Consider the following 60948-nt stretch of genomic DNA (forward strand, 5'->3'; position numbering starts at 1 on the left):
GATTGAAAACGACCTTCATTACTCCTTGGGGTTGTTTTGCCTACAAAAGAATGCCTTTTGGGCTGGTTAATGCATATGCTACCTTCCAAGGATGGATGAATAGAGTGTTTGGTCCCTACTTGGGTAAGTTCATTCGTGTTTTCATGGATGACATTGGGTGTTATAGCTCCAGGGTCACACATTTGGAGAAGCTGAGGTTGAGTTTTGAAAGGCTTCAACAAGAGGGTGGGCAACTCAACCCAAAGAAGTGTAAATTTTCTCATGCCAGAGTCCATTTGCTAGGACATGTGGTTTCCCAAAATGGAATAGAAAGTGACCCAGAGAAAGTTAAGGCTTTATTGCTTATGGATCCTCCCAGCAACACAAAGGATCTAGCATCATTTGTGCATAAGCTCAGGTACTTGTCACGTTTTTTCTGGATGCTATGTCAGTATGTGTATCCTCTCCAGAAATTGAGTCAAAGAGTTCAAGGGTTTGAATGGAATGAAGACATGCAACAGGCTTTTGATGGCATCAAGGAGGTATTGTGTGCTTTACCAACAGTGAGTCCTCCTTACTTGCATTCGATTTTCTATGTATCTATTAGTGTGGGGTCAGTAGCTTTTGGGTCGGTTCTCTTACAAAAGCAAGGAAGGAACTTCAAGCCAATTTATTTTGAGAGCAAGATGAAGAATGTAAGCGAGTTCTCCTACACCGAAATGGAACAGTGGGTATTTGCCTTGGTTCTTGCTTGTCGAAGGTTCAAAACCTATTTGTTGCCCCAAAAGTTCCATGTGCTCACCACATCGAATCTTTTTCCTGATGTAGTACAACATTTGAAGCCTAGCAAGCACATCTAAAAGTGGACTTTGGTGCTTCAAGAGTATGAGTTTGAGTTTAAAGTGGATTATTCTATTAAAGCTCACTTGGCAGACATAGTGGTACATAAGGGGCGGGGAGCTTCCCTCTTACCCAAGGGTTGACAAGGATGATCATGAAGAGAAAGTAGATATTATAGATGCATATACAATGATGTTTGATGGTGCATAGAGGAAAGTTCTTCAAAAGGCAAGTGGTGGGGTAGTCATTAAGAACCCAAAAGGAGATGTAATCTTTTCTAGAGCTTACGATCTTGATGAAGCTGAAAGTAACAATGAGGCCGAGTAACATCCGTCTGACCAGACCCAGTGCCGCTTCAAGAAGTTGAAACCTTGATCCTGTAGCCACACACTATGAACTTGCATACAATACTGTACAAACAATGTGTCATGCTCTTTGTCATCAGATATGTAAAAATGTATATATTTTAAGACCCTGTCAGCCTCGTCCCAAACATAAGTGATGTGCACCAAGATGGTGACTTGTGAAGAGTACCATTGCATTGATTGGATTTCATTTTTCTCCTTGAAAGAGTAATTTTCAGCAAAGTCTATAAGAGAGACTACCACATCTCTAGGAAACCTTTGAATGCAGTCTTTGAATTGTTGAGATTGTCACGTGGCAATAAAATTGTGCTTGATATAGATGGTTAGATGATTTTCAAGGAAGGATGTAAAGTTCTTGCATCCAATCTCCTTGACCAGTAGATCCTTGTGCTTCTTGCCTTCTTGATGGGCTGACGCAATGTCTTCAGACACCTTTACTGAAATCTGGAATGCATTTTCAGATTTTTCTCTTGGACAGAGCATTAACCACTTTGATCCACATTGATCACATTCTCCCTTCAAGCAAGACAGTTTATGAAATGTAGACTCATCTCGCTTTGGACATAATACCATCTCAACCAAGTTGTTGATGCTACTGTGCGTGTACGCAATAGCTCCACACTTTCCTAGGACCTCTTCTATGAAGCATATATCACAACTACAGCCACACCCTTCACTGCGCACTCCTGTCTTGTTTTGTCTCATCTGGTTGAATGCTTCCTTGATGTATATCATCTGTATGTGAGCAATACAACAGCAAGTGTACCTATCCTTCAACTTGCAAACAAACAAAGGCTTCAATCCTTCAAAACATCTCAGAGAGATCTTGATGTGTGAGTGGTGCATTTGGAATCTCTTATAGAGCTCCACCTGTCTAATGAAAAGTAAATCTCATCAAAACCTGTAGTCAAAACAAGGTCGAAGTCATTGTCGCTTGAATTTTCTACCTAACATGGTACTTTCCTAGACCTTTCATTAGGTACTAAAGTACCTTAGACACTGTAAATGGTACTTTAAGAAGTATCAATTTTTGCAAAGTATCTAAGCCTCTGCAATTGGTACTTTATTAAGCACCACAAAGACTACCTCTAAAGTACCTACATACCTAGCTTTGGTATTTTGGAAGTACATGTTTGGTCTCATGGTAGCTTTAAGAAGTATCAATTTTTGTAAAGTACCTAAGCTCCTGCAATTGGTACTTTAATAAGAACCATAAAGACTACCTCTAAAGTACCTATACCTAGATATGGTATTTTGGAAGTACATGTTTGGTCTCATAGTAGCTTCTTGTAAAGACATGGGTCCTATGGGCAAGGCCACCGGCACGGCCGGACAGCGTGTACGCTAGGGGGAGTCTATAAGATAGCATGGTTGGTTGGAGACTAGCACACTCATTACCACCGCCCTTTCACTAGTATCGGAGCTATTTTTGGGAGGAGGCTAAAAGCGGTTTGCATGTGTGTGCGACGCCTTGATTCTCCCCCACGTTCCGTAGACAGCGACGTCTCGCTGTGCAGCAAAAAGAAGACAAGTGCAGTTTTGTGCGAGTAGTGCGTGGACAAACAGCGACACCACAACGGGCGACTAAGATGGGTGACCAAGGCAAACTCAACCGGCAACTCAACCGCACCGAGGATTCAAAGGCTTCTGTTGGCACCATTGGCTGTGCGCGTAGGAAGGCCCGTTTAACCCTTGCATGAAGGAGGGTAGAACCCACCCCATGAGGGTAAGAGGCCAACACTTTACCATCAATCTATTGGCCCTTGTTGTGTATAACATGGAAAGATAGTCTACTTGTGTTGAAAGGAAAACCAGAAGGAAAGGGAAAGCTTCAAACTTCAAGGAAGTAGCTTTACCCTTCCTTTTCACTTCTTGGAGAAAGGCAAGTTTTCCTCCAAAAATTATATTTTCCTCAAGGAGGTAACTTCAAAGTGAAGAAAAGCCTTCAGAAAAACGACGAGTTTTTGTAAATAATCATCAAAGATGTTCTTACAAGGAACGATAAGTGAAGCGCTCAACTTCCCACAAGGCGAGGTTCGCACGCAACGTAAATCGCGGAGCATACAAAACACAAAGACTTCAATTTCTCAAGGTACAATTTGTCGTTTCTTTTTCTCTCTTTGCATTAGTGTGTGTTCACCATGGCCAGTGAGGATATCCCACCTCACACGTTTGATTTTGAGCACGTAGATCAAAATCAGGGCACCATGGGTGGTGCTGACACTAATATGCATGACGATGATGATCTAGGAGATCATGGACTTGTAGATATGGATTCTTTCAAGACTTTGGAACATTGCCAAAGCGTACTTGAAAGAAATCTCTCTGCACTCAATGCAAATGTTACCAATCTTACAGAGTTACTTGTGAAATTTATGGATTCACAGACAACTCAAGGAGCCACAAGTGGCGCGGTTCAAGGGAACCAAGCTCGCACGACTCAAGGAGTCCAAGAGATAAGTGCTTCAAAAGATACAGACGGTAGCAATGCATTACTTAAGAATATCACCATTCCTGAGTTTCACGGGGAAGAGCATGATCGCAACAAGGATGCGGTCAATACGTTCTTACACAAATGGAGTGATATTCATAGATCGAGACACACCCCGGATATAAATATGGATGTGGAAACAAGTCTATCTCTTAAATACAAGGCCTATAAGTGGTGGATGACATTTCCATAGATGCTCCTCCTCCATCTTGGGCTGCGTTTCAAGCTTCTTTCTCCAAAGAGTTATTGGACTCCAATGAAGAAGATAAGAATTGGTTAGCATGGGATGCATGCCACATGTCTGGCGTCTCTCTCACACAGTACCTTTCAAAGTATCGAGAAATCATATTAAAACTAGAAGGTCTAGACAAATTCCAAAAGATACGGGGTTTTAATAGGGGCCTTGACAAAGACTATCGTCTTCATGTTAAGACCCAACATCCAAAAACTTTGGAAGAACCCATTATTCATGCACAAAGATATGATGATGACCAAGAGAGGAAAGGAAATGTTCCCTACTCTAAGAATACTTTTGCTAAGATCAATGTGGCTAAGAGCCAATGGCAAGGTAGATCTCCCAAACGTTCCAAGAGGAATAAGAGACAATCTACCTCTCCACGCCCACAAGAGGCTAAGAAGCCTAAGCAATCATGAGATACTCCGTGTGGGTCTCTCAGCACCGCTAATTTTGAGTGTGCAAAGAAACACAATTTGTGTTTTAGATGTCTTTCAGACCAACATAACAAGAAACATTTTCCTCTTTTGCAAGGCAAAGAAAAGGCCATGCACACGGTGCAACGCCTCACATTAGATTCATCTCCTAAATATTGTGTTGTAGAGGTTCTTCATATGGAAGAAAAGCACAAGTGTTGTGTGTCTTCTTCAATGTGGCAGCCCACCTTTGGCCCCCATGATTTTATTTGCATGCATGGCACTATTAACGGACAATGTGTTTGTATTTTAGTGGATGATGGTGCAACTCATAACTTCTTGAACTATAAGCTAGTCTAGAAATTGAAGCTTACACAGACTCCCTGCTCTCACAAGTATGTGGTGGAGCAGATGTCTGGGAATGATAAAGAGGTAAGGGACACGGTAGTTCAAGGGGTTGAGCTTATTGTTCAAGATCATACGATTACCCTTGACTTCCAAGTTATGAGCATGGACCACGCTGATGTAGTTTTAGGATGGGAGTGGCTGCATGGTTTAGGAAACACATTGCACACTAGTTATGAACACAACTCCTTATCCTTTTTGGCCAATGGTAAACATGTGCTTTTGTTTGGTGAGAAAAATATACCATCTGCACCTCTTATATGTACAACCTAGCTTTCTATTTTGCAGAAAGAAAATTTAATAGATGAAGTCTTTTTGTGTTACTGCTTGTCTCCAAGTCTTGTGAATTCTGAAGAGCAAAGTGCGATGAATTCTAGTAATGGTATGCAAAGTGCAATGAATTCTACTGAAAAACAAAGTGTTAACAAATCTAACGATCAAAGTGTTAACAAATCTAACGATCAAAGTGCTCTCAATTTTAATTCTATAGAGCAATGTACAATTGTTGTAAAACAAACATTACAGGAATTACAAGATTCTCCATCCCAGCATAACTCTAGTTTAATTTCTCCTTTTGCACGGCAAAAGCTGACTCACTTACTCACGGAGTATAGTGATGTGTTCTCAAGTGATTTACCATTGGGTTTACCCCCTACACGTCATGTGAAGCATGGGATAGATGTCTTGTCAGGCACTAAACCGGTGAGTAAACCACTTTATTGCATGAGCACTAAAGAAGCCAAGGGGGTTGAGAGTCAGTTGGCTAACTACCTCGCTCGTGGTTTCATTAGACCTAGCACTTTGCCTTGGGAATCACCAATTCTATTGGTGAAAAAGAAAGATGGTACTATGCGCATGTGTGTAGATTATCGCGGATTAAATGCGATAACCATCAAGAACAAGTATCCTCTAACTAGAGTGGATGAGTTATTTGATCAACTCCACGGGGCAAGATACTATACAAAGATAGATCTTCGTTCAGGATACTAGTAAGTACGTATCCTACTGCAAGATATCTACAAAACTGCCTTTAGAACACGGTTCGGGCATTTTGAATTTTTGGTTATGCCTTTTGGTCTAACCAATGCTCCAGCTACATTTATGACACTCATGACGCCCCTATCTTGGAAAATTTGTTGTGGTTTTCCTTGATGATATTCTCATTTACAGTAAGACTGAAGATGAATACATAGAACACTTACGATTAGTGTTTGAACAGCTATGAGTTCACGCGCTGTATGCTAAGCAAAGCAAGTGCGATTTCTTTAAAACAGAGATACATTGCCTTGGTCATGTGATCTCTTATTCTGGCATCAAGATGGGAACTGAAAAGGTCGCTGCCATTCTTCGATGGCCACATCCCAACACTACTGAGGAGCTTCAAATATTTTTAGGCATGGCTGGATGTTTTCGACAGTATATCCGTGACTATGCCAAAATCACTGTTCCTATGAGGGATCAACTTAAAGAAAAAGGTAAGACCTTTTCTTCGAAAGAAGCCCAAAAACGCAGTTTCTAACAGCTCACGGTATCTATGGCCACTGCTCTCATCTTAGCAATCGTCGACCCACTTAAGCCGTTTGTGGTAGAGACTGATGCTAGTGATAAAGCCATTGGTGCGGTACTTCTCCAGGAGGGAAGACCTATAGACTTTGAAAGTAAAAAGTTAGATAGAGTTCAATAAAATTATTCTATCTATGAGAGAGAGATCTATGTCATAATTCACACTTTACGAAAGTGGTGACACTATTTATATGGTGCCGAGTTTGAAGTATTTTTTGACCATGAGAGTATCAAATGGTTTACTACTCAAACATACTTAAAGGGCTGTAAAGCTAGATGGGCAAAAATCCTACAAGATTATGATTGTAAGCTATGATATCGCAATGGGTGATATAATGTTGTAGCAGATGCACTAAGTTGGCTGCCTCATATTAGTTCACTTGCTTTCACGGAACTAAAGAGTGGATTTTTGAAGTCATTACGTGGCAAGTGTGCACAAGATCACTCATATGCTAAAGTGTGGAGTACAGTTTTAAAAAGGGATCTCTCACACTCACATATCTCTGAACAACCAGATCAACATGTCTCTACACGGGCAGATAGAAACTCCAACACACAGAGCTCCACCCCTACTCAGGAAGAGCTTAAGCGATGGAAGAATTTTTCCATTGATGATGGCTACTTACTCCACAAAGATAGAGTATGTGTGCCAAAGGACTCAGACACTAGGCACCAAATTTTATTTGAGTGTCATGGTAGTCCAAGTGCTGGTCATCTAGGTATCCGTAAGACATATTCCTTAGTTCGACGGCAATTTTATTGGCCGGGCTTACATCATGATGTTCAAGAGCACGTACTCAACTGCCAACAGATCCAAGTTAATAAGGCAAAGCACCTCAAGGTAGGTGGCCTTTTACATCCTTTAGAGATTTCACAAGGTAAGTGGGAGAGTATCTCTATGGATTTTGTAGTAGGACTACCTACTACAAATCGTGGCCATGATGCCATTTGGGTAATTGTAGACTGTCTCACAAAGATGGGTCGATTCATTCCCACTAAGCCTATGATTAAGACACCAAAATTAGCACGGCTACTTGTAGAGCATATATATAGACTCTATGGTCTTCCAGCTAGTGTCATTAGTGATAGAGATCAAAAGTTTGATAATCACTTCTGGAGAGCTGCGTTCCAAAAGTTAGAAACTAAACTTAATCTACGTACGACTGATCATCCAGAAACGGATGGTCAAACAGAAAGAGTTAATCAAGTGCTAGAGGATATGCTACGAGCATACGTTAGCAAGAAGCAAACCAAGTGGGAAGACTACTTACCTATATTGGAATTTGCTTATAATAGTTCAAAGCATGTGACTAGAGGGTATAGTCCATCTATGCTTTTGTATGGATTTCAACCTAGATCACCCGTTATGGTGAGGTTGGCTAAGGAGAAGATACAACAAGCGAAGGATTTTCTCCAAGACCATTTTGACATGCTTTGAGTTGCTCGACAGAATGTTAAGCAAGCTCAAGATCAATATAAGAAGTACACAGATGAGCATCGACGTCTTGCTACTTTTGAAGAAGGAGACAAGGTTTTTCTCAAAGTTTCGGAGCATTCAGCAAGTCTGAAGACGGAAAAAGTTGCTAAAATTTCAACATGCTATTGTGGACCGTTTACCATTCTCAAACGTATAGTTCAAGTGGCCTATAAGTTAGCTCTTCCAGAGCACTCACAAGCTCATCCTGTTTTCCATGTTCGCCGTTTACGAAAACAACTAGGACAGAATGATAATGTCATTGACACAGGTGTGCTGGTTGACCTTATTGAGCCACCAAGCATTCCTAATGAGCCCAAAAAGATTTTGGATTCTCATGAGCTTCTCACTAGACATCATGTCAGACGACAGATGCTGGTAAAATGGCTAGGTAGACCTGAAGAAGGTTCTACATGGGAGAATGTCTCCGCACTTAAGAAATGTTTTCCTACGTTCATTTTCGAGGGTGAAAACGATTCTCCAAGGGGGGGTAATGCAAGGACATGGGTCCTATGGGCAAGGCCACTGGCACGGCCGGACAGTGTGTACGCTAGGGGGAGGCTATAAGATAGCACGGTTGGGTGGAGACTAGCACATGCATTACCACCACCCTTTCACTTCTACCTAGTCTCAAGGTACCATTGAAGCTTCCAAGTACCCTAAGAGGACCTAATAGTATACATGCATGGTTATAAAGGACCTATGAGTTCACAAAGGTTGTTTTACCACCATTGAATGTACATTGGTCATCCAGAAGTACCCAAAAAGTACTTATGAGTTTACATTGGTGCTTTTGAGCACCAACCCCTATGAGACAGGAAAGTATTACTACCATCTACATGTAGGTACTCAAGGTAATCTTCAAGCTAATATACACCTACAAAGAGAACAAAATAATTCAATCATTTTCAGAGCATAGCTGTGACTCATCAAGAAAATGTATTGGATGCTTAATGTAAGATTTTCGTTCGAGACGTTTCTGGCACACATCCTTTTTGTTTGGCGACACTCACGTCTCCATTTGCCAAAAATAAAAAACATTGTCTCTTATCTCGTGTGTGATGCAACGGCTTTGAGGCTGTTGGCGTTGGCATTATTGAAATGGAAATGCTCTGCCTCAGCCTGTTTTAATCGTTCATTACCTGCTGCAAAATTTCATCGATGCAGCCTTGTGAACCTCACCATCTCCAAATTGCGTATAGACCTTGATGGATCCCCTTTGCTATTCACCAGCATCATGCATAAAGCCCTTTTAAGTTTCAGCTCCTCTTCATACAATGATGCTTTGAATTTGGTGACTGTACCCTGTATGTTGGAGAGTATAGATTTCTCTCCTCCATGGTGCAACTGTCGAAAAGCTGGCTTCTCTAAAAGCAATCGAAAGGTGAATTTCTTAGCTTCACAATTCATGCCTTTTGTAGCTTCTTGCCAGCAAAGCACCATTAATGTGCAAACTGTACTCATATCTTCCGGCGTTGACAAGCATGATGCATCACGTTCTCTTTTCCTTTGACGGCTCTCTTGTTTTGTCATGGCCCAATACTATCGCATCCTGCATGTGGCTTCTTAGCAAATTGAAGGTGAGTACTCAGTGCGGCCATGAGGGGCAGCCCATCATGTATTGGATTGTCTTTGACATGATCTCAGATGAGTGAGACCACTCCACTGGATTTGAAGCTTGCTCATTGCAACCAAACTCATTGTCTACAATCATGAACTGCCATCCAATGTGATCCACATTTGGATGTTGTTGGTGTCCAATTTCTACCTCCTTAGATGTGGGATGCATTGCAAGTTGCAAATTGTGTAGATAATGATTATGGTGCACACTCCCCTCTTCCAAATTGTTCACACCTACACACATGGGCTGGTGCTGAATTTCTTCTCCCAACCTATCGGTGCGTGTATTCGTGTGGGGTTGCCAGTGCCTCCGGTGCAACATCCCCTCCTCTTCCAAGCTATTCTCACCCTCACAAACATGTTGGTGTTGAATCTCCTCTCCCAACCTGCCGATGCATCTATTCATGGGCTGCCATCCACATTGAGAGTAGAGAGAAGGCTGGTATTGTTCAAATTCTTGCTGCCCCATCTGATCAGCGACACCAATACCCTACTGCAGATTCTCTCCAGCCATGATTCTCTCCAGCCACACAAATACCTGTCAACCGTAATATGGCTTACATAAAGCCAGGTAGACATTAATGAGGCAGAGGGCTACAAAAGCGATGCTTGCTTGCTTCAAGAGAAGGCTCCAGAGAGATGGAGGCAGATTATGGAGGCAGTTGTTGTAGATTGTTGCATGGCATGTAAGCAGAGATAGAGAAAGAGAGCAGCTAAGGTATGTCCTTCACAAGTTGTTTAATCATAAATCTATCATCCATAGAATCTACCATAGCATGTTTTTGCTAGCTTTATTAAATAGAAAAAACTAACGTGTTGTTGTTTAGCACCATCTTATCTATTCTATGCATCTTGTGCATCATTCCACCTTGTCTTCAAACCTTTCTGTGTATCTTTTTCTTCAAAGAGAAGCTCTAATTTCTATTCAATTTCTTTGCCCGTGTTTTGTAGGAGTAATTCTACCTTCTCCCTATCGAGCAAGGAAGCTTGTACAGTTTGTGAGAGTTGAGCATAGATTCATATCCATTTCCTTATTATATCTTATAGATACTCTCCAATGTCCTTTCCATCAAACTAATCAATTTTCTTCACAATTGACTGTAGTGCTTTGGTGGTTGAAATTTGGATTTTTTATGCCACTTATTGGTGTTGTTTATAGATTGAAAATTCTTGAAACGTATGCATGCTTGTAGGGTTATAGTGCATCCTAAGTGCATTCAGTGTGTCTCTAGATTTTCATACATGGCTAAGAAAACGTGTATATCAATTCACAAACTTCCACCCAAGGATTTTCACTTTGGGCTCACCAAAAATGTCAAAAATTGTGTGTCTTAGTTCAGAAGGTACAAAACCTTTGACTATGAGAGTTCGTGATGAGAATTAAAAAAAAGTGTTTATGGAAAATCACCAAACCTCCTTCTAAATATGGTTTAAAGTCTAAGAGTGTTTGTGACAAAATAGTTACAATCGAAATTGGCATGTTTTTGGAAGTGATTTCTTGTTCAAAGGATCACCGATTCACATCCAATTTTACTTTATTGAAAAGAGAAATTAAAAATACTAAACTTCTAGCGATGAAACCTCAACTCTCATAATAGCACAAATCCCATTCAAAACCCAAACCTCTTAGATAGAATTATGTAGCCTCGCCCCCAATTACAGCGTCGTACCTTCAAACATTTGACTTAAATACATGAGATTTCAATTTCATGGCAACCATGTGTTGATTTTGCAGAGATTAAAGAGCTTCCATATTGAAACTTACGCACAATTTTAATGAATTAAAACCCTTGTTAACTCCCTCAAAAGCTTATGTATAAGATAATAGAGAGACAGTGCAGCCTTACATATAGATTGATCAACCATGAAAGGAATTTAACAGAAGGGAAAAATTGCATGTTTGTGTGACGATTTGGTGTAGTCTCACTACCAAATGCATAGGTACAATTCTCTGCCATCATTGCTAAAAACCCTAAATAAACGCTTCAATTCTTCATCAGAACATTTCATGGAACCTTTGAAATTTCATTAGACAAGACCGACTAGTTTTTTGAAGAGTGAAAAAGATAATTGATGGCCTCACATCGACAAACAGAGGATGAAAACAACATGAGGCTGTAGTAGAACCATCACTTGGAATTGCAGTACCTTCTTCCTTAGATATGAAAAAGAGCTCTTTTCTGGATGTGTAAACTCACCCTCAACTTCAACAAATATAAAACCAATGTGGAGTTTTCGTCTATTTTTTACAAATTTTTTACCATTTTATGGCATGTTCTAGCCCTAAGATACCCATTTTGTCCATAAAAGGCCTATATGAGATGAGACAAGTCCCTAAATTTGTGAAAAAAGCACTTTGAGATCAAATTACATGTTGAATCTCATCTTCCCACTTGGTAAACACTTTGGATACACTTTAGTGGCCAAGGATTAAACTAAAGAGAGAAATCTCTCATTCACTCCTCCACACACTCCAAAACAGGATGCGAACGCAACAGGACTTCTCTAGACCATCTGTATGAACCCTTCTTTCTCCCACACATAGAGAGGTGAAAGTGCCAAGTCTTGGCTTCAAAAATTCTCCCAAATCTGGAACACTCATGTCACCGTGAGTGATGTAGAAATTTCAAGAATTTTCATACCATTTTTTGACCCTTTTTTACCTAGGTTTGGCCAGTTTTGACCCCTAGCGGGCATCTTTCACGCAAAAAATCCCAAACGGGCTCAAAAATTCACCAAATTTTTTACACCTGATCCTTTACACCCAAAGAACTTTTCCACATCCCTATCTTCCATTTTTGACCACTTCTAGGGTGGTGCACGTATCATCGCAGATCATGCACCATAAATAGACAATTACTACATGTCCCAAACCTCTCGAGTGGTGGGATGAGAGTGCCCACACTTGTCTCTTGAATTATTTACATTCTAGAAAGCTCAAACACATTCTCTAGAGCTAAAAGAGTCCACCAAGAACCATATCTAAGGCCCGGATACCCTATCCAGGCATGTACATGTGCCCGACTACTGCTGACACGTGAACCTGACTATTCACAATGTGTACACACTGTATCTTTTTTTAAACTTGGAACCACTTTGGAAAGATCCCAAATGCATGTATTTACATATTTTTATACATATGACCATGCATATACACACTACTTTGTACATGCTAAAAGCAGTCTATCATCATTGCCCACCCTCTAGGTAGAGCAAGTCCAAGTCCCACTCTTTAGGATGCTCTCTAGCATACTTTGATAGCATCTTCACAATTTGACCATTACAGTTTTCAACCAGCCCATTGCATTGTGAGTAATAAGGAGAAGAATTCCTTTGCTGAATTTTCAATTTTTCCATGAGAGGAGAAACATGTTTTCCCCTAAACCCTAGTCCAAGATCAAAAATTATAACCATAGGAGCTCCAAACTTGCAACACACCTGTTCATACAAAAAAGAGGCCACTCTTCGTGTTGTTCTTTTATCGCTCTTGCCTCTACCCACTTTGTCAAATTGTCCACAGCCACGAGGATATAACTTTTACCATTGTTGGTCCTTGCCATTGGACCTACAACATCCACTCCCCATTTTGCAAATGCATCAAAAGACATTATAGCTTTTTGAGGCTCATCCAAAAGCTTTTGATTCGCAAACACTTGGCATTCACGACATGACTTGCACCAAAAATAAGCATCTCTCATTATAGAGGGCCAACAATAACCTGCCCTCAAAATACAAAAGACAACATGATCCTTGCCTTGATGGCCAGATTATTCATGGTAGTGCTCCAAAACCAAGCCTATTTCTTCTTTGTAGGGAACTTTTCTCAAAATGCTATCCTTTCCATAAAGCATCAGATCTTCAGCTACCAATGTGTAGTTTCCTTCTTTTGAAACTCTTACGCTAAACCTTTCACATGCCCTCTGGACATTTCCCTTTACCAAGAAATAATTCTACATCTTTCAATGATTCCCTTCCTCCATGTACAAGGATTCCTTGACCTTTAAAGGAGCTACCAAGGCATCTAACTTGTCCCTAGCCAACTCATCAGCTTCTTGATTCTACTCACAGAGGAAAATGTTTAAATTGTATCTTCTCAAACTCATTGAAAAGATTCTTGATGCCATAGAACCACTTCTTCAAATTGTCTTTCTTAACATTTTACAAACCAAGCAGATAATTCATGCATAGTAGCACATCCCCTTTTGCAATGACCCTCTTCAATCCAAGCTCAACACAGTGCTTCAACCCAAGGAAAAGCGTGAGATACTCGGTCTCATTGTTACTTTCAACATCATCTAGATTGTAACTTCTATAAAAGATTACATCACCTTTTGGGTTCCTAATCACTACCCCACCACTTGACTTTTGAAGAAATTTCCTGTATGCACCCTCAAACATCATTGTATATGCATCTGTAATATCTACTTCCGCTTCATGATCATCCTTGTCAACCCTTGGGTAAGATGGAAGCTCCCTTCCTTTATGTACCACTATGTCTTCCAAGTGAGCTTTAATAGAATGATACACTTTTAAACTCAAACTCATACTCTTGAAGCTCCAAAGTCCACTTTAAGATGCACTTGCTAGGCTTTAAATGTTATTCTACACCCGGTAAAAGGTTTGATGTGGTCAGCACATAGAACTTCTGGGGCAACAGATATGTTTTGAACCTGTGACAAGCAAGAACCAAGGCAAATACCCACTATTCCATTTTTGTGTAGGAGAACTCACTTACATTCTTCATCTTGCCATCAAAATAGACTATCTTGAAGTTCCTTCCCTACCTTTGTAATAAAAATGACCAAAAGCTACTGACCCCTCACTAATAGATACATAGAAAATCAACTGCGAGTTGAAAGGACTCACTGTTGGTAAAGCACACAATACCTCCTTGATACCTCAAAAGCCTGTTGCATGTCTTCATTCTCCTCAAACCCTTGAACTCTTTGACTTAATTTTGGAGAGGATACACATATTGACATAGCATCCAGAAAAAACATGATAGGTGCCTAAGCTTATGCACAAATGACTTCAAATCCTTTCGGAAACCACATGTCCTAGAAAATGGACTCTGGCATGAGTAAACTTACATTTCTTTGGGTTGCGTTGCCCAACCTCTTGTTGAAGCCTTTCAAAACTCATCCTCAACTTCTCCAAATGTGTGACCCTGGAGCTATAACATCCAATGTCATCCATGAAAATGCGAATGAGCTTACCCAAGTAGGGACCAAAAACTCTATTTATCCATCCTTGGAAGGTAGCATATGCATTAACCATCCCAGAAGGCATTCTTTTGTAGGCAAAACAACCCCAAGGAGTAATGAAGGTTGTCTTCAAGTACTCTTCAATCACTATCAAGATCTGAAAGTAGCCAAAAAATCCATCCATGACTGAGTAGCGTTCATGACCTGCAACCTGATTGAGGATCTCATCTAGGAAGGGTAGTGGATAATGATTCCTTTTTGTGGCAGCATTTAAAGCTCTGAAATCAACACATATTGTAAATATGCCGTTCTTCTTAGGCAGAATAACAACTGGAGAGACCCATTCAGACTCCTTCACTCGAAAGATGAAATCTGCTTCCAAAAGCTTCCTCACCTCTTCACGAAGTTCCCTCTCATGACTGACCCCCAGCCTCCTAAGCTTTTGAACCTTTGGCGTGACACCTTCTTTTAGAATGATTCTATGCTCAACCCCTTGAGCTCCTTGAAACTCTGTATATTCATTGGGGAATAGCTTTGGAAACTCCGTGAGCATGTCTTCATACTCCTTCTTTCTTTCTCTATCAAGTCATCTCCTAGTATGCTCCTTGTGTTCACTTTGGCAGGCTCTACAATTGATTTTGTATTATTATTCTCCTCCTTGACCTTCACATCATGCATCGATGTTGTCTTTTCAACACTTATCCCAAATAGATCAGGACATAGTTGCATCAAGCCTTCCTCTATACTTTCTTCTGATGATGTAGAAAAAGCATCACTATCGTATGACATAGTTTCTGTCGAACTGGTATCTTGCATCTCCAATAGGGGTTATGTAAAACTCTCGTGTTTCTTCAAGTTGTAGATGATGGTCCTTCCTTTCTCTTGTTTGGGGATGGTGATGAAGCCCATGGCCTAATCCTACTTACCACCAAGGGTTATAAGCCATGGCCTCCTTAAAATGATCGGATAAGCATTCTCACCTGCTTGCATCACATAACAATCAAACAAGCACTCAATCCCCAAGATTTTTATCTTCACATATTCAGCTATCCCAAGACACCTTGCCTTTTTTTGGTTGGCCATCCTCATATGGATTGAGGCATTCACTAACATCTTGACTCTTGGTTCCTTCATGATAGCCTCGATCATGACACACACGTGGGCACCACCATCCGCATATGCTTCACTTCTGTCTTCTTTCCCAACATAGCTTCAAATATTGGCACCATATCCACTGGGTGACCAACCCTCAAGGATGACACCATGCTTTGATGCTTTTCCTTTTTTGAAGGAAGCTTCGTACTCACATAATTGGTCCACTGCCTCCTCAATCTAGCGTTCATAGACACCAGCTGACCAAAAGATATATTTGCCTTTTGATTTCGTATGTCGACAATATCACAGTCTTCAACACCTTGGCCAAGAGGGTAGTCCTTTGGACCTATTTTCCTTCTTTGTCGCCTCTTGCTACTCTTTGGTTTGTCCTTTACCTTAGCCTTTCCTTTCATTGGTCTTGTTTCCCTCTCTTCTTCTATCGATTTCTCCTCATCATGCCTAGCTCTTTTATTGGCCAGAACATCCACATCTTGATGCTCAAGGGTAATGATGTTAATAGCCCTATCTTCTCCACTTTTGCAGGCAATAGTTGTGGTTGTTGTTGCATCGGTAGTGTCTCTAGTGCCCGCTCTTGATGATTTTGTTCCATTCTCCCTCGACCACGTCCGTATAAGGGGTATATCCTTCCTCTCTCTCTTGGTGGTTCGGGACAATCAAGGGCGTAGTGACCCTGTTCATCACAATGGTAGCATATGCCTTGTAGCCTTTGTCCCCTACCTCTCCCAACTGGCCGCTATTCTCTTTGGTTCCTTTCATTATATTAATACTTAATTCTTGCAACTGACCAGTAAGATCATGCAAAACCCGGTCCGTAATGGGATCCAAACCTTGAACCACTTGCTCCACTCTATCATGCACGTCCATGTGGACCATTTGTTGCACACAAGTGGCTCAACATGTGTCATGCCTTGCTCCCACCTTCTCTTGATCTTCTTGCTCTTGGCCTCGAAAATTTCCACAGCTCTTTCAAATGTAGGAGGCTCCTCTTGATCGACCTTCTCCCTTACACTTGGATGGAGAAGATCCATAAACTGACGTACTTTAAAGAAATCCGTTGGAGGTACTTGGGATGCCGCCTCAAACTGCACCCAAAGTCCTTTGAAGTGCTGTAGAAACTCTTGAAAGTTAGCATGAACATCTTGTTGCAAACCTCTCAATTTTATCATTGCTTCTGTTGCGGTTAGTTTCTTTCCAAATCTATCAAAAACTGCATGCTTCACCTGCTCCCATATTTACTTTTTGTCTTCCTCAAATCTTCAAACTACTCACGAGCTTCTCCTTTGAGAAAAAGAGGAAATACATGAAGCTCTGCTTCTTCATTCACAATGTGCATACCAAGCGTCTGCCACTCGAAGTCCGCAATCTAGTCCTTCACATCCTCCTTCCCTATGAACATTGGCCGACTATATGCCATCCCTTTCAAGTCGCTTCTCCCTTCCGTGAGTAATTCCACAAAGGTTTAAGTCTTTCATCTCAACCAGACCACCACTTTTCTTCAATGATGTTCGAACTTCACAACAAAAACGCTTCACCTGGGTGCACAATCGGCAAACTTCCTCTCCCAGCGGGATCGCCAAAGGATGATGGAGCAAAAGACGTCGTGCGCACACTCACACACCCAAACAACTCAACACCACACAAGGAGTTTACTTAAATTCCAACCTAAAAGGACCATCACTCAAGAGCTCAATCAATATACTATCCACAAGCTCAATTCAAACTCCAAATACCTCGACCTACAAACCCTTGCCTACCCGCAGACACTACAAGGTGAGTCGAGTTGATCAACACTTGAAATCACACTTGATGGTGGTGACCAAAATATAGAAGAAAAACCATCAAAAACTCAAAAATGCAAGCCACAAAAGGCCTCTCTCAAACCATTGCAAAGCCTTCACCAAACTTCACTCTGGTGGACTCTTTGGAGTAGCGCCAACCCTAATGGCACTCATACAGGGTCACATAGTGTTGCAAAAATCCGCACCTTCTTCCCTCAATTCCTTGCAAACACACATCCATGGAAACCTCAAAACTTCCATAAACTCTACCCAGTGAAAAATTGAAGAGAGAAATCTCTCATTCGCTCCTCCACACACTCAAACATAGGACGCGAACGCAACGCGACTGCACTAGACCACCTGCAGGAACCCAGCTTTCTCCCACACACAGAGAGGTGAAAGTGTCAAGAATTGGATTCAAAATTTCTCCCACAACTAGAACACTCACAAAACCGTGAGTGATGTGGAAATTTAAAGCATTTTCACACCATGTTTGGTCATATTTTGATCCTTTTTTACCAAGTTTTGGCTAGTTTTGACCACCGACAACATTTTTCGCGAGAAAAATCCCAAACGGACTAAAAAATTCACTAAATTTTGTACACTTGATCCTTGATACTCAAAGACCGACAACATTTTTCGCGAGAAAAATCCCAAACGGACTAAAAAATTCACTAAATTTTGTACACTTGATCCTTGATACTCAAAGAACTTTTCCACATTCACATAATCAATTTTTGACGACTTCTAGGGTGGTGCACGCATCATATCACACACCGCAAATAGATAGTTACTACAGGTTTCAAAATTCTCGGGTGGAATGAGAGTGCCCACACTTTTTGTTTACATTATTTATATTCTAGAAAGCTCAAACAAATTCTCTAGAGCCAAAAGATGCCACCAAGAACCATATCCAAGGCTTGATATCCTATCCAAGCATGTACACATGCCCGACTACTACTGGCACGCGAACCTGACTATTCACAATATGTACACGCTGCATCTTTTTTAAAACATGACACCACTTTGCAAACCTCCTGAATGCATGTATTTATTTGTACATATGACCATGCATATACACACTACTTTGTACACGCCGAAAGCGGTCTATCACCAAATTTAGTGCCCCTCATGTTTTCTATGGCACGCCTCGTTTTTTCCACTGGCCAAGTTTAGTTGGCCTCGAGATTCCAGCCCCCTCAACCCGACCGGTGATCCCATTACTCTCCCCCTCATTAAATATAGGTGTTATTTAGTGCCACAGAATGACGAGTTAGGGTATCCGATGAGAGATGAATAAAAAGAGTACTTTGGCCAATCAATTGGGACATCAAATGAAAATCCATTGTAGCATCTAGGGAGTCTACTAAGATATATTGCGAAGGATTATATTCACACACAAGTTGCAAATGCAGATGAATGATATAGAAAGAAATTATGCTTGTCCAAAAGTTCTAAAATTGTGTGAAAAAGAGATGCAAAACATTGGATTAATTAATGATGCAAGAAGTTTTAATCACTTTCATTCGTTCTAATTCCATCAATGTGGTTAGTGGCGTTTCAATGGTACGTGTCCCATCATTAGATTTCAAAAGAAGAGAATTAGCGTATATGATTAGTATTGAGCATAATGTGCAAAGGAAAGGGGTCTCCATTAATGATTACAGTGGCTAAGAGAGGGTGCCAATGTAATCCAGCTTAGAGATTTATGCTTAAGACCTAATGTGATTAGGAAATTCTAGTCATTCTAGGGCTTTGATACCAGTCTTAGGACTGTAATCATAATGATTGTAAACAGAAATTAATTCTATGCTCAATGCCCTTGACCCTTCTAGTTGGCTCTTCACATGAATCTTGAAGCATCACATGCCAACACATGGGCTATCACTTGTTTTTACACACGTAGCAATCTTGCAAGGATAGGGTGAGTTCTTGTTGTGTGACAAACCCCACACCTCACAAACTAGGGGGCTTTGTTGTGGCCAAGGAGGGTGGCAATAGTCACACACACCAAACCCCCCCCCCCCCCCCCCCCCGACCCCAACCACAAAAAAAAAAAAAAAAGCCCATTGCATAACCTAACTCAAAAATTGGGATCACCTCTATGCGTAAATCTTGACGGTGTGCACATGAAATTTGAGAAACAAAGTCATGCGGATAGTTTCCAATGCGTTCGTGCGAAAAAATCAAACTTCATGTGTAGAACGTTGACCATATTCTAGAAGGGATGTGGCATTGTGCGAGGAATCCACTTGATTAAAATAAACTCATCCCTAAATTGATAATCAAGTGCTCAGCAAAAAGGGTGCTACAATTGGGACCAAAACCTTTTGCTAGCATGTAAGGCTGGGTTCACATCGCCCGGTGAAAGAGCTGAAAAATACTTACGGACCAATCAAAATCTTCCCAGCTCGCTGCCCCATTCACATAAGGCGGTGGAAGGTGTTGACTAGGCTGCCACATCGAGGAAGAGCTCGCCTTTTTCTCTTCCACCCTGCCCTCTTTTTCTTCCGCCCCCCCCCCCCCCCCCCCCCCCCCCCCCCCCCCCCCCCCGTGAGCACTTCCACCCTCATGCCTTCTTCTCCAGCCAATGGAGCCGCGCCATGTAGGCAAAACGACTACCGTCTTGTGTGAACGCTAGGGCGGCGGCAAAGCTGATTCTCTGTGTGGTCCGCCTGGAAGTGGTGGAAAGGTGTTTCTCTTCCACCTCTCCAGTCTGAACCCACCCTAAATGAATGTGAGATCAACTCTTGAGAATGCAAAAAGTGCTTGCTAAGAACAGACTTGCATGTGAGGGTTCTACTTGAGCCTCGTGTGTATCATCAACGTTGGCTCAATGCTCAAATCTGTTGTTGTTGTTTTTGGGTGAGTTGGAGATCACCCCCCACCTTTGAGAGGAAGAAGGCGCGAGGTCCACGCTTTGCAGTCACGAGAGCTTGATCCACCTCTACCAATGTTGCATGGGAATGGGCCTTGAGTTTCATGTAGTACAAATAGAGAGATTTCGAATGAACATATGCAAAACTATAAGCTACTTAGTGAAGTGCTCCAAAAGTAAAAGTTCAAATGTAATTATCCTCAAAATTTGAGTTGCCCTTATTTCCTTCCGGTAGGAAAATTGTTCGTGGAAGAAACTCAAAATTTCTTTTTTTAAATATTCAAGTCGACATTTGTCGTGCGCCTGGTGCGAGGTTGGTCGATATCCCTATCATTTTTTGTATAAAAGGAGTCGCAATGCACATACAGACATTCAATTGGGAAGCTCTCTGCAGGTAAGCGAATTCCTCTAACATCAGGAATATATTTTGTGAATTCCTCTAACATCAAGTAAGTATCACTACACTAGCTCGAAAAACTAATGAAGTACAAATGTGGAGTCCGATTGCGTGTCCGACCAGGCGGATGTCCGTTCGGTTTGTCGCGTACCAACCCTGCTTGTCCACCCCCAAGTATTGCATGTGAGACTACCCCATGATGACATGTGGCAACCATTGAACCCTTGTCCCGTCAAAGCCTCAAAAACACACCACAAACTTCAGAAAAGACTTGGTTTTCTACCCATCTTCAGACCATTGCAATTTCTTGCTTGATGCTCCGAACATCAAGCCAATAAAACCCCTTGTAAACCATCATCCCCAACTTCGAGCTGTTTCATCTCCATGATACTTTGACTTCCTTGGGTTACTCAACTGAGCCAATAAAAATTGGTAAAAATTATTTGGCACTTCATCACTGTCCACTGCACCCAATTTGGACTCGCAATATCTCCATGATCTAAACTCTATTTAATGAGCTCTCACTTCTTGCTAGCTTCATACATCACCTGCTACTCTGCAAATCGGCTCCACCTTCAAAAAAACTCTAATGATGGATTATTTTCCCAAGTAGTCAAACTGACTCAAAATTGGCCCTTGGCAAAACTTCGAACCTCTCTAGCTTGGTATCCATGACTCCAATTGTCAATCTCAAAGGATCAACGCACTCCATAATTCAAGTTCTTCACATCCATCACTTCAATCTAGCTCTGACAATCTGCCACCACCTGCCCTATCCATCTTAGATCTACAGATACCTTCATCTCCAAACCTCAATATCTCGCACCTTGTAGCTCCATTTAGTGACTTGTCTAGACCCGCTCACTCAACACTTTGAACACTAGATTTCCAAGCAAAAAAATGTGCACCTCAAAAATCCTTCAGTTCTCATCCCATTAGAACCTTTCTAGAGTGCTTTTGGTCTAGAAAACCACATTAATTGTGACCTGTCTATCCAAGATCCTTGTACCTGCTTTAGCTTTGTGCCATGCACCTACTAGCCCATACATGCTTTCCTATGTCATTTCCATGGTCAACACACTTTAGCTGAGCCCACATCAAGTATCGTACACGTTTGATGACAAATTTTATACATGTGGGTGACAAGTTCTCATAGCTCACTACTCTACAACTTGATGCTAGAGTTTACGAATATTATCTAGAGTGCTTGGTGTGCCATTACTGACGTCAGTTTTGGACGTCAATTTTGTACATACTTGATACTTCAGAATTCTTTTATTCATGTCAAAGTTCATATGTACTTGAAAGTCGGCTTGTGTTTACAATACTTGTTGTGCATCCCTATGCTATTTAACGAGTTGTGTTGTGAACAATATAAAAAGACATGTATATGTGACAATTCTCCAATGTCAACTATTTTGTGGTCTACACTTGTCTACTTAATTCTCTTTTTTTTTTTCCTTAGCAGGTGAATTGAAGCGATGAGCTACATCACTTTGACCATTCACAAAAAATAATCAATATATCTATAATAGTACCAAATTTCGGTAATTGAGGTACCTCTCTAGATTATTTATATCAAGGCTTATTTGGCAACCATTGTAAACAATGAAGTGATGTAACTCCTTGAATTGATGTTTTGTACTGCCAAGGATTTATTAATATGACAATATATATATAGTGTTGTTGGTTTCTCCCTTGAAACCCCAAGGGTTTTTTCATCCATAGTTGGGAGCCCCTATTTAAGCAGGGATGTTGGACTATATGTAGAGTCCATACCTACACTACATATAGGTCTATGTCCTCACTATATATATATATATATATATATATATATATATATATATATATATATATATATATATATATATATATATATATATATATATATATGTGTGTGTGTGTGTGTGTGTGTGTATGTATATATATACACACATTTTGTGTGCTCTACCACACATTTTGAGGTTTGCAAAGTGTTGTGTTCTCTCTCTCTCTCTCTCTCTCTCACACACACACACACACACACACACACACACACCGCTGTCTCTCTCTCTGGTGAACATGTATTACATCCACTTTAGCTAGAGAAGGACTCCAGCCATGAGGAATACAAAGATGTCCCACAATCATTCTTTCTTCAACTCCAAACATTTACTTATGCCCAAATAAGGTAAAGGTTCACTTACTACATCCTTGCTAGGATTTTATCACAATCATGGATGTGGTTTGCCACAAATTTGCAACACCCCCTCAAATCTAGAGCCTCATTTTTTTGTGCCATGTTTCATCCTTTTATTGTTATGTAATCACGAAAGGGAATTGTAAATTGAAGTATAAGGTCATGTATAACTTTTTCCATACCATTTGTCACGTGCAACGCAATCATGTTGGTTGCTCTTTGTGGTAAGGTGCACATCCTTACAAAACCCAAAGGTGTGCTCATGGTAGTCAAGTGCTTGCTTTCCATTTCTAGTTGGAACTAATCATACTCTTATTACAACTCCCCCATAGAATATATATTTTCCCTTCTTGAAAATGCCTCTGCAAACTTTTCTACAATTAATCCGTACCCATATTCATGATTGTGAATTTGTTGACAAGTTTTAGGTCTTGAATGAATCATAGAGCTCCATTTTCCTTTTGTACTATGAAGCATTTGCTTTAGTAGAGAGCACACATAGGCTGTAAGATCCCCATCTTTAACTTTTCATTGAGTAAGTCAATCATCTTTTGCAAGAGAACTTTTGGCACTATAATAGCTTGTAGATTCCAAGGAACCTGAGGTACAATGGATATTACCATTTATTTGACTATAGAAGGATTCAAACACCCTATCTAATACGGCTCAAATGAAAAATATTTTCCATGTCTAAAGAGAATCTATTAAAAGAATTTATTTTCAACATCTATCAAGGATTCATTTCTTTCACTGTTTAACATATTCAATGACTCTTTTGTAGTGCCAAATTCTTTTTGGATGTAATTGGTGACTAGGTTGCAAAGAAGATTGATCCATCTTTTCCTTGGAATCTATAGGAAAAGGCACTGCCACTGGTTTGACCTTCTTTGTTGGAGTCTTGCACTTTGTCTCCACCTGCACTTTTAGATCTTTTTGTGAATTAAGCACTCCTCATCTTTGAAAGATTCAATGATTCTATACATGTCCATAGAAGCTACTTTTAGCAGGTCATTTACATATTGAAAACTAGACCATGCCAAAGCATTGAGATCATCCATAATATCTACAAAAGAAACCTCTTCAAAAACACCTAAAATTTACTCATTCTCCTATAGAAAATCATGGTTTTTGTATTTTCTGTATACAATATTTACATGTTTTTGTCCTTTCTTTAAATCTCAAAGCATTATAAAAGATATTGATCCATCTTTTGCTACTAGGGCACCGGTAGAAAAAGCCTTGTCCCTTTTTGGATCAAGCGAAAACCTTTTTCTTCCTATACCACATCACTTCTGCTTTACAATGGTAATAGGGCCAAACCTTGGTTCTCCGTTTGACCTTGTGAGTCCTTGCTTGGTTTTCATTGATAATGGTCCCTTAAACTATAATGATTCAACACTAACTATCAAGAATTGGACAACTTATTTTCCATCCTTGTTGTTTTATACCATGGCATAAGTAGAGCCATCATCCTATACTTTTGTGACAATTACATTGCAATGATGTATGGTTACCCGAGGATTAGAGGATAGCTTGACATCTCTTGGACAAAGAAATTTTTCTCATCTTTCACATCCCCTATGGCTACATTAACATCTAGACAAGAACGATAGACATCCCTCAATGAGTTGCTCAAAACCCCAATCATCCACCCATGGTCAGTATCAATTTTTTTCATCTTTCACATACCCTAGGTTACATTAACATATAGACAAGAATGATAGAGATCCCTCAATGAGTTGCGCGAAACCCCAATCATCCACCCGTGGTTAGTATCAATTGGGTACTTTTCCTTCATATAGAGACTCTTGGACATGAGATTAATCTCCAAACCATGGTTTATCAGGTCCACGTAAGGCTCCTAATGATCTCCCACATTCACCAAGGTTTCTGTTGTAGCCCTTGCACAATGGTTTCCAGAATAGTGTCTCTTATGAATGGCTTTCTCTTCATCCTCATCTAAAAACCTAAGATGCCTGTTTCTATTGCCTCAAGTGTTGGAATTAGGGTTGCAGAGAAACGCACATAGCTTGGAGAAGACGAAGGAAGCTCAAGGCACACAATAGAGCGTGTGTTACTTAGTGTGCAATGGAAAGATAGATAGCCCTAGAGTGATGGGTGTATATATAATGCTCAGGGGAGAAAACCTCCTAAAGAGGAAAAAAATACCCGACGGTCCTAGTGTGTTCACACACATCACTACCACATGTATATGGTAGCAAATCCCCCCTGGAGTGATGCGGTGAACGAGAGCTGGCACATAAGAAAAGGAAGTGCCATGCCGTGAAGACATGATCAGTCCACAAAGGCGAGTAAGCCCAGAGCTTTGCGGAAAGCTTCAAGATTCTTATGAGACAATGCCTTTGTAAAAAGATCTGCAAGGTTGTCCTGTGTTGGCACATAATCCAAGCTGATCTCTCCTTCTAAGAGCCTCTTCGTGACATACTGGTAATGCACCTCAATGTGCTTTGTGCGAGCATGAAAAACTGGGTTCCTTGCCACTACCAATACGCTTTGGCTGTCAGTGTAGATAGTGTTGGCAGTGTCCTGTCCAACACCCAAATCAGCCATAAGGCGTCTGAGCCATACACACTCAACCGTAGCTATGAAGACTACCCTGTACTCATCCTCATAGCTTGAAGTGGCCATAGTAGATTGCTTCTTGCTCAACAATGATATACATGAACTGCCAAGCATGAAACAAAAACCACTTGTGGATACTCGCATGTCAAAACAACCAGCCCAATCTGAGTCTGAAAAAGCATGTAAGTCTAGCGGCAATGATCCCCCCTTGGGATAAAACAAGACAAGATGTAAAGTGCCACTAAGGTAGCGGAAAATCCTCTTCACAGCCTCCAAATGCTTAGACCCTGGGCTATGCATAAATCTTGACCCGTGAGACTGCAAACTAAATATCTGGCCTCGTGTTGCATACATAAATGAGGCAGCCAATAGAAGTTTGGTAAAGAGTGACATCAATAGGATCGCCAGCATCATGTAGACTCAACTTCAAACCTATTTCCATGGGAGTGGCAATAGGTTTGCAATCCTCAAGCCCAAACTTACTTAGCAATGTCTTTATGTAACTTTTCTGATACAAGGCAATACCACCATCACACTGCTAAACTGTATACCCAAGTAATGATGCAACATCCCCAAATTTTTCATCTTGAAAGTAGTTTAAATCAACCTTAAATTCAGAAATATGTCTCTCATTTTCTCCAGCGATCAGCAAATCGTTGACATAAAGGACCACAACGAGAAGTACATCACCCTCACGCTTTACATACAATGTGCTTTCTGTTGGACTGTTACTAACACCTCGTTTAACCAAATGAGTGTCAGCTTTCTCATACCAAGCACGAGGAGATTACTTCAACCCATACAAAGCCTTCTTACATCTGCACGATTTGTCCTCTTGTCCTTTTATGACAAAACTGTGAGGCTGCATTACATAAACTTCCTCAAATATGTCACCATTCGAGAAAGCAGTAACAATGTCTGATTAATGTACATCCCAACCAAAATGAGCTGCCAATGCACATAGAAAACACACAATAGTCATACAACAAGTGGGAGCAAAAGTCTCGTCATAAGTTATGCCTTTTTGCTGTGCATAACCCTTTGCAACAAGTCGAGCCTTATGGCGATCGATCTCACCATCCGGCTTGCGTTTCAATTTGTAAACCCACTTTGTACCAATGGTCTTTTTTCCAGGAGGCAAATCAAATAAAGTCCATGTGTCATTTTCTATAAGTGCATCATATTCTGATTGCATGGCAGCCATCCAATTTTTTGAATTCTGTGCTTCATCAAAAGACAGAGGCTCCTCAACATCATGTAAGCTAGACACAGCCAAAGCATAACAATCTGATGCATTAGATGCATGGAGAGAGCCTAAACAAGTACGAGTAGACAAAGGTGCATCCACTTTACTGTCATGCAAAGTGTGCATTAGCCATTTTGGCATACCTCTAGCCTGCACATTTTCAGCCCTTTCCTCATCAAGTACATCATATACATCTGCATCAGTAATAGGCTGATCTATAACATTTTCAGAAACCCCCATAGGCTGTACATTTGGCCTATTGGAACTTACATTTGTATTTCCACCACTGCAAAGAGGCAACAAAGTGTCATAAATGTCCTGTGAGCTTACATTATTGTCTCTAGTACATGACAACAAGGGCTGAATAGAATCTTCCACAAACACTACATCCCATGAAACCAAAATACGTTTTGTTTGCGGATGATACAACCTGTAACCTTTTCTTTCAACACTATAACCAAAAAAAATACATTTGACAGCCTTATCATCCAATTTTCCGTGTTGTGTTTGTGGCATCAAAGCATATGCCAAACAACCCAAAACACGCATGTGCTGAATATAAGGCTTTCTATCATGCCATGCTTCATATGGAGTCATAGACTGCAAAGCTTTGTAGGACACCTGTTAAGTACATAAGTGGCACACATGATGGCCTCAAGCCAAAAGGATTGCGGCAAAGCTTGACTTTTGACCATACATCGTGCCATTTCCGTTAGTGACTTGTTTTTCCTCTCAGTAACACCATTTTGCTAAGGTGTATAAGGCACAGTACATTGGTGTTTTATCCCATGACTAGCCAGAAATGCATTAAATTCATGAGACATATACTCCCCCCTCGATCGGAACGGCGGGTGCCCATAGTACGTTTCGCGACATTTTTAGCCATAGGCAGAAATTGTTTGAAGCACATAAAAACTTTGGAATTCTCTTTAAGCAGAAATACCCATGCATGCCTGGAGTAATCATCAATGATAGTCATGAAGTAAAGGTAATTGCCCAAGGATGGAGTTTGCATGGGCCCACAAACATCACTATGCACAAGCTGCAACCTGCATGAGGCCTGAACTGAACCATCCTTTGGATACTTAGAATATTGCATCTTACCCAAATTACAGCATTCACAAACATGTTTGTCAGGTGCTTCAAGAGGCGGCAAAGAAGCAACAATATCAGATTTCTGCAAACGCAGCAAACTGGCAAAATTCAGATGACCAAAACATGCATGCCAAAGTTTTTCATCTGAAATAGCCCTTGAATCTGCAATAACATTCGTAAATTTTTTTACACACTTGTCATACAAAGTGAGATTATACAGCCCACGACACAAAAAGCCAGATGCAACAATTTCATCACCAAAACTGAGATCATGAACTGTGCATCTGTCATCCACAAATTTGACTACAAGTCCAAGTCTAGCAAGTGCGGATACAGACAAGAGATTCTTCTTGATCCCAGGTACATAAAGTGCATCAACAAGTGTGAAGGAACTGCCATTCGCAACACTGAGCACAATCTTTCCAACTCCTTGAACCAGATAAGAGGCATTGTTGGCACAAGTGAATGAATTCCCATGAGGGACAGACTCACGAGAGGTGAACAATTCACGATATGAGGTAATGTGATTTGTAGCACCACTATCAAAATACCACACATGTGAATCTGCAGACAACAAACAAGAATGCATCATGGACAACAAGATTGTAAGTGCACTCTACGCTAAAATCCGATTTTGCATCAACATCATCAACACAGTCTCCTTTCACAGGAGACTCAACAATGGTTGCATTTGTAGTGAAACTAGCATTTGGAGTGGAACCACCCTCTTTGTTCTTAGCCTCTTTGGCCTTCAACTTAGGACACGACTTGATCAAGTGATCATTAGCTTTACAATCATGGCAACACATCTTCTTCTTGCCCTTATCACCAGAATTTCGAGACAACTTGCTGCCAGCACAAGCATTTGGAACAAAAGTTTTGCCACTCGTAGCAGAACCATAAGAAGTGGCTACATTGCTGTTACCACCGTTTCTTTGAGAGGCACTAAAAGCCTGTTCAACTGTACGTTGTCTAGTCCTGTTTTTTTTGGAAAGTGACTCTTGCAATAGCAATGTGCATAATGCATCAAACTTGACAACTTCAGGATTTCCTTGGGTCATAAGTCTCCAAGTACTAGCAAAAGTCTGTTAAGAATCTGGTAAGGCATCAAGAACAGTATGCACATGGGAACTGTGTGAAATGACTTCACCTGTAGAAATAAGTTCCTCATTGATATCCTTGACACAAGCAAGGATTGTTTCCATATCATCTTTCTCATGCATAATCTTCGACTCCATCTCTTTACGCAGCAAAGCAATTTTAGCCTCATATCGGCTTGCATAAAGACCTGCTAGAATATCCCAAGCCTGTTTTGTAGATTTTGTTGAATGGATGTGAGGAAGAATGGTGCGCTTCACAGAAAATGCAATCAATGCATGAGCCTGCGTATTATTTACATCCCAAAACGCTTGTCCTGTCGTAGGCAAAACAACTCTAATAGCAGCAATCCTTGCAGAAAGACTTGCAATATCTTCAACATCGCCTACATCCTCAGAACCAGGATGTACATCAATGCCTTGCACAATGTTCCAGACACCCTTTGACACAAAAATATGTTTCTCATATAAGCCCACATAGGGTAGTTGTCCCCATCCAACCTGTCCTCAACAACAAACATCTTGAACACATCTATGTTGTTGTTAGCCATGGTAAATGTTGCACCTGATGTGAAAATTGTCCAAAAATAGGAGAAATGGAGATGGAACAACACGTGCTATATAGCACAACCGTAGAAGACTATGAGGCACCTGTTATGCAGAAAACGGCACTGACAAAAATTCTACACAAAATGACAAAATAGCATGTGCAGTATTGCCTGTAGTGGAAAACGAGGCCAAAATGAGCACAAAATTTTTGTTGACCTGCGAATGCTTGCCAAAGCTCACTAAAATTGGATAAAGTGAGCAGGCGTGTGCTGTAGCAGCTGGCAACTAAGCTCGAGAGGATGCAACCTGCTGTGATACCAATTGTTGGAATTAGGGTTGCAAAGAAACACACATAGTTTCGAGAAGATGAAGGAAGCTCAAGGCACACAATAGAGAGTGTGTTACTTAGTGTGCAATGGAAATATTGATAGCCCTAGAATGATGGGCGTATACACAATGCTCGGGGGGAATAACCTCCTAAAGAGGGAAAAAATGCCCCTGCGGTCCTAGTGTGTTCACACACATCACTACCACATGTATATGGTAACATCAAGAACGTCATCAACCGACAACATTCTCATCTTCATCCTTTTATTTTACTCGTATCACATGCATCTTTGAAGCACTCCCTTTAACCTCTGATTTGATTCCGTTAAAGCTTGTTATGTCGATGATTTCCTTATGGAACTCTGTCTTTGCAATGCCAAGGATTTATCGAGTGTGAACTCCATCTTGCTCTTTAAGATTATTTCCTCTAAAAACTTCTTTATATATGTAGCAACTTTAATATTTGATTGTAGCTTGTATGATGGGCATTTTCCTTTTTCTCTCTTATATCTTGCTTTTCCTTTGGTGTAGCATTTTTCATTGATACTTCTTGTGATGGAAGTTCCCTTGACATAGGCTCTTGTTGAGAGGGAAGCCGATCCTTTCTTCCTCCACCTCTAGTAGCCTTTTTTGAGGGACCTTCACCCCATTTTCTCTCCTATATTTTTCTTCAAAAATTGCCTTATTGGTTCAACATGTTTAAATATAGGCATGCAACGATAAGACATCTATAGGTTCATATGGATACAATCTCCATATTTTGCGAGTTAATTTTTTCCTTTATAGTTAACTCCATCGTGGATGGCCATATATCTTCACCATTCTCATTCACATCTTCAATAAATTTTCATCCTTTGAGTATGACCTAACTAGCCTTCAAGACAAATTCCACTTCTTTAACCATTGAGATAGCATGACTGGGTTCCATGTCCTCAACTAGCTTTTTCATCCCTCATTTGCGAAACTTGGTTTCCAAGGACTCTCTTGTTTCACTAAGATGTATCTTTCCATATTTGAAGAATACAAGATATTTGCCTAATGGATCTTTGAATCTTTCAGAGACCCTTCTTGGATGGTCTAGGCTATTACACCATATGAACCTATTTACAAACCCCTCTCTTCTTTGAGGTATTAGACTTGATGATTGTCTCGATGTTTGCATATTTTTTCATGCCTTGCTAGCTTTAATTTCAGCTAAGGTATGTCCTTCACAAGTTCTTCAAGGATAAATCTATCATCCATAGAATCTACCATAGCACGTTGTGGCCAGCTTGAATAATAAATAGCAAAAACTAGAGTACTGTTGCTTAGCACTATCATATCTCTTCTATGCATCTCTTTTATGTGTGTTTTGTAGGAGTAGTTCTACCTTGTCCCTATCGAGCAAGAAAGCTTGTACAATTTGTGAGAATTGAGTATAGATTCAAATCAATTTCCTTATTATCATCTTGTTGATACTCTCTAATGTCCTTTCCATCAAACTAGTCAATTCTCTTCACAATGGATTGTAGTGCTTTGATGGTTCAAATCTGGCTTGTTTTTCGCTGCTTATTGTTGTTGTATATAGATGGAATATTCTTGAAACATCTGCATGATTGTAGGATTAAAATGAATCCTAAGTGCATTCAGTGTGTGTCTAGATTTTCATACATGTCTAAGAAAGTGTGTAGATTAATTCACAAACTTCCACCCGAGGAATTTCACTTCGGGCTCACCAGAAATGTCAAAAACTGTGCGGTTTAGTTGGGAAGGTACAAAACCTTTGACTATGAGAGTTCGTGATGAGAATAAAAAAAAGTGTTTATGGAAAATCACCAAACCTCCTTCTAAATATGGTTTAAAGTCTAAGAGTGTTTGTGACAAAATAGTTACGCTCAAAATTTGCATGCCTCTGAAATTAATTTCTTGTTGAAAGGATTACACATTCATATCCAATTTTACTTAACACTACAATGGTAACATGACACTTTTATGTCCTTGGACACTTTTGTGTCCTGTTAAGTGACCATTTTGCTTGAATAATTTGAAGAGTATGAAAATGAATTTCTAGGTGATATATATCCACAAAGTTGCCTTATGAGCTGAAAAAAACTTAGCATTTTTTTTGGAGTATCGATCTCACATTGACCTTACTCTTGCACAACACTTTTGAACGTAAACTGTGTGAAAAAATGGGTCCTGTTTTTGGCTTTTTTTCAATTTTTGGCAACTATACCACTCTAAACTTCATGTTTGTGAGGTTTATATGGCTAGAGGTTAGGACTTTGTAGTCATGAACATGTTTTGATGCTTGTAGGGAGAGCTAAGTGTTAAAATTGAAAGTTATGACCAATTTACAAGAATTGCATAATCCTCTTTTTTGCCCCAAATTAGCACTTTTATGATTTTTTTGGTGGCTTTCTTGATATCCAAATTCAATTTTGATTGTGTAAGTGTAATGTATAACATAAAGCTAATCTTCCTTGAGTTTTGGGGGACCTAATATGCTATATAGCATAGTATATGATGATGGTTGAGTTTTTTGATTGCTGAAGAATACGATACATTTTAGAGTAGCAAGTATAACTTTCTCAATATTGCTAGTTTCTTAGGCCAATTGTGTGTATTTTGTAGGTAGTAACCATATCTAATCATAGACTACAAACTTGGCTAGATATTGAGTAGTTTCTATGGGTTTCTAGAGGTCATAATGCTAAACCCAGTTTTTTCATGTTTGCTCTATTTAGCACTTTATCATTGCCCCCAAGGTTCCAATTTTAAGAGATCCATTATCATTTTGACATGCTCCATGGCTCCATTTGAATCCAAAGGCCCAAAAGGAAACTAAGAAAACATGTATATAGTATCTGTATTGAGCGTGACTATAGAAACTTTGATGATAGGTCCGCAGAATGGCAAAAATGCAACTTTTTTGTACCTATTTTTTTTGCCCAAAAACAAAAATAGTGAGGTAAAAGCAACCATATGTTTTGATCACCAACCCATTGAAGTTAATGGGGCATTTTATCTCATGTCCTACAAAAATCCCCACTCTCATTTATATTCAATCAACCGTAAGAAATTGTTGTTTTGGGCAAAATGCACTGGTCCATCAACTTTGGAGGCTTGTATTGACCAAGGGATGAGAAAAATTACAGGTTTCTCATTTTTTCCATATGTAGTAGTTATTGAACTAGAAGCTCATGAAAGGATTTTTCAAAATGAGTGGGTCTACCATGGTTTTGGAAATTTTTCCCAAAACCCTGAAAGGACACTTTAATGTCCTGTTAGGTTACCATTCTAGTGTTAAAAAGAGAAATTCAAAATACTAACCCTTTAGAGATAAAACCTCAAGTCTCATCATAGCACAAATCTCATTCAAAACCCAAACCTCTTTTATAGAATTATGTAGCCTCGCCCCCAATTACATCGTTGTACCTTCAAACATTTGACATAAATACACAAGATTCCACCTTCATGGCGAGCATTTTTTGATTTCATAGAGATTAAAGAGCTTCCATATTGAAGCTAACACACAATTTTGATGAATTAAAACCCTAATAATAAAGACACGGGGTTGCCTTAGAAAAATATTGAGCAACCATGAAAGGAATTGAGCACAAAGGAAAAATTGCATGTTTGTGTGAGGATTTGGTGTAGTCTCACTACCAAATGCATAGATACAATGCTCTTCTATCATTGCTAAAAACCCTAAATAAAGGCATGAATTCTTCTTCAAAACATTTCATGGAACCTTTGAGATTTCATTAGACAAGACCGACTAATTTTTTGAAGAGGGAAAACCCTAATTGATGGCCTCACATCTTCGAACAGAGGGTGAAAACAACACGGGGCTATAGTAGCACCATCACTTGGAATTGCCATACCTTCTTCATTAGATGTCAAAAAGAGCTCTTTTTTGGATGTGTAAACTCACCCTCAACTTCCTCAAGGATAAAACTAATTTGGAGTTTTCATCTATTTTTTACAAATGTTTTACCATTTTATGGCATGTTTTAGCCCAAAGATACCCATTTTGTCCATAAAAGGCCTAAATGAGATTTGATAAATCCCTAAATCTGTGGAAAAAGCACTTCGAGATCAAATTACATGTTGAATCTCATCTTCCCACTTGGTAAACACTTTAGGTACACTTTGATGACTAGGGATAAAATATCCTATTTTTGGCCAAAATTGTTCGCATTGAGCTTTCTAGGCAAACCGAAGGTGTCATCTTCATGTGCATGACATAGATACATTTTTAATCCAAAATCAAAACAAAATTAATGTGAGAAAACATGACATAGTGCCATGTCCACAACCTCACCTTGTCAATAAGGCATGTACATAAGTACGACCATGGAAAATATTTTCACGCATATAACATTATGCACATTGTAACATTTGATCCCACATGTAAAATAGAATAAAAAGTGGGTTGAAAATTTTTAATTTACATTGTAAAATTTTTGTAGCAAGAAAAGGTGCCTTCAAGGCCTTCAAAAAAGTTAAAACTTGAGGTAGACATCCATACAAAACTTGAGACACACACACACATAAAGGTATGCAAATGACGAGTGGTGCTAATCTCTCATAAATGCAACAATTAGGGTATCTGATGAGAGATGAATAAAAAGGGTGCTTTGGCCAATCAACTGGGACATCAAATGAAAATCCGTTGTAGCATCTAAGGACTCTACTAAGATATATTGCCAAGGATTATATGCACACATAAGTTGCAAAAGCCGGTTTCCAAGGATTATATGCACACACAAGTAGCAAAAGCAGATGAATGATAGGGAAAGAAATCATGCTTGCACAAAAGTTCTAAAATTGTGTGAAAAAGAGATGCGAAACTTTGGCTTAATTAATGATGAAAGCGGTTTTAATCACTTTCATTAGTTCTAATACCACCATCAATGGGTGGTGGCGGTGCAATAGTACGTGTCCCATCATTTGGTTTCAAAATAAGAGAATTAGCATATATGATTAGTATTGAGCATAATGTGCAAAGGAAAGGGGTTTCCATTAACAATTACAATGGCTAAGAGAGGGTACCAATGTAATCCAACTAAGATATTTATGCTTAAGACCTAATGTGATTAGGAGATTCTAGTCATTCTAGGGCTTTGATACCAGTTTTAAGACTATAATCGTAATGATTATAAAGAGACATCAATTCTATGCTCAATGCCCTTGACCCTTCTACTTGGCTCTTCACATGACTCTTGAGGCATCACATGCCAGCACATGGGCTATCACATGTTTTTACACACGTATCAATCCTGCATGGATAGGGTGAGTTCTTGTGGTGTGACAAACCCCACACATAGAAATCCTGCATGGATAGGGTGAGTTTGTTAGCATGTTTATGAATGTGAGATCAAATCTTGAGCATGCAAAAAGTGCTTGCTAAGAACAGACTTGCATGTGAGGGTTCTACTTGAGCCTTGTGTGTATCATCAACGTGGCTCCTTGCTCAAATCTATTGTTGTTGTTTCTTGGAGAGTTAGAGATTACCCCCCGCCTTTGAGAGGTAGAAGACGCGAGGCCCATGCTTTGTAGTGACGTGAGCTTGATGCAACTCTACGAGTGTTGCATGCGAATGGGCCTTGAGTTGCATGTACAAATAGACAGATATCGAATGAACGTATGCTCTTATTTCCTTCGGGTAGAGAAATTGTTTCTTTTTTTAAATGTTGGAGTCGACATTTGTCGTGCACGTGGTCCCAGGCTGGTAGATATCTCTATCATTTTTTGTTGTATAAAAGGAGTCGCACTGCACATACAAACATTCTTGTCAATGTTAAAGTGAATATCAGCGTTCACCGTCGAGAATCTGAGAATCTAGTTCGGCGTCGAGGCAGAAGTCACTAGCCCATTTCTAAATCCTAGCAGCAAAACAAAATGCTTGCATTCAACAATCATCGCGGCATATTTCTCATGATGGCGGCCCTATTAATTGGATGCTTAATCAGGGCTACTTGCGACAGTGAGCAGGACAACTCACCCGATGTCGCATTGTCACCCAAGCAGTCCGAAGGGAATGGAGATGGCAATGGCAATGACAACGACAATGGCAATGGCGACGATAACGATGACGGCAACGGCAACGGCAACAACAATGGCAATGATAATGGCAATGACAATGACAACGACAACGGCAACGACAATGGCAACTACAACGACATCGGAAACGGCAACGGAAATGAAGGCTCATCTGGGCAAAATTCTCATGGAAACCATTGCTGCGTAGCTAATCCAAGAGCCAACCCAAAAAGTTACAGGTAGCGTTGAATTATGCATGTGGCATCAATGATAGCATCTGCAAGTCCATCTAATTGGGGGAGGCCTGCTACGAGCCCGACATCCTGGCGACGCATGCGTCGTTTGCCTTCAACAATTACTGGAAGTTTCATCAAGATCAACATTAGAAAGTCACTTGTGATTTCGGTGGCATTGTGCTTATTTCAATTACGGATCCCAGTAATTAACATTCTCTCTCTATCTCTCTCTCTCATTCATTTTGTTGTGCACCGAATAATAACCCACCCTTCTCTTTGATTGTTTGTAGGCTAGGGTGGATGCCATTATGATTGATCCATTTTTGGTCCCTTCAACGTTTCGATTTCTTCAGCCTTTGGCTCTCATGGTTGCGTTTTATGGTTTCATGTAGTCGATACAACTTCAAGTACAGATTTTTGGTAATTTGTAGTGGTTGAGTGTGATTCCCTTTTTTATACGGATGATGTTTTGGCTGTCACTTTCACAACATTTGTTAGTTTTGGACATAGTTTGATGTTCATGCATCTACTCTCACTCCTACTCTCATAGCAGTAAGATTTGTGTATATTCATAGTGGATTAAACTTAAAGGTAATCACAGGTTCTACAAGTTACTTGAAGTTGTTAGATTATGCATGCAGTTTTTGTGAGATGCATACATAGCATCAAATTTCCTCTTTACTTACTGTTTTGTACATTTCCTCTTTACTTACGTGACCTATTACCAGTGAAAAAGGATAATACAAGGTCAACAAAAAAAATAGATTTATTAGTTTGAGACTAACTTGTGCAAGAATAACGACCAGTAGCAATTACATTATTCGAAAAAACCAATAATGAAAAGATGTTTCATTATCAAGCCTTTTGATGGCAATCAAGATAGAGATACAGAGTGGGAATAGTAATGACCACCATGACACTTTCTCGTTTACAGTGGGACACACACCACGGGGAGAAAGAAGCAAGCAGAAGATATGATTATTTGCCAAGAGCGGGCAATGATGAAATGAAAGTTGAAATTTGATGTCGAGTATATTATAGGCATATAAAAAAATCTAGAAAAATGTGTTGGAATTAGGGTTGCAGAGAAACGTACACAGCTTGGAGAAGACTAAGGAAGCTCAAGGCACACAATAGAGAGTGTATTACTTAGTGGTAATGCACCTCAATGTGCTTTGTGTGAGCATGAAAAAATGGGTTCCTTGCAACTGCCAATGCACTCTGACTGTCAGTGTAGATAGTGTTGGCAATGTCCTGTCCAACACCCAAATTCGCCATAAGGCGTCTGAGCCATACACACTCAACCATAGATGTGAAGACTGCTCTATACTCAGCCTCACAACTCGAAGTCGCCACAATAGGTTGCTTCTTGCTCAACCATGATATACATGAACTGCCAAGCATCAAAGAAAAACCACTTGTGGACTCTCGCGTGTCAAAACAACCAGCCCAATCTGAGTTCAAAAAGGCATGTAAGTCTGGCGGCAATCATCCCCCTTTGGGATAAAACAAGCCAAGATGTAAAGTGCCACTAAGGTAGCGAAAAATCCTCTTGACAGCCTACCAATGCTTAGACCTTGGGCTATGCATAAATCTGCTAGCCTATGAGACTGCAAACTGAATATCCTGCCTCGTGTTGCATACATAAATGAGGCAGCCAATAGAAGTTTGGTAAAGAGTCACATCAGCAGGATTGCCAGCATCATGTAGACTCAACTTTAAACATGTTTCCATGGGAGTGCAATAGGTTTGCAATCCTCAAGTCCAAACTTACATAGCAATGTCTCTGTGTAACTTTTCTGATACAAGGCAATACCACCATCACACTGCTTAAACTGTATACCCAAGTAATGATGCAATAGCCCCTAGCATTCAAATCAGCCTTAAATTCAGCAATATGTCTCTCATTTGGTCCAGCGATCAGCAAATCATCGACATAAAGGACCACAATGAGAAGTACATCACCCTCACGCTTTACATACAATGTGCTTTCTATTGCACTGTTACTAAAGTCTCGTTTAACCAAATGAGTGTCAGCTTTCTCATACCAAGCACGAGTAGATTGCTTCAACCCATACAAAGGCTTCTTACATCTGCACACTTTGTCCTCTTGTCCTTTTATGACAAAACCGTGAGGCTGCGTTACCTAAAATTCTTCAAATATGTCACCATTCAAGAAAGCAGTAACAATGTCTGATTGATGTACATCCCAACCAAAAAGAGCTGCCAATGCACATAGAAAACACACAGTAGTTGTACAACAAGTGGGACAAAAGTCTCTTCATAATTTGTGCATTTTTGCTGTTCATAACCCTTTGCAACAAGTCAATCCTTATGGTGATCGATCTCACCATCCAGCTTATGTTTCAACTTGTAAACCCACTTTGTATCAATGGCCTTTTTTCTAGGAGGCAAATCACATAAAGTCCATGTGTCATTTTCTATAAGTGCATCATATTCTGATTGCATGGCAGCCATCCAATTTTTTGAATTCTGTGCTTCATCAAAAGACAGAGGCTCGTCAACATCATGTAAGACACAACCAAAGCATAACACTCTGATGCATAAGATGCATGGCGAGAGCCTGAACGAGTACGACTAGACGAAGGTCCATCCAATTTACTGTCACGCAAAGTGTGCATTAGCCATTTTGTCATACCTCTAGCTTGCACATTTTCAGCCCTTTCCTCATCAAGTACATCTGCATCAATAATAGGCTGATCTATAACATTTTCAGAAACCCCCATAGGCTATAAATTTGCCTCATTAGAACTTACATTTTTATTTCCACCACTGAAAGGAGGCAACAAAGTGTCATAAATGTCCTGTGAGCTTACATTACTGTCTCTAGTACATGACAGCAAGGGCTGAACAAAATCTTCATCAAACACTACATCCCGTGAAACCAAAATACATTTTGTTTGCAGATGATACAACCTGTAACCTTTGCTTTCAGCACTATAATCAACAAAAATACATTTGATAGCCTTATCATCCAATTTTTTGCACTATGTTTGTGGCACCAAAGCATATGTCAAACAACCAAAAACACACATGTGCTTAATAGAAGGATTTCTATGATGACATGCTTCATATGGAGTAATAGACTTCAAAGCTTCATAGGACACATGGTAATTACATAAGTGGCACACATGATGGCCTCAAGCCAAAAAGAATGCGGAAAAGCTTGACTTTTGACCATACATCATGCCATTTCTGTTAGTGACCTGTTTTTCCTCTCAGCAACACCATCTTGCTGAGGTGTATAAGGCACTGTACATTGGTGTTTTATCCCACCACTAGACAGTAATGTATTAAATTCATGAGACATATACTCCCCCCCTTGGTAGGAACGAAGAGTGCCCATAGTACATTTCGAGACATTTTCAGCCATAGCCAGAAATTGTTTGAAGCACATAAAAACTTCGGACTTCGCTTTAAGCAAAAATATCCATGCATGTCTGGAGTAATCATCAATGAAAGTCACAAAGTAAAGGTAGTTTCCCAAGGACGGAGTTTGCATGGGCCCACAAAAATCACTATGCACAAGCTGCAACCTGCATGTGGCCCAAAATGAACCATCCTTTGGAAACTTAGAACGCTGCATCTTACCCAAAAAACAGTCTTCACAAACATGTTTGACAGGTGCTTCAAGAGGCGGCAAAGAGAAGCAACCATATCAGATTTTTGCAAACACAGCAAACTGGTAAAATTCAGATGACCAAAACGTGCTTGCCAAAGTTTTGCATTTGAAATAGCCCTTGAATCTGCAATAGAATTTGCAAAAACAATTTCACACTTGTCATACAAAGTGAGCTTATACAACCCACGACACAAAAGGCGAGATGCAACAATTTCATCACCAAAACTGAGATCATGAACCGTACATGTGTCATCCACAAATTTGACTACAAGTCCAGGTCTAGCAAGTGCGGATATAGACAAGAGATTCTTCCTGATCCCAGGTGCAGAAAGTGCATCAACAAGTGTGAAGTAAGCACAATCTTTCCAACTCCCTGAACCGGGTACGAGGCATTGTTGGCACAAGTGACCGAATTCCCATGAGGGACATACTCGAGAGAGGTAAACAATTCACGATGTGAGGTAATGTGCTTTGTAGCACCACTGTCAAAATACCACACATGTGAATCTGCAGCAACTGACAAGCATGCATCATGGACAGCAAGATTGTAAGTGCCCTCTACACTAAAATCCCATTATGCATCAACATCAGCAACACAGCCTCCTTTCACAGAAGACTCAACAATGGCTACATTTGTAGTGGAACCAACATTTGTAGTGAAACCACCCTCTCTATTTTTAGCCTCTTTGGCCTTCATCTTAGGACACGACTTGATCAAGTGATAATTAGCTTTACAATAATGGAAACGCATCTTCTTTTTGCCCTTATCACCAGAATTTCCAGATGAATTGTTGCCAGCAGAAGCATTACGAACAGAATTTTTGCCACTCGCAGCAGAACCATAAGAAGTGGCTTCATTACTGTTACCACCCTTTCTTTGAGAAGCAATAAAAGCCTGTTCAACTGCACGCTGCCTAGTCCTGTTTTTTGTGGAAAGTGACTATTGCAACAGCAATGTGCATAATGCATCAAACTGGACGAATTTAGGATTTGCTTCGGTCATAAGTCTCCAAGTAGTAGCAAAAGTCTGTTAAGAATCTGGTAAGGCATCAAGAACAGTCTGCACAAGGGAACTTCACCTGCAAAAATAAGTTTCTCATTGATATCCTTGACACTAGCAAGGAAAGTGTCCATATCATCTTCCTCATGCATAATCTTTGACTCCAGCTCTTTACGTAGCAAAGCAATTTTAGCCTCATTGTGACTTGCATAAAGACCAGCCAATATATCCCAAGCCTGTTTTGCAGATTTTGTTGAACAAATGTGAGGAACAATGGTGCGCTTCACAGACAACACAATCAATGCATGAGCTTGCGCATTCTTAACATCCCAACGAGCTTGTTCTACCGTAGGCAAAACAACTCTAACAGCAGTAATCCTTGCAGCAAGACGTGGAACATCCTCAACATCGCCTACATCCTCAGAACCAGGACGTACATCAATGCCGTGCACAATATTCTAGACGCCCTTTGACACAAGAACGTGCTGCATCATATAAGCCCACATAGGGTAATTGTCCCCATCCAACCTGTCCTCGGTAGCAAACATCTTGAACACATCTGTGTCGTTGTCAACCATGGTAAATGTTGCACCTGATGTGAAAACGGCTCGAAAATAGGAGAAACGGAGTGGGAACAACACGTGCTATATAGCACAAATCGTAGAAGACTATAAGGCACATGTTATGCAGAAACGGCACTGACAAAAATTTTGCACAAAATGACAAAATAGCCTATGCAGTACTGCCTGTAGTGGAAACGGAGGCCGAAATGAGCCCGAATAAAAAAAAATGAGATCGACCTACGAACGCTCACCAAAGCTCATTGAAATCAGAGAAAGTGAGCAGGCGTGTGCTGGAGCAACTGGCGACTGAGCCCGGGAGGACACAACCTGCTCTAATACCAATTGTTGGAATTAGGGTTGCAGAGAAACGCTCACAGCTTGGAGAGAGACACACAATAGAGAGTGTGTTACTAAAGGTGCAATGGAAAGATAGATATCCCTAGAGTGATGGGTGTATATACAATGCACGGGGGAAAAAACCTCCTGAAGAGGGAAAAAATGCCCCGGCGGTCCTAGTGTGTTCACACACATCACTACCACATGTATATGGTAACAAAATGACAGTTGAGAAAAAAAAATTAGATGGGCTTTTTGTCACCATAGATACGGTGAACCTCTGCCTCCCAGTTGTAACCCACAGCAATTGGGGTCATTTCTTTCCAATCAGAGCGCTTGTGTTGTGGTTCTTCGAGGCGATAAAAGTAAGGTTTATGGTAGTTGTACCAAGCATCGGGAAGGGTAAGATTGGTAGCGGGGATGTGTTCACGTGCGTGGATTTTGGCTCTGTGTTCTGATAGATGGTCAGAGAGATAGGGTGAATGATCCTCTCATCGATTTCCAATGCAGACATCACGAAATTCCACAAACATACGCGGTTTGTGATAAGTATCATACACGATGAGGGTATTGTGGGGGTTATTACATAGAATTTTACCAGAGACATTGTGGAAGTGGTCGGGTGGTACACAATGAAAGGACTGATAGACATTATGCTTGACAGACCTGTCCCAAACTTTAAACATAACAATAGAAAAGCAGCCCGACTGTTGGTTGAGGATGAGTGCTTTATGAGCCCGAGTGGTTTCCACCGTCGGTGAGCTAAGTTGAATTATTCGTTATTCGGGAGACGTATAATACGCGAATAATGGGCGTATTATTCGTTTATCTAAATTATACGTCCGTATTATACGGTGCCACATCAACATAAACGGCTAATCGTATAACTTCTTGGTTTTTCGATCGAAATTTTTTTTCATCGAAATTATTTTCGATCAAAAATTATAACGATCGAATATGTAAGTATATATAGCAACACGCGACAGGCCTTATACCAGCTTTCACAGTCAGTGTTGTCCATGTGAGTAATCTCACCAAATGATCAAAAAAAGTAATTTGTAAAAAAAATTAAAAATTTGAGTTTAATAAAAATTAAAATTCAATAGAATTTTAAGTTTTGTGATTCAAATGTTGAGCTTATATGTGAAGCTACTCAATATATGGCTTCTCTATATATGACAACCAGGTCCCCTCTATATATACATCATCTCATGTGTGTATTCTACACACTTTAGGGTTCTATTCCTGTGCTCTCTCTTTCTCTCTTAACATGGTATCAGAGTAGTACGTTTTTGTTTTCGATTTTTCTCCTAATTGAAAATGATTTTGCAGAAACTACTCCCCTCGACAGACCAGAATTGATGTGGTCTACAACTTTGCAGAAGGAAGTTTTTTCAAATTCTTCACCGATTTTGAGTTATCGTTCGCGGACTGCGTACATGTCTGAAAAGCAACTTCCGCTTTTTGTTTTTAATTTCTCTGCTAATTGAAAATGATTTTGCAGAAACGACCCGCCAAGGAGACCGGAATCAATGTGGTCTACAACTTTACACAAGGAAGTTTTTTCAAATTCTTCACCGATTTTGAGTTATCCTTCGCGGACTACGTACATGCCTGAAAAGCATGTTCCGCTTTTTGTTTTTGATTTCTCTGCTAATTGAAAATGATTATGCAAAAACTATCTAAGCTAGAGACTGGAATCGATGTGGTCTACAACTTTGTAGAAGGAAGTTTTTTCAAATTCTTCACCGATTTTGAGTTATCGTTCGCGGACTGCGTACATCCCTGAAAAGCATATCCCGCTTTTTGTTTTTGACTTTTTTTGCTAATTGAAAACGATTTTGCAGAAACTACCCTTTAAAAGGACCGGAATCGATGTGGTCTACAACTTTGCAGAACAAAGTTATTTCAAATTCTGCACCGATTTTGAGTTATCGTTCGCGGACTGCGTACATGCCCGAAAAGCAACTTCTGCTTTTTGTTTTTAATTTTTCTGCTAATTGAAAACGATTTTGCAGAAACTATTTGCGCAAGCGATCGGAATCAATGTGGTCTACAACTTTGTAGAAGGAAGTTTTTTCAAATTCTTCACCGATTTTGAGTTATCGTTCGCGGACTGCGTACATGCCTGAAAAGCATGTTCCGCTTTTTTTTTTTCTGCTAATTGAAAACGATTTTGCAAAAACTACCCTGTAGAAAGGACCGGAATCGATGTGAGCTACAACTTTGCAGAAGAAAGTTTTTTCAAATTCTGCACGGATTTTGAGTTATCGTTCGCGAACTGCATACATACGTGAAAAGCAAGTTTCGTTTTATGTTTTGATTTTTCTGCTAATTGAAAACGATTTGCAGAAACTACCCGCGTGAGGGATCGGAATCGATGTGGTCTATAACTTTGCAGAAGAAACTAGCCGCTGCAGGCATCAGAATCGATGAGAAACTAGTCGCTTGAGCCATCGGAATTGATGTGGTCTATAACTTTGCAAAAGAAAGTTTCTCTAAATTCCGCAAAGTAATTGATGTGGTCTATAACTTTGCAGAAGAAAGTTTCTCTAAATTCTGCACCGATTTTGGGTTATCGTATCGCGGACTGTGAATATGTTTGAAAAGCAAAATTTTACTTTTTGCTTTTGATTTTTCTCATAATTGAAAACTTCTCAATTATATTTTTTCTTCATCAATCATATATTTGTTACTAACGTAACTTTGCTTTAGAAGCCAGTTACATATCGTCCTGATTCAATCGAGCAGTTGATGATCGTCCAAATTCTATCAAGCTACTGTTGGTACATGATCTTTTGTTATATGATATACTCGATCATTCATTGATTCTCGTATAATTATTCTTTTAGAGATATAGTTTCCTCGTTTTATTGATAATTTCTCGTTGATACCATAGTGGTTTTGATGGTACCATGATGATGTTTTGTTAGTACTTTGGTCATGGTGATTTTTGTTGATACCATGATGATATTTCATTGATACCATGGTTATTCTCGGTGATGCCATGATGATGTTTCGTTGATACCATGGTTATTCTCGGTGATTGATCCATGATGATATTTCGTTAATTCCATGGCGATTTTTGTTGATACCATGATGCTGTTTTATTGATACCATGGTTATTCTCGGTGATGCCATGATGATGTTTCGTTGATACCATGGTTATTCTCGGTGATACCATGATGTTGTTTCATTGATACCATGGTTATTCTCGGTGATGCCATGATGTTGTTTCGTTGATACAATGATTATTTTCGGTGATATCATGATGCTTTTTGTTGATACCATGATGATTTATTCATTTTTATTGATACAATGATGATGTTTTGTTAATACTTTGATGATATTCATTGATCACTACATTGATAAATGTTGTTTTATGTAGTATACACATATCATTTGCATCACGTAATCACGCATCTTGTACTTTTACGTTTATACTCTATGTACCATATGTTTTCGTGCGTATATATGTCGTCAAAAGAGTAGTGTCGCGAACCATCTCTTATGGCATTGTGAACGTAAATTATTTCACTAACGATGCTAATAATTTTCATGACTGTTTTTTTGAGTCTATGATCTATGTAGGATTGATCAAAGAATTGATTTTATGAAGACAAACTTGGTGACAATAAAAGATTTATGAAGATACGTTTGGTGATGTCATATTGATGACAACATGAAGATATGTTTGGCGATACGATAGTGATGACAAGCTACATAGCAGATTCATGGAGACACTTCTGATTACGAGCTAATCGATAGCCTTTACACCTCTTTATTTAACCTTTGTATTCATTATTGTATTTGATAGGATAGGAGTAATGTAACTCCTCATAAAACATTCATTGTAAAAGGAGTGATGTACCTCCTCATAAAATATTCATTGTAAAAGGAGTGATGTAGCTCCTCATGAACATTTGTATATTCAATGATTTTTATAATATAACGGTGGGTGTATATAGAGCTGTGGGTTTTTCCCTTGATCCCCCAAGGGTTTTTTCATCCATAGTTAGGGACCCTTATTTGAGCGGAGGTGTTGAGCTTATATGTGAAGCTACTCAATATATGGCTTCTCTATATATGGCACCCAGGTCCCCTCTATATATACATCATCTCATGTGTGTATTCTACACACTTTGGGGTTCTATTCATGTGCTCTCTCTTTCTCTCTCAACATCAAATATATGAATTTGTTTTGAAAAACTTAGTAAATAGTGGAAAGTTTGTATTTTGTGAAGAGTTTAATCTCTCACCTGATACAAACTGTAATTATAAGAATCACTTGTCAATGTGTTCAATTAATTGACACTTGAAAGTGACTAATAAAAAAAAGTAAGATATTATCGTTGTGTGTAGAGTGTACTCTCACATGAGATAATTAGTTTAAAAATATAATTACATAAAAAATGATTTTATGTAATTTAAAGTTCGATTTTGATGTGTAGAGATTTTCTCTCACTTCAAAATGAATATAATGAAACAAAATTATATTTTTACGTTTTGTGTAGAGCTATTCACACTGCTATGCTCTCACTAGAGTAAAAATTTAGGAAAAACATGTCCAAAAATATTGATATTCTCTTATCTTTATTTGGACTGCAAAATCTACCGTACTGTGTGAGAGCATACACATGCTCGCATTGTAGATAGATAATCGCTTAAAAATCTATGGTAAAGTGTAAGAACTTTTTGTTCGCACTTTACATAGATACGATAATTATCAAGTATTGTAAGTGATTATCGTTTTGACATTTAAAAATGTCACTTATAGATCTTGTATGTATAGCAATTTATAATGATAATCATTCTAACACTTGATTTAATTGTAATTATTGATTATCGTAATGTGTTAAAGCTACAAGCTTGCACTTTAGATAAATCGATGCAATTTATATGTAATCCAATGGTATTGTTTTTTATTATTGTATTTTTGTTCAATCATTGTTTTTAATTATTTTAATTTCGTTCAATCATTGTTAGTTAAATTATTTTAATGTTTTAATTGATTTTGATTATGAAAATGATCGTTGACTTTGTTTTTACTAGCAAATTACTTTTGTGCATCATGGTGAAAGGACAAGAGTGGAGTTATGTGCATGAGTTGAAAGCTGGGAGAAATACATCTCGACTTAAATGTAAATCTTGTGGCCACGAGTTCAGTGGTAATGCAACCAAAATTAAAGACATTTATTTAAAGTCCCTGGAAATGTTGAAAAGTGCGGGGCACCACCAAAAGATATTCATGAAAAATTTGCCATGTATTCTCGCACAGTAAAGTTGATTCTTGCAGCTAAACATAAAGGTGATTTTTCTAAAGATATTCATGCGAATATTGAACCATCTGTATGCAATGAGGCAACAGAAGAGGTGTGTACCACTCAAGTAAACGATAAAAGTTCTCAATTAAACCCTCTTCATGGACATGCTTCTACATCAGGAGGAGTTCCTAGCACAAGCAAATCCGGCAGAGCGTCATCCAATGGACACAAGAATTTGTTGCGTGTGGCATATCCTTCAATGCTATGCGCAATCCAATATTTCAAGATACTTTGATGAGTACAGCCAAAAAAAGGATTTGTGCTTCCTAACTATAACAAGATGCGAACTGAATATCTTGATAAAGTCAAAGACAGTACTGAAGCCATTCTCAAACTCACAGTTCTAGAGTTTGTTCCAGCATATGGATGCACCATAGCATTGGATGGATGGACTAACTGTCAGAAAAAACCTTTAATCAATGTAATGCTTATTAACCCTGGAGGGGCTATGTTCACGGAAGCAATTGACAACTCATTGAAAGAGAAGACTATCACCTACCTAGCAGGGGTGTATGAGCGTGCAATTGCAAAGGCAGGTGGTCCAAAGAATGTGACTGCTATTGTCACAGATATGCGGCCAACTACAAAGGAGCAGGAAGAGCTATTCAAGTCAAGTATCCAGAGATTTCTTGGGTACCATGTGTAGCTCACACTTTAAATTTGCTTTTAAAAGATATTGGTAAAATGGCATGTGTGAAGCAAACTTTATTGGATGCAAATCATGTGGTGAAATTCATTAGAGAGCATCAATTTTCGTATGCTCTTTTTCGAACCAAGTCACCATATAAAGCTTTGCAAATATTTTGCGCGACAAGGTTTGCTACGGTATACTATGTTCTTGCTGCTTTGCAAGAGTTGAAGCCTGCATTGATGGAAACCTTAGGAGACAGAAGATGGGATGGATGGCTCAGCAAGTATCCAAGTTATCAGGAAGCAGCTGGTCGATGTGCGCAAATAGTAAACTTGCCAGTCTTTTGGCGTAATGTAGAAAGAATAGTAACTGTGTCAAAGCCATTTGTAGATCTTTTGAGAGCAGTTGACAAAGATTCTTTTATTTTTGGTCGGGTCTACTGGTATATGTTAGAGGCTATACGCAAGCTAAGAGAAAATGTCAGTTTTGGTGCAAAGGATAAAGCTACCATGATTACAATTGTTAACAAGCATTGGATGCAATTGCATACGCCATTGCATGGTGCGGATTTTGTATTGGATCCTAAGTTTCAAATGCATCAGCAATCTGCCAACAAAGAAGTTATACCTGACTTCAAAACACTGTGCTCCCAACTCTTAGGGTACGAAGATGGAAAAACAGCTTTTCATCAGCGAGTAGATTATGCCAACAGAACTGGTATGTTTCAGGATCCGTGGCATATAGATGCCATTGGCAAAACAAGTGCACCTTTATGGTGGAAGGAGTATGGTGTAGAGAAAGTGGAGTTGCAACACATTGCAGTTAGAGTTTTATCACTAGCTGCATCAAGTGGAAGTTGTGAGCGAAACTGGTCAGCATTCGACTTTGTGCACACTAAAAAGCGAAACAGACTTCATACTAAACGGGCTGCTGATTTGGTGTATGTTTTTTGCAATATGAGACTTATTTATAAGCCTCAAAACATTGCAACTAAAGCCTCTCAAAAGCAATATGGAGTCTTACAAACGCATGAAGCTATTTCTGCAGAAGTTGATGATGATGATGATATGGAATGGGAGATAGTTTCAGAATGCTCAGATATGGACGAAGTAGATGATATGGTTGCAGTTTTTGAAAATGGAGATGATTTGTGAGAGTACCATTGTAATACTTACTCAACAAGTTTTTGTATATGATAAAAGAAAGTGTTATCTCGTTGTCGTTCACATCAAAACCTCTCTCTTTCTCTCTCTCATACGCACATATTCACTCACACTCAAATATAAACTGCCGATAATATCTTGTCAAATAACAATTACATAAAGTCGATGTAGGTTTGAAATTACAACAAGGTTCTGGGAAATTACTCGATCGAAAAGAGTTTGATATAATTTTGAGATTACAAAAAGCTTCTGAGTGACTTATGAGTTTGATAGATTTGCTATAAGTTCGTCTATGGTAAAATCTGTAATTCCTAGCTCAGGGGATGGTTGAGAAACATCTTTATGTGAAGTGGTAGTATCATCTGGCAAAGGTCCATACAATGATTCATATCGTTGAAGCTTTGCTTGTGCATCACTTAACTCTATTTCAAGCTCAAGAATACGGCCACGAAGCATGTCCGGTGTTTCTCCTTGGCTGGCAAGGACTTGTCCTTGGCTGGCTAATTCAGTCATTGTTTCTGACTCTTCAGGAAGTAAAACAATAGGACACTTGCGAGGAGGCATTGAATTATTTGCATTGCGTGCTGCCACCTTTTCTGCAGTGCGTCCACGTCCAACGCCAGCGGTGCCTGGACGATCTGACCAATCCACTCTCTTCAACAAAACATATCGAACATAGCATTGCTGGATAAAGTAGATTGCTACTTGGTTGTTGTTTGGTAGGCATCTCTCTTGTCGTATAAACCTTTGCAGCAATACACGTGCCAGTCCTTTATGTTGCAAATCAGAGAGCTTTAACGGAGCTGTATCTTTTGCATTGCCACTTATTTGAAATAGTTGATGGCGTACAAAGTGATTAGGGAAAATCTTTTTGCACTCTTTAAGGGTTAATGGTTCGCCTTGCAACTCAGATTCATCTTCTTCAATGTTGGCAATAGTAGAAAGATCTGCTTGTCCACATCTAACTTGTTCTTCTTTAAAAATTGCCCGAGCTTCAGCGTGGTTGAGTTCTTCTTCCATATATGCATATCAGGTGAACATGTCATTGCTTTTAAATACCCATTCAATTAATTTGACATTGGACAGTATATCGAATGACAAACATAGATATTTTGTTCAATTAAACATACAATTAAATCTGACACCAAAAGTAAAACAATGATGAAATCATGAGACTGTATTTTCATTAATCATCAGCTGGTCGTAAGCCGGATGTCAGTACAATGTTGTAACCCACTCTATGGGCACCATTTAAACATAAGGATAGATCAAAAGCATTAGGCCGGGTTTTGGGGTTTTGGCGCTTGCCGGTTTCATTACTCAAAAAATGTCTCTTGCTTTGTTCTTGGGGCTCTGGTAAGAACTTCAAAATGCGTTTACATGTATGACACATGAAATAAATATCCATAGCTTTGGTCTAGGAGGGAGGATTACTAGATATACATTCGGGGGCTGCCCATGGATAATCTCTCTCATATTGTTTTCTCGTTTCTATCTGCATATCGCGTAGAGGAGGAAAAATGGTTGTCGTATTTGTTTTGGTGCATGAACCCCAATCCACATTGCCGGCGTAAACACCTTTTTCGCCAAAATGCAGCATCATATTCCCAGAGTGTAGATCATTGTGGAGGTAGTTATGCGTATGTATATACCTCAGAGTTTGGAGGAGAGCATTGATGATCTGCGAAATATTCTACTGGAATAGCTCTATTGTTCCTGTAGTGAGTACGTAATCATGAATGACAGGCTGGCTGCCGTCTGCAGTGCATTCTTTGATCCATTGCTCCACATGGCCGCCATTCCAAAATCGTGAAATGAGCATTGGTCGCTCCACGTGGCGCACCATGGCAAGAGGGTACATAATACCTTGATGTGAAATATCCAAAATTGTTGCTTCGTCTTTGACCTGTTGCTCCATGGTGGGCCCATGTAAGTGTACTTTGAACACTTTTGAAGCATACACTTGATCTTTGAAAGCAGGATGTGTGACACCCACACGCTTCACATGTGTCCATCTTCCCTCTCCCAGCTGTGGAGCTTGGATATTGAAGACGGCTGTGCCGGGTAAAAGGTGTAAAATAGGTGGTAGCTGAGAGAGGTCTAATGTAGCAACGGATGACGTTGCAGGCTCTGTTCTAAGAATGATTTCTGGTTCAACAGCAGCTTCAGAAGAGCTGGCATCCACTCTTGCACGCTTTGCTACTCTTTCTAACTTTTCCTTGCTCTTGAACTCTGTGTAAAGCTGTTGCACAAGATGTATGCGCTCAGCTATGTTTGGCAAGGAAGTAATTGCACAATTTTTCAGTTCTTGAAAGGTTTTCATGATCTATCCAATGGTTTGTTTGACCATGTTTACTAAAGCACTTGATGTCAGGAGGGCTATGTCAAAAATAGCTGGTGCAAACTCTGCCTGGAGCTGCTCAAACACAGACTTGGTTAGAGTCTCTGTAAGCTGATAAAAATGCTCCGAAGCGACAGGGTTTAAACAACGCCTAATCTCTGCCTCTGACGTGTAATGGAAGTGTCTCACAATCACTTTGGAGACGAACTTTCGTTGATGTTTCGCTAGCTTCGTGTCTGCCATATCTGTATGACAAAATTATAAATTAAGAATCTTACGAAAAGATTGTACACCATAATAACATAGTTATTATATAATGAGTGTTAAACCTATATATATTAAATGATGATTCAAATTTATTGAATAATATTAAATTATTACAAATTAAAGAGAAAATCTTATGATTACAAACCACATTGTGCGAATCGACCATGAAAATTAAATTAGAGAGAGAGAGAGAGAGAGAGAGAGAGAGAGAGAGAGAGAGAGAGAGAGAGAGAGAGAGAGAGAGAGAGAGAGAGAGAGAGAGAGAGAGAGAGAGAGAGAGAGAGAGAGAGAGAGAGAAACAGGCGAGGAGTGTGAGATGCTCTCAGCACAAGAACTGGACCCTGCTATGTACAGAAGTGTGAGATGATGAAAGAAATTACATCTAAAGGGTTGGAAAATCGTACATGTGAACAACTCAGCTAGTGTGAGATATTCTCAGCACAAGTCCTCGATGGTGTTGTAAAATAGATTGATAGTTTTTATCAATCTAATCCCTGATAAAGTGTGTGGAACTCACAACACAACTATTAGCGGATAAATTAACAATTGCAGATGTAAGTTACCTATCGTATGTGTTTACGTCCAAAACAACACCAAGTCATTTAATGATGAAAAATGATGTTCTTTTGAATATGAAACACACGAGTAACCAGTATGTCACATTAAGATGAAGAGGGCATGAAAATATGCATCTCTTCACTCTTAATATAACGAGTGGTAATGCTTGTGTTTCTATGTAACACATATGACAGAAAAACTTAATCTAAAATTGTAAATTTTATAAGCTATTTCTAATGGAGTGTGTGGAACGCACAACACAACCATCAGCAAACAGCTCAACAATCTCAAATGTATATCAATTGTTGTATATATCTACGTTCAGAGTAACACCAAGTCATCTGCTGATGAACAATGATGTTACTACAGAAATAGAAGCACAAAATAACGAAAGTCGCATTAAGATGAAGAGGGCATAAAGTATGCATCTCTACACTCTTAAAATGAGGAACGTTAATCTTTGTGCTTCTATGTAGAATAATAAATAATGATTTACTTTAAGATTGTAAATTTTATAGGCCACTCTGAAGTGAGAGGTGTAGCATCATGCCTACTACACTCCATGAGTCGACCTCTAATCCTAACTCATCTCTATGGTGACATATATACTACTACACCATATGAGTGAGAATCTAAATTTACCCTAAGCCTTCCCTGGAGTGAGTTATATAACTACACACCACGGGAAAGGAAACTATATTCTACACACCTCTGTGAGCCATATGGCTACACACCACGAAGTGGCCTACAACCTGCAAGCCAACTTTGTGGTGAGAGCCGAAACTACTGCACCACACTAGTCTGGCACAACACAAAAAAAAGTTAGTATTTACTGAAAATTTAAAAAATTTACCTGAAAACCGCTGTAAACCGAAGACGCTCTCGCTATCTGTCAAACTCTTAGAAGCTCCAAGCTCTCAAAACTCCAAAAAAGTCCACAATGCTTTTCGATCGAATACGGTGACGATTGTATATATATACATTTTTTCGATCAAAATAGTTTTCGATCGAAAAATATCTCGATCGAAAACGGTTTTATATGGCTATTCGGAAATACGGCATATATTGACGTTTTATACGTATAATTTTTGTTATACGGGCGTATAAATGCAACGCAGTCGGTGAGTGCAATAAGTCGAAGGCATTGATCTAAAGAATTTTATTGGTGATGCGTATCTCCCCTGTGCAAAGTTTTGCTTTAGCCCACTCGATGTTCCGGGGCAAGGTATGCTGAGGTTTGGAAGGCCACAAAATTTTGGTTGCCCTTCAACATATTCATGCCAAGCATGGAGGGTGCTGGGTACAAAATAATCTGTAATTGCGTGACCAATGGGAAAGTAGCGACAGATTTCAATACTCCAGCAGATGTCATTGCCGATGGCGTAATCCTTAAGAATAGAAATCCTAATGTCATGGAGATCCATGAAAAAAGTGATTCGACACACGTAATCGAAGCACTTGTAAAGAAGTCAGCGTGTGGAGAACCAACAACAGCACCACGTGATAATCGGGGAGGTGAGCATGAAAAGATCTCCCTCAATGTCCGTCTACTATCAGGTAGTGAGTCAAGACCGGCCACAAAAGCTTCCACAAATTGTACCGTGTGCTGAAGAGCGTGCTCAATCAACAAGGAAAGTGGTTTACTTAACGTGCTCAAATAGTGCCTTGTCTCCACAAGCTGTAGCAATACTAGAACAAGAAGAGCACCTGCATCTACAAAAGAAAGAAAGAGAGAGAGAGAGAGAGAGAGAGAGAGAGAGAGAGAGAGAGAGAGAGAGAGAGAGAGAGAGAGAGAGAGATTGGCGGGTGGTGAGGGTATGTGGGCGATCATCAAATGAGATAGAGAGAGGGATATTGATTGTCGCCCTATGCATGGTGTGGGAAATAGAGAGGATGATGTGATGGGTTGGAATAATGAACTGCGCATCTGGTTGGCAGTTCGTTAAAATTTTTTTATTTTTTATTTTTAAATAGCGGTCGTCCCTTTTTTCGTTTTCTATGGTGGTGTGCATCGCGCCATGCGAGGGGTGGGAGGGCGCGTGCTGCAGCCCTGTTTTTTGTGGTTGTTGCCAGTGGGTGGTCATGCAAGCCTTGTAGAAGGTGGGATGTAGCGAGGAGACAACTCATTGACCTATAGCAAGAACTATGAGCACGAGCGGCACTACTTAAGATACTTGCATGGCAGTTGGTGAGTCGTACAGTGGAGAGCAACTGATTGCAAGCCTACTGCTTGTGCAAGTGGTCGAGAGCTGGGAGATAACGAGGGTTGCATCTCCAGTGAGTAGTTTGGGCTCCACAAGGTGAGAGAGCGGTGGTGGGCACCATGGGATGGATTGGTTGCATCTCAGAACTATGGGTGCCACTGATTTTCCGGGTGGGTGATGCCATGAAGGCATCTGAGGGAGAGAGAGAGAGAGAGAGAGAGAGAGAGAGAGAGAGAGAGAGAGAGAGAGAGAGAGAGAGAGAGAGAGAGAGAGAGAGAGAGAGAGAGAGAGAGAGAGAGAGAGAGAGAGAGAGAGAGAGAGAGAGAGAGAGAGAGAGAGAGAGAGAGAGAGAGAGAGAGAGAGAGAGATATTTATTGCCGCACGTAAGTGACGAGGGCTTGCATGGTGAGCAACTGGCCGTCGGAGAAGGAGATCATTGGGTTGGTGGGGGTAGGAAGAAAGAGAGAGTGAGAGGGTGATTCAGAATTCAGAGAGAGCTGGAGTCGCAGAGCTGGAGTCGCTCATTAAGTGAGAGTAGAGGGGAAAAGTGAGAAAGAGAGGGAGTTTGCTGGCAGTTCGCCATAGCATGAGAGAAAGAGAGAAAAGAAATACTGCAGTTTCGTGAGGTGGTGGTGGTTAAAAGGGACCTCATGGCCGAGCAGTGAGAGAGAGAGAGAAAAAAACACTCCGAGTTGCATGGTGGCGCAGTGAGAGAGAAAGAGAGCAGTAACAGTCTGAGTTGCATGGCTGTAGTGAGAGAGAAAGAGCATCAGGAGCACCTCTGTTTTTTTTGTGTGGGTGCATGCACCATCCGCAGCACGCTTCAACAAAATATTCGAATTCAACAATCTCCCTAATTCTTATAATGGCCATGCCCGGTCCTCTTGAATATAGAGAATTGTTCATAATACACAAGCTTGGTGTAATAGCTTTGGCAATATAAGCTAGTATCGATGAACTCACTGGCTAAAGCTTTAATACCGTCGTCATGGACGAGACACAGTGGGTTTGGCTTTGACTTGTGGTTGATGACTGGTTGTACACAATGTTGCAAGAGATGCAGTGAATGTTGGCTTGTTGGTCGAAAGAGTGAGGATCGTCAGGAGGGAGGGCTTTCATGAGGATGTAGGCCGACATTGTGAGGCAACGGATGTTGTAAACTGTGTCCAAACTTCAAAGGTTGCAGCTACTGCAGGTAGCACAAGCGCTTAAGGTGACAACAACTGCACTCATGAAGTACCCTTAGGCAGAAGATCTCTTCTCTTGGATTATTCTTTCTATTACATTACTATCCGGACATGTTACTCTTATAAGAAAAATAATCCTATATTTCATCTTCTCCTTCGAGCCAGACGAGGTGTAATTGTTCTCGTAAAACTCGGCTTACCATAATGAGATTCTTAATGGCACTAGCTATTAACACTAAGTATGCATCTAAGATTTACAGGCATGATCTCTAAGCAAATAGGTTTTTAATTACATGGACATATTTGACCTACCAATCTTATGCCTATATTATTTTACGGCAAAACGTACAATTAAGGCATAATTAGTAAATATGATGGATAATTAAGCGAAACATGAAACAACTTCTCAATAAAAATTTTGCAAATTGAGGTCATAATTTTCACTTATCTTTATATATATGTTTCTCCATCACCTATGCTTTGAGAGGAGCATTACCAAAGCTTTGACACCACTGCTACAGCCGGAAGCCTGGCTGCCTTGCAAAATACTCGAAATAGCACATAGCAAGACATAAACAAATAAATCTACGTACATGTTGACTTGCAAAAATCCATAATCGAGCACAACACAAACAGAGAGAGAGACAGAGAGCGGGAGAGAGCAAGAGAGCGCGTGCAGGTGCACCTCCTAGAGCGGAGTGCTACATCTCGGCATGGCGAGAGAGAAGAGAGGAGAGGAGAATAATAATGCAGACATTGGGTGCAATCTCCCCGCGTGCAAGAGTGACCATTTCCCTCTTGCATGTATTAAATTGTGAGTACAAAGTGGCTGGCCGGTCATAAATGGTCGAAGCTCATAAAGAGCACTTGAATAATACATGAAATATATTTCCGTATGCATAGGCCTAGCTCGGTCAAGCCTTTTCCACATGTTAGCTGCAATAATTAATAGAAATATCAATTCCATTACATACCCATCCATCTTCGATCTGCAACAAACACATCCAGCTTCAAACCTAAAAATCTTGCACCATATAGCTATATTTGATGAATCATATGGACCAAATCACTCAGCACTTTGAACACTACATTCCTAAGCTATAAACTTGCACCTGAGACATCCTTCACTTGTCATCCAACTAGGCTCTTTTTAGAGCCCTTTTGGTCCAAAAAGCTGCATCATCTATACACATCAATTTCCACCTACTTGTTGATGATCCTTGTGCGTGCTTTATCTCTCTATCATGCACATGCTAGCCCATACATACCTACTTATGTCATCTTCCATGGTCCACACACTTGAACTGCACCTTGATTGCCCAACCCCCTTGCTCAACATTTATGTTCAACTATAAAACTGCTTTATTCATCTACATATGGCAAAACCTGGTAAACACTATCCGCTAACCAAAAATCATATGTAGAATTTTATTATGTAACCTACTACAAAACCTTCAAGTGGGTTGCCCCACCCCTTGCATCACAACACAGTCTCCACCTGGATCAAACAATCGGCATTAGTCCCATCCATCCACCTATAACCAATTACCATAATGTTCCACCCCAGGACATAGCCCCTCATGCTCATAAGCTACCCATGGCCTACCTTCAACACTCCAAACATCCTTCGGCATAGTACACACTTCATACCACACACTATCATTCAATAGAATCGTAACTAACCCTCGCTCCCATCCATATAAAGCAAGTCTCTCCTCAAAAAAAAACTACGGTAGTCACCCATACTCCTCCACATTAGCCTCTGCTTACACACGCATAATAGTAGACCATTGCTCCTCCAAAGAAGCACTACATATGATCTTCAATTTTAGAGAATATTATAGATCTATAATCTAAATACGTAGCTCTTTCCATAGATATGCCACATTATATGGTTTTGACCACTAGATTCTAAATCTCTCTTTTTTTTTTTGGGAGGGAGGGGGGGGGGGGGGGGGGGGGGGGGATCTGAATTCAAATAGACTAGACGTTTTGACTATTTGAACTCAAAAGCTGTCCCCTTTGATTACTTTCTTAGTACTAAAGGTTTGACTCCCTTAAACCGTCCAATAAAGAGGCAATCCTAGACCCAATGCTCTTCCTAATGATATTTCTAGCACACTAGTTCTCTTCAACAAGGGGCTTATCTTTGTTTACAAGCTCATTTATCACCGGTATAGGCACATCATAAAGATGAAACCTCCAAAGAGCATAATCAACCATTGGACTTACCTCAACAGGATCTACAATTTGAACAACAGGCACCACCTTCATTTGAACCATGGAACACTCCACTACCACCGTAACAAGCACATAATTTATAGGCCTTAACAAGCCCAACTCCAACTTTCACTTGACATTCCTGCTCTTCATCTTGGCCAGTACACCGTATCTTCATAGTTGTTTGAATCAAACTCAACCTTTTTTCTGGTCTCCAGATGCAAGCACTCAAAAAACTTTGGCAGCTTCAAATATTGATTTCCTTTAACCCTAGTAGAAACCTCTAACTGCCTCAAATTGTCCAAAAATTGAAAACTCTTTACTTACATCTTGGCATACTGTCCTCAATTTTGCAACAACCTCTGCTGAAGTAATCACCTTTTGAAACCATTTCGAAAATTGTCTCTGTAGCTTTGCTATGAGCCTCGATCAACACTCTACAAACCATTGAACCAAACCTTTTTACGTTTGTGCATTGGTAGAGGCATCATCTTCAGCTTTTCCTCATCACTTTGCATCCGCACAACAACATAAATAGCTCAAAATCTGTCGACCATTTGTCTGCATCTCCATCACCATTGAAAATTGTACACAATTTCTACGACATCTTTAATCACAAACACATCGCCGTGGAGAAATCAGTGTGGTCCTCAATGGGGGCACCAGACGATGGAAATGGAGAGAAGGGAACACACACAACATGCCTCTCTATAGCCGAAGATATAAGCCACTAGAGTTCACCTTCAAACTCACATAATATCACAAGAAAACAAACATTTACAAATGATAATATACACAGTCACTTGTTGTGACACCACAAACACGACCAATCATCCGATACGGCCCGAGTCATTGCCTTCTACGCACGCACACAAGTCATGCGGATGGTTTCCAATGGGTTCCTGCGGAAAAATCAAACTTTATGTGTGGAACGTTGACCATATTCTTGAAGGATGCGGCATTGTGCGAGAAATCAACTCGCTTAAAATAAACTCATCCCTAAATTGATAATTAAGTGCTCCCAGCAAAAAGGGTGCTACAATTGGGACCAAAACCTTTCGTTAACAGGTATATGAATGTGAGATCAACTCTTGAGGATGCAAAAAGTGCTTGCTAAGAACAGACTTGCATGTGAGGGTTCTACTTGAGCCTCGTGTGTATCATCAACGTTGGCTCCTTGCTTTGGGAGAGTTGGAGATTACCCCCCCCCCCCCCCCCCCCCTTGAGAGGAAGAAGAGGTGAGGCCCACGCTTTGCAGTGACGTGAGCTTGATCCACCTCTATGAGTGTTGCATGTGAATGGGCCTTGAGTTGCATGTACAAACATATAGATTTCGAACGAACGTATGCGGAACAATAAGTTCCAAAAGTAAAAGTTCAAATGTAATTGTCCTCAAAATTTGAGTTGCCCTTATTTCCTTCGGGTAGGAAAATTGTTTCTTTTTATAAATATTCGAGTCGACATTTGTCGTGCACCTGGTCCGAGGCCTGTATAAAAGGAGTTGCACATACAGACATTCTTGTGAACGTTTAAGTGAGCGTTTCTCTAACATCAGCGTTCAGGAATATCATCCCTGAGCGTTTCTCTGAGAATCTGGTTCGCGGTCGAGGCAGACGTCCCTAGACCATTCCTGAATCCTAGCAGCAAAACAAAATGGTCGCATTCACCAATCGTCGCGGCGTACTTCTCATGATGGCGGCGGCCCTATTAATTGGATTGTCAATCAGGGCTACTTACGGCAGTACTGAGCAGGACAACTCACCCGACGGCCCATCGTCACCCAAGCAATCGGGAGGGAATGGAGATGGCAACGGCAACGGTGACGGAGGCTCGGGTGGTGATTCAGGCAATGGTGATGGAGGCTCGGGTGGTGATTCAGGCAACGGCAACGGCGATGAAAACGGTGACGGTGACGGTGACGGAAATGGCAACGGTAACAGCGATGGAAACGGCAACAGAAACGGTGACGGTGACGGAAACGGAAACGGCAACGGCAACGGTGGCGATTACGGCGGCGATGGTGGCGGCAATGATGGCGGCGACGGCGGCAATGACAACGGCAACGGCAACGGCGGCGTCGGTGATTACGACGGCGGTGGTGGCGGCAATGACAACAACAACGACAATGGAAATGAAGGCTCATCTGGGCAAAATTCTCATGGAAACCATTGGTGCGTAGCTAATCCAAGTGCCGACCCAAAAGCGTTACAGGTAGCGTTAGATTATGCATGTGGCATCGACGATAGCATCTGCAAGTCCATCCAGCCTGGCGAGGCCTGCTACCAGCCCAACAACCTGGCGGCGCATGCGTCGTTTGCCTTCAACGGTTACTGGAAGGGTCGCCGGGATAAACATTCGAAAGTCACTTGTGATTTCGGCGGCACTGCGCTAATTTCAATTACGGATCCCGGTAACTAACTCTCTCTCTCTCTCGTTCATTTTGTTGTGCACCGAATAATAACCCACACTTCTCTTTGATTGTTTGCAGGCCAGGGTGGATGCCATTACGATTGATCCATTTTAGCTGCCTTCAACGTTTCGATTTCTTCAGCCTTTGCCTCTCATGGTTGCGTTTTGTGGTTTCATGTAATTGATACAAGTTCAAGTATAGATTTTTGGTATTTTGTAGTGGTTGAGTGTGATTCCCATTTTGATACGGACGATGTTTTGGCTCTCGCTTTCACAACTTTTGTTAGTTTTGGACAGGACTGATGTTCATGCATCTACTCTCACTTCTACTCTCGTAGCAGTAAGATTTGTATATATTCATAGTGTCTTAAACTTAAAGGTAATCACAGGTTCTACAAGTTACTTGAAGTTGTTAGATTATGCATGCTGTTTTTGTGAGATGCATACAGAGCATCACATTTCCTCTTTACTTATTGTTTATTCTAGTCTTCAATCTTTTCTGCTTGTTGTGATTGCGTTACTACTTGGTGATTGCTTATGTGCTAACATTGCTTGTTTTAGAGCAGAGGTTGAACATTGCTTATGTACATCTCTCGACAGGCCTACAATCCTTATACAATCATCGGAAATGGTAGTTTCTCTACTACCTCATCACCCCCCCCCCCCCCCCCCCCGTGTTGATGGTAGACACGATAGCAGTAGTCTACATAATACTAGTCACTCAAGTAGTATTTGAATAGGAGATAACAATTGAATTACATTACCCATAATCAACACGAGAAAAGGTATGAAAAGACCCCAAGACCATGGCAAAGATTATTCTTACTATTGGGATAGACACCATGAGCTGAAGGCAATGATCAACACAAGAACTCTCTCTCTCTCTCTCTCTCTCTCTCTCTCTCTATATATATATATATATATATATACACACACACAATACTTTTGTCAAATGAAGGATATCATTCCAATTTCCTACCGGCGTTCCTATTTTTATTACCA

The 60948-nt window shown here is 40.2% G+C and overlaps 1 protein-coding gene and 1 pseudogene across 1 annotated transcript; both read left to right on the forward strand.

Moving 5' to 3' along the window:
- Nucleotides 1-35723: 35723 nt before the first annotated feature.
- Nucleotides 35724-36310, forward strand: LOC147432803 (uncharacterized; annotated as a pseudogene).
- Nucleotides 36311-59081: 22771 nt separating this feature from the next.
- On the forward strand, nt 59082-60238 carry LOC147432804 (uncharacterized). Its single transcript, XM_086491649.1, has 2 exons — nt 59082-59947; nt 60026-60238. Exons 1-2 carry the CDS (start codon nt 59191-59193, stop codon nt 60049-60051), a joined length of 783 nt encoding a protein of 260 aa, XP_086347775.1. The 5' UTR covers nt 59082-59190; the 3' UTR covers nt 60052-60238.
- Nucleotides 60239-60948: the final 710 nt, after the last annotated feature.

This window comes from Adiantum capillus-veneris, chromosome 20 (assembly GCF_014529385.1).
Source record: "Adiantum capillus-veneris isolate H3 chromosome 20, ASM1452938v2, whole genome shotgun sequence".
Taxonomy (NCBI): Eukaryota; Viridiplantae; Streptophyta; class Polypodiopsida; order Polypodiales; family Pteridaceae; genus Adiantum; species Adiantum capillus-veneris.

What these genes read in the sequence shown, in the direction of transcription:
- LOC147432804 (XM_086491649.1), top strand. Translation starts at nt 59,191, where the DNA reads ATGGTCGCATTCACCAATCGTCGCGGCGTACTTCTCATGATGGCGGCG. An exon ending in AATTTCAATTACGGATCCCG is followed by an intron (nt 59,948 to 60,025) that starts GTAACTAACTCT and finishes GATTGTTTGCAG; the next exon opens with GCCAGGGTGGATGCCATTAC.